Source organism: Nicotiana sylvestris, chromosome 11 (genome assembly GCF_000393655.2).
Source record: "Nicotiana sylvestris chromosome 11, ASM39365v2, whole genome shotgun sequence".
NCBI lineage: Eukaryota > Viridiplantae > Streptophyta > Magnoliopsida > Solanales > Solanaceae > Nicotiana > Nicotiana sylvestris.
In genome coordinates this window covers 81696962-81769050 of record NC_091067.1, presented here as the reverse complement: position 1 = coordinate 81769050, position 72089 = coordinate 81696962, and the positions used below count along the sequence as shown (strand labels likewise).

General features: G+C 39.1%; 3 protein-coding genes and 2 non-coding genes across 6 annotated transcripts; 2 read left to right on the top strand and 3 right to left on the bottom strand.

Annotated features, from left to right (window-relative positions):
• Positions 1–17822: 17822 nt before the first annotated feature.
• Positions 17823–21193, bottom strand: LOC104210378 (uncharacterized). The gene is made up of 3 exons (XM_070161445.1): positions 21182–21193; positions 19405–19446; positions 17823–18278 (listed from the first exon to the last, which is right to left on the bottom strand). The coding sequence occupies exons 1-3, from the start codon at positions 21191–21193 to the stop codon at positions 17823–17825; spliced, it is 510 nt and encodes a 169-aa protein (XP_070017546.1).
• Positions 21194–21812: 619 nt separating this feature from the next.
• Positions 21813–26549, top strand: LOC104210376 (protein NRT1/ PTR FAMILY 4.5-like). Of its 2 annotated transcripts, XM_009759271.2 has the most exons (6): positions 21813–21901; positions 22001–22088; positions 22184–22401; positions 22962–23384; positions 24342–24466; positions 25299–26549. In XM_009759271.2, exons 1-6 carry the CDS (start codon positions 21899–21901, stop codon positions 26233–26235), a joined length of 1794 nt encoding a protein of 597 aa, XP_009757573.1. In that variant the 5' UTR covers positions 21813–21898; the 3' UTR covers positions 26236–26549. The 2 variants fall into 2 exon arrangements, with proteins under 2 accessions (XP_009757573.1, XP_009757572.1); XM_009759270.2 differs by lacking the exon at positions 21813–21901 and having other exon boundaries at positions 21989–22088.
• An 18283-nt stretch (positions 26550–44832) lies between these two features.
• LOC138881235 (uncharacterized) lies at positions 44833–45309 on the bottom strand. Its single transcript, XM_070161444.1, has one exon. It carries the CDS (start codon positions 45307–45309, stop codon positions 44833–44835), a length of 477 nt encoding a protein of 158 aa, XP_070017545.1.
• A 1229-nt stretch (positions 45310–46538) lies between these two features.
• Positions 46539–46645, top strand: LOC138882481 (small nucleolar RNA R71). The gene has a single exon (XR_011404083.1). It is a non-coding gene; the product is annotated as a small nucleolar RNA R71 (small nucleolar RNA).
• A 3471-nt stretch (positions 46646–50116) lies between these two features.
• Positions 50117–50220, bottom strand: LOC138882418 (small nucleolar RNA R71). Its single transcript, XR_011404023.1, has one exon. It is a non-coding gene; the product is annotated as a small nucleolar RNA R71 (small nucleolar RNA).
• Positions 50221–72089: the final 21869 nt, after the last annotated feature.

Sequence of the window (72089 nt, the reverse complement as noted above, 5' to 3'; positions counted from 1 at the left end):
TGCTTCAGACCTTGAGAGAAAAGAAATTATATGCAAAGTTCTCGAAATATGAATTCTGGTTGGATTCCATGGCATTCTTGGGTCACGTGGTATCGAGTGAAGGGATCAAGGTGATCAAAAGAAAGTGGAAGCAGAGTAGAGTTGGCCCAGACCATCCTCAGCTACAGAGATCCGTAGTTTTCTTGCCTTGGTGGGTTATTACCACCGATTTGTTGAGGGATTTTCATCTATTGTAGAGCCTATGACCAGGCTGATCCAGAAGAGTGCTCCGTTCAGGTGGACGGAGGAGTGTCAGGAGAGCTTTCAGAAGCTCAAGACTGCTTTGACTACAACCCCAGTATTGATATTGCCTACAGGTTCGGGATCTTATATTGTCTATTGTGATGCCTCGAGTATTGGCCTTGGAGCGGTATTGATGCAGGACGGTAAGGTGATTGCCTATGCGTCTAGATAGTTGAAGGTGTATGAGAAGAATTATCTTGTCCATGATCTCGAGTTAGCTTCTATTGTTCACGCCTTGAATAGCTGGCATAAATATTTGTACGGTGTTCCTTGTGAGATTTATACTGATCACTAGAGTTTGCAGCATCTGTTCAAGAAGAAGGACCTTAATTTGCGTCAAAGGAGGTGGTTAGAGTTGCTGAAGGACTATGATATCACTATCTTGTACCACCCGAGGAAGGCCGATGTGGTGGGCAACGCTTTGAGTCACCGGGCTGAGAGTTTGGACAATTTGGCTTATCTACCAGCAGCAGAGAGGCCTATGGTGATGGATGTTCCGGCCTTAGCCAGCTAGTTTATGAGATTGGATATTTCGGAGCCCAGTCGGGTCCTATCTTGTGTGGTTTCTCAGTTTTCCTTATTTTATCGTATCAAATAGCGTCAGTATGATGACCTAATTTGCTTGTCCTCAAGGACAAGGTTCTGCATGGTGATGCCAGAGATGTGACCATTGGTGATAACGGGGTATTGAGGATACAGGGTCGGATATGTGTACCCAATGTTGATGGGTTTCAGGAGTTGATTTTGGAGGAGGCCCACAGTTCGCGGTACTCCATTCATCCGGGTGCCGCAAAGATGTATCAGGATTTGAGGCAGCGCTATTGGTGGAGGCGGATGAAGAAAGATATAGTTGGGTTTAGAGCTCGGTGCCTCAATTGTCAGTAGGTGAAGTATGAGCACTAGAGACCGGGTGGCCTACTTCAGCAGATAGAGATTCCGGAGTGGAAGTGGGAGCAGATCACCATAGACTTCGTAGTTGGACATCTAGGGACTTTGAGAAAGTTCGATGCCATTTGGGTGATTTTGGATTGGTTGACCTAGTCCGCACACTTTATTCCTGTGTGTACCACTTATTTTTCAGAGCGGTTGGGTAATATCCGGGAGATTGTTCATCTGCATGGTATTCTAGTTTCCATCATTTCAGATAGAGGTACTCAGTTCACATCACGGTTCTGGAGGACCGTACGGAATGAGTTGGGTACCCGAGTGGAGTTGAGCATAACATTTTACCCTAAGATGGACGGACAGTCCGAGTGCACTATTCAGATTCTTGAGGATATTCTCCGTGCGTGTGTGATAGAGTTTGGAGGCTCTTGGGATCATTTCTTGCCACTGGCGGAGTTTGCCTACAACAACAGTTATCAGTCCAACAGTTAGATGGCATCGTATGAGGCTTTGTATGGTAGGCGATATAGATCATCGGTGGGTTGGTTCGAGTCATGAGAGGCTAGATTATTGGGAACAGACCTAGTTCAGGACGCTTTGGAGAAGGTTAAGGTGATTCAGGATAGACTCCACACAGCCCAGTCTAGATAGAAGAGTTATGCGGATAGGAAGGTTCGTGATGTTTCCTTTATGGTTGGAGAACGGGTCTTGCTTTGGGTTTCGCCTATGTAGGGCGTTATGAGATTTGGGAAGAAGGGCAAATTGATCCCAAGGTTTATTGGCCCCTTTGAGGTATTGCGGTGTGTTGGGGAGGTTGCTTATGAGCTTGCCTTACCTCCTAGCTTAGCAAGAGTTCATCCGATATTTCACGTTTCGATGCTCCGGAGGTATCACAATGATCCGTCGCACGTGTTGGATTTTATTTCAGTCTAGTTGGACAAGGATCTATCTTATGTTGAGGAGCCAGTTGCTATATTGGACAAGCAGGTTCAAAAGCTAAGGTCAAAGAGCATTGCATCAGTAAAGGTTCAATGGCAGGTGTCGCGCCCCCTTTTTCTCCCTTATCGCGGGGAGAGGTTCGGGTTTCAACATTCATGGGGTGTAATGACTCATTTCCTTTGGGAATTGGGTATTTGAAGAGTCGTCACCTAACGGATTACGGTGCATTAGGGCACCTAGAGTGATTAACTCTTTGATTGGTTTGCATTACCAGAGATTAGAGTAAGGGCTCGAAGTAACCTCGAGGGGAAGGTGTTAGGCAACCCTCTTGTTCCACAACTGTGGGCCCCGACCAAACTTATATTCACAAATTAGTCCATATAAATAAACAGTTGAATCAAATAGGTTGCAAGTAAAACACGTTGGGTAACACAAGTAATAGAATAAAGATTTTTTGAACAAAGTTGTAAACAAAGGTTTAAATAGAAAAGGAATTTTGGTAAAGGAGGAGTCCTAGGTTGGTTAACCTATAGGATCACCCCACACAATGTCCGATAAACACTCCTCGATGAGGGGCTACACGTGATATTAGCATGTGGTCATCATATCCCATATCTACCCTTCCCATCCCCTTAGTGGTCATGCAAATCGAGTGTTTGGTCAGAGATCTCTATTGCGTGCTGCTACCTGCCCCTTCCTAACGGTCCTGGAGGGAGTTAGGACCTCTACCTATAGGTGATTCTAGACGGACCCCTAAGGCCTTAACGGTGAAAAATTCTAAGGCGACAAGCAAAACACATAGGACTTTCAGCACATAAAAGGGAGCAATTAGAGGCTCAAAGTTTCCTCCTCAAACAAGGCACATAAACAACACGACTCAAGCACAATTAAGGGCATTTATTAGACAGTATCTTAAGGCAGGATATCTAGGTGAATATGCAGAAGACAGACAATTTCTTTTTAGACTCAAAAGTGATAACCCTAGCAGTTGCCTATCGATTTTTTTTAAAAAAAAGCCTGTTAGGATCAGAAAACATTAAGCAATAGAAACAGTTTTAGAGATGCAGTTTTGGAAACGCCCTAAAGGCTTTCCTATACACGGAGTACTGATGACTACATTATAGTGAAACAAAGCAGGTTTTGAAATGGACTTCTTTAATACCAATAGGCATGCTGTCTAATGATAGATTGAGGTAGTTTAAAAGAACTTGTTTCAGAAATATAAACTACGTAATTAAATCAATCAGAAGTGAACTAAGCGTGGACTAAGTTGAATTACTTAGACTAGTTTAAATTGACAGGCAGAATTTCAAATATGGTTCCCTATAGACATGATATCTAACTTCGTTAATCTGATTTTAAGACATGCAGACATGAAAACATACATAAACACTTGCCATAACAGAATCTGGATTAGGTTCTATAGGCATGGCATCTATTAGTTAATTTGATTTTAAGACATTGAAGGTATGATTATTTGGAACCTATAGGCATGGTTTTTAGCATGGTGAGATGACAAAATGTAAAGCCCTATAAGCATGATTTCTACTTGATAAAGCAATCAGATTAAATGTAAAGTCCTATGAACATGATTTCTACCCGTATTACCCTACAAAACATGTATCTACCCATCACTTTCACTAAATACCCCAATATTTGTTTACAAGTTATTACAGACCAATGAATGAATTACATAAGTAAATAAGAAAACAAGAAGCTATTCTATAGGGAGCCTTCAATTCGGCCCAGATTTCCCAAAGTCTCCAATGGCCCCAAATGCCTCAATTCCATAAACAATGTCAGAGTCTAGGTGCATCAAAGTTCCCTAAGGATCTCAAGGATCCCGGGCAGTGCTTACACCTAGACTTAGTAACCAAAAATTGAATAAGTGCAGTGTGGAAGGGCCAGCCTCAGTATGCTAGAGTTTAGAGGATTCTCAAGAGGATCTCAAGGCAGTACACATACTGGAGGGGGCAGAACTTATTGACTTAGGAGTAGAGTGAAAGTGATTGACACAAGTTGAAAGGTTTTAGTGAAAAAACTGTATAAAGGAAGTCTGTTTGAAAGTAATTTAGCAAAGCAACAGAGACTGCTTGAAAAGGGATTGAAGAAATGAAAAAAAGTCCAAACACAACACCTTAGGATAGGTTCATACACATCCAGTAGTTATAGAACCAAAGCAAGTTCAGTAGTCACAAACAAGGGTCAAGGGATTTGGGGATGCATAGAACACTTGATTGTAAACACATAATTAAGCAAAGGTCTAGGAATTGGTATAGACATACTCAGAAGTAGCTGAGCAGACATAGTCACAAAACCAGACAAAAGAAAAAACTCATATACATGGGTGATAGGGATTTGGGGATTCATGGAACATATGATGGCAAACACATAACAAGTAAGTGATAATTGGTATAGACATGCTCAGAAACACACAAAGGGGTAATATACTGATCTTAAAGGAGGGGAGTACATAATAATGTAAACATCAACTACAAGTTTTACAACAAAACAATATATAGAAGCGGACTAGAAACAGGATGAACTGAAACAATAAGAGAATCATATTGTTGTTGGAACTTTGAATTAAAACTAGAACATACCAGTAAAGAGGATAGTAAGCAGAGTGAAAGAATAGGAGAACACAATAGTTAGCCTTGGCTTGCAGCCGGCTAACTTAGAGCAGTAGCAAGTAGCACAAAAGAGAGCAGAAAGTTTTTAAGTGTGAGAGATAGTTTTTGAACCAAGAGTGTTCGTGTGTTGTGTTAATGAAAGACTAGGGTATTTATAATTTGAAAGCAGGTAGTAAATAAGGTAAAAATCAAAGTCCCTTATTAAATAAGGAACTCAGAATCAATCAGTCAGGAAATCAAGGTAAGTACTCCCTTTAATTGAGGAGTTAGCTTCAAACGGTAATAGACATATAACAAATAAGGAAGGAAATCATATAAGGCTGAACACGCCAATTAAGGAAAGACTTGAGCAATCAATTAATAGCATAATTGACCATAGAATAAGGTCAGAAAATATTCTTCAAGGTAAAAAAATCAGCAGAAATAACACGCGGAATCAGTGAAAGATCAATCACAAAGATCAAGGATGCAAGAGTAGGAGATAGCATTGATTTAGCACCACTCTATAAGAGCAAGCACATGGTAAGCAAAAATCAGAACCCTAAGAGGTCGAGTAGGATAAGAATCACATATAAAATTAGGGATTAATGTAAAGCATAGTCTGAATTAGTGGGCTAAGCATGATACATGTAGGAGAAGCGAAGAGTTAGAAATATTTGTGAACAAAATAGGGCAAAATCACACAATAGGCAAGGATAACTATAATTTAGGAACCTTAACAAGCAAACATAGGACAAAAGTCACAGAATCATAGAAACATACAGATTAACTGAACATATTATCAAAACGACACTCAGAAACCCAAGGTTGGGACTACGAAATTAGGGTTTTCAACATAGGCGAGTTGAAAAAGGAGTAAAATCATAGAATCAGTTGAAATTTGCAAGAGATAGAAGTTTTAAACATGAAGAATCAGTTTAACGAAGTGTAGAAGAAGTTCCGAAAAAACCCTAACTTTAAAAGAAAGTAAAAAAAACTTGAAATTGATGATCTTTGCAAAAGAGGTTCGAGAACAATGTAAAACATAAAAGGAACAAACTCGAATCGTTTAAGAATAGCATAGATCTAAGAGATGCAAACAAAATTAGGGTTTCAAGAGAAACCCAAATAGAGATAGAAGAACCTGTCTAGAACTTCAAAGGTCGTAATAAATACAGTGTGATTTTGCTCGAAATCACACCGGAGTAGCCATGAACAGCCAAAACAGCAAACCCTAGGTACAAGTCGGCGTGGCCCAGGGCCCTTAAAGGCCTCAGAGAAGATGAGCATGACAATGGAGGAGCCATTGGAGGCTTGGGGTTGAAGGGTGGTCACTGGAGAAGATCGGAGAAGGGAGACAGTTGAAAAAGGGGTTAGGGATAGGTTGAGAGAAGATAGAGACGAGAGGATACAAAGGCGACGCTCTTTTAAAAATGAGGCTAGGGTTAGGGTCAGAGGATTTATAAAAGGAAAGGAGTAACACGGGCCGTTGATCTGGGAGATCAACGACCAGGATTTAATGGATTCCGGGCCGGGTTAGTGTATATAAGGTCTGGATCGGGTATTTTAATAAGAAATTGGGTTAGGGTTGGGTCCAATTTAGGCTATAATCGAAATGCCAATCTGGCTATATTTTAAATAGCCAATTTTCCCTATATTAATTTGTAATAAATAATAAACAATTTCTGGAAAATTATTTTATGTACCAAAATGATTTAAAATATATATTCCTCATTTTAAAAATACAGGAGACCAACTTTACGCATATAAAACGTAATTATACATTAATGGGCTAATATTGCCATTATATACAATTTAGTTTTAAAAATACCAAATGCAATTATAAAAATGCATAAAAAATATATTAACCATATTTTGGCATAAATATAGAAAACAATAATTTGGGAAATAATTATTGGGGGATTTTATAAACAAAAGGGAAGGAAATAAATCAATTTAAATCCCTACAATTATGGAAAAAATTATAAAAACTTTGTGAATGCTTATATATGCATATATATACTATTTTGAAAGTATTTATGTATATATAAAAATATAGAAAAAAATTGGGTACTAATAGCGGGGTCAGCCGGTCGACGAGCCAACTTGGGAGACCGAGCAGGATATATGCAGCCGTTACCCTCATCTTTTCACCACTTCAGGTATGTCTCTATGCTCGTTCGAGGACGAACGAATGTTTTAATAGGGGGAGGATGTAATGACCCAGCCGGTCATTTTGAGAATTTATGCCCCGATCCCATATTAACTGCTTTTCCCGTGTTTATTTCTGCTATTGTGGTTTGCCGGGATGATTCGTTTTGAGTTTTGGAGTGGTTTGAGACACTTGGTCCCTAAATGAGAGTTTAAGTCTTAGAATTTGGACCGTAATCGGAGCAGTGTGAAGACGAGTCTGGAATGGAATTCCGTCAATTGCTTTAGCTCCGTTGGGTGATTTTGTGCTTAGGGGCATGCCTGAATATTTAGGCTTGAAATGACGCAAGTTGAAATTTTGTAGTTTTCGGACCGATAGTGAAAATTTGATATCGGAATTGGAGGGTAATTCATGATTTTAGCGTTGTTTGAGGTGATTTGAGGGCTCGACTGAGTTTTTATGGTATTTTAGGATTGGTTGTGGTCCCGGGGGCCTCGGGTAGGTTTCAGATACTCAATGGATCATATTTGGACTTAAGAAGATGGCATATTTTGCTGGTATTTTATTGCAAAAGATTTGTTCTTCGCGTTCGCGAAGATGGCCCCATGTTCGTGAAAAAGAGCTTGGTTAGGGGGAGAAAATGCTCTACGCGTTCATGATTCAAGGGACGCGTTCGCGTAGGTTTGGACTCTAATGAATCGTGAACGCGTGAGTGGCGTCACGTTCACGTAAGGAAGTTGGAGCAGCTGGGACCTCAGGAGTTTTCTCATCGCATTCGCGTAGGAAGGGTTGCATTTGCGAAGGCTCTGGCAGCTGAAGCTTCGCGTTCGCGATAAGGAGATCACGTTCACGATAAGGAGCTCGCGTTTGCGAGAAGGAACTCACGTTCACCAAAGAGGAAAAAGGAGCAGTGGAGTTTTGTTCTACGCGAACGCGAGTATGTGGTCGCGTTTGCGAATAATGACGCATTTGGGCAGAATTTAAATTCCAAAATTGAGGGTTTGAGTTCATAACTAAAAAATTGGATTGAGAGCTCGGTAGGAAGCGAAATTTGGAGAGATTTTCAAGGGAATTTTGTGGGTAATGATTCCTAATTCCTTTTTGATTATATCCCATTAATCGAAACATGAATTCATCCTCTTATTTAGGATTTGGGGTGAAAATTGGGGAAATTGAGAAAAGTTCTTAGGCCTAATTTTGGGATTTTGATTGAGATTTTGGTATCGGATTTGAGTGAATTTGGTATGGTTAGACTCGTGAGTGAATAGGTGTTCATAATTTTTGACTTTTACCCGATTTTCGAGACGTGGGCCCAGGGAGGAATTTTTGGGCGTTTTTCTATTTTCTTGCCTTAGCTTTGATTTCATTAGCTAAATTAGTTGTTTGTAGTTGTATTTACGTTATGATATTGATTTGATTAGATTAGGGTCACTTGGAGTTGGATACTCGTGGCAAGAGCGTGATTTCGAATTGATTTGAGCTTGGTTTGAGGTAAGTAGCTTGCCTAACCTTGTGTGGGGGAACTCCCCTTAGGATTTTGGTTTTGTTGTTATATGAGTGTCGTGTATGTGAGGTTACAAGTGCGTACATGTGCTAATTATTGAGAAAATCCCACTTTCATTAAGCAAATATATGTGTTTTTTCCTTTAATTGAGAATACTAGTTCATGTAGTCTCCTACTTAGCTTAGGAAAACATGTCTGTGTGCCTTAACTGTCTTATCTGTTTAAACTATTTTACTTGGATAACGTGCAACATGTTTAGGGTAGGAATTACCTATTTCTTTGATGCTAACTTGATTATAACTGTATACTTCCTGGCTGAGACTGTTGTGCATATTGATTTGGTTGTGTATTTACTTTGGGACTGTGGAACGGTATTCCGGGAGATCCCCCTTGCCTGTTTACTTTGGGACTACGGATCAGTATTTTGGGAGATCCCCCTGCACATTTATATTTGGTACTATAGGATGTTATCCTGGGAGATCCCCCTGCTCATTTACGATTTGGACTACAGGACGGTATCCCGGGAGATCCTCTGTTCATTTACGTTTGGGACTACGGGACGTTATCCTGGGAGATCCCCTGTTGCTATCTCTATGTGTTGAGTTATTTCTTCCTCTGATTTCATCTGTATTGACTATTAGCATCTTCAATTATACCATCTCATTTCATATTATTTTTCCTTGTTATATATATAACCAGTAGAGCACTGACCTGATCTCGTCACTACTCGACCGAGGTTAGGCTTGACACTTACTGGGTACCAATGTGGTGTACTCATGCCTTTTCCTGCACATATTTTTCGTGTGCAGATCCAGGTTCTTCTGCTCAACCATACTATCCTTGAGGCGAGCTGACTCAAAGACTTCAAGGTATATCTGCCGCGTTCGCAGACCTAGAAGTCCCTCTCTATTCTCCCTTTAGTTATAGGCTTTTCCCTGTATTTCCTTTGTTATTAGACTTCTAGAGTTAGAAACCTAATGTGTTTTCTTTAGCTTGTGATTCATGAGATTCTGGGTTTTGGGAGTATTATTATTGGCCGAGAGTGTTATTATTGTATATGTCGAGCGGCATTTTAAACACTTTATCTATATTTACGTGTTAGATGGATAATTTGTACTTTTAAATCCCTTTTCCACAAATTGTTAGGATTACCTAGTCGTAGACTAGGTGCTATCACGATAGTTCAAGGAGGGAGAACTTGGGTCGTGACATCAGCAGGATTTTTTCCAACACTTCACTAAATCACTGAGCCAAAACAATATTTACAAAAACTCTTTGTAAACCTAAGCAGTACCTCTAATCCCGTTGTGGTACTCTGAGTATTCAAGTTAACTTTAACTTGAATACTCATAGTACCTAATATAATTGCTTCTAGATAAAGATGAAAGGTACAATTTGAAAACCACCTACCACAATGAAACTAGATTAAAAGACACACACTTGGAATTGGTTCTTCCATCTAGTTCATGTAGCTTTAGGTTCGCACACTTGAATCACACAAGAATTGCTTGCAAAATGCCTTGCTATTTTTCTGTCAATTCATGTTTAAATTCAGCTTTTGTGCGTGCTTGTACATCCTATAATTTATAGAGTTAGTAGAATAAGAAATAACTAGAGTTCCCATGTGATACTCTTCCTTAGTGTAAGAGTTCTAGTTAACTTCAACTTCTAATTCCTTCATTATCTTGTATAGTGTTCTCTTTGAGTAAGGAGTTCTTTTCCTGATTAATTATGCAACATTTTCAATCAGGAGATACCAGATATAACAAATTAATCTTATCTCCCTCACGTGCATCCCTTATGCTTGAATCTTCCCGTGTCTGTGTACACTGTGGATGGACCTAGTTCATGCTTGAGTTCCTTTGTCAATCTTCAAAACAAAATTCACTTGAACCAACAAATTCCCCCTTTTTGATGATGACAAACTTTGTACTTTTCATAAGCGTAGGCCTGTTTCAACTCAGCTTAACATCAACACAAAGTTAGATCACTTTACATTTTTAAAGTCACTAATCATCAAAGACCAAGTTCATTAGGTTTTAAACATCACAGTCCAAAGTAAAATCACAACCTAATTCCCCTTTTTGGCATCATCAAAAAGTTTCATAATTGTGTTAGATAACCAGATTTTAATAGAGATTACTCATGGCCACTGGGGCTACTTCAAATGCAGTCATGGATTCAATTTTCTCTTATCAATCTAAGGATATTATCCATTTAAGAAATATCAACAAATAATTAGAGCAAAACCAGTGAATTTTATTGATTGATAAGATCCTACCACAAAGCATAAAAAAATAAAAACACTGTATCATGAGCAAAAGAAAAAAAATCCCATTTGGGTCACCGGTTGGCCTAACTAGGCTAGGAGTTTTAAGGCTAGGAAGGATCAGGTTCTTGGTTTTTGGCTGAAGCAATTTTAGTATATCCTGAAGAATGACATCATTCTTCTCCTTTGCCAGCTCAGCTTTGAGAGCATCTGTCTCAGTCTCCACTTCTGTCAACCTCTTCTTCAGCCTTTCAATTTAAGCATCCTTAGCCCCACTTTCTTGCACCAAAGCTCGCACTTTGCTGTTCACATGTACCTTTCTGGATGAACCAGGTTCTTTGGGAGTGGATTGGACTTCATAGTCATAAGCAGTTAGAGTGTCCCCAAAATGATCCTTGCTTGTACCAACTTCCCATTTCTTGATGGGTACCTTTAAGTGTGCAAGTACAACCGTGAGAATAAAACCACAGGGAATGGCATGAGTTTTGGTGCCAATTAGAACCCTGTCAAGAAGCTGGATTATAAACTAATTGATTTGCCTCCCACTATCCAAACATTCCATAAGGACTCGGTTCATGAATGTGGCAATGTGCCTCCTTTCCTGCTTAGGTAACATAACTTTGTTCTCAAATTCGAACAACACTTTGTGGGGTGGCTTCATCTCACTTTTGTAAATAGCCTTAGTCTCAAGCTCCATTCATTGTCACGAACGTCCTAGTGATGGCAAGGGCAGTAGGGAGATTCTCTAGACTCGACCATTTGAGATTCTTATAATCATTGTGACCTTCAACAGGTACACCTAAGATCTCTCCTAGTTCTTTATCATCAATCCTTACTGTCACCCCCTTGACCACACTAGTGACCCTACCATCTTTGATCTCATAATTTTTCATGAACTCCACAATCTCAGTTCTGGCTAGCTTTCCATCCATTTGAAGGACCATGTCCTTCCAACCTTGCAATTGTAACTTCTCCAGCAGCATTAACATCCCTTCCTCCTCCAAGTCCTTGAGGAGTCTACCTTTCAAGATGGTTCTCTTCCCAAACTTAACCATCTTGTCCTTCTCAGTATTAGATTCTTCTTCTTCTTCTCCACTTCATTCTTCTTCCTCTACTACTTTCACCTTTCTTGATTTCAATGCAAACCTTGTTCTATTAGCCAAAGTAGATGGCTCATCAGACTTTGTTTTTGAAACAGACTTCTTTGTGGAAGCCTTGACTTTCTTTGCCTTTGGAGTGATAACCTCCATTTCTTCTGTCTCCTCTTCATTCCGAAGGACCAGGTCCATCTCATCAATTTCAACTGCCACAACAGGCTCAACCCCCTTCTTCTTTGCCTTAGCAGCAACTTGCTTCTTACTTTCTTCTAAGGCCTTTTTCCAGTTCAGCCTGACTTTGCTTCTTCTGACTCCTTGTAGCTCTTCCTCTTGTAGGAGGAGTCTAACGGGGATAGATGAAGCAACCTTTCTTTTCTTGTTTTCCCTAGCAATATCAGAGACTTTGACTCCTAAACTCCTTTTACTTTTAGGATTGTAACTATCAGATACCTTTCTCAATAGGTCTGCGAGGGTTTTTTGCTCAGATAGAACAGGTTCTTGAGTATCCTTCCCTAATCGAACCAACCCCTAAGCATTTTCTCCAAACACACTTCCCCCTTTTCTATCACACTCTCTTCTTCTCTAACAGATTCCTCACTCCAAACTACCATAGCACCTGATTCTTTAGTTAAACCAACATGAGTGGGTGAAAATTCGGCCACTCCTTTTCCCATTCCCCTCACAGCACTTCGATCACCCTCACTCTCTTTTTTTTTCTCTTTTTATTTTTACTACTAGTTTTCCCAGACTCGGCTATTTCAACACCAGCCACAGTTCCTACCAGAACAAACCTAGTTTCCAGATTTGTAGCAACCTCATATATGATTTCAGGAGTAACTTTAGGGCCAGATGTTACCTGCTATGTCTCAGAAGAAATAGTTTATTCCCCCTCAATAGCATACTTGAATGATTCAACATATTTCTAGGGTTCTTCTTCCCTATTCTCTTTTAATTTTTCATTTATTTTCTTGATTTTCTATAAACCAGCGACAACCTTGCAATCCATCATATTTACCCTTCCTTTCTTAGAGATGGGTGTGGTTGAAGGTTTAATATATAGTGGGGTGTGATTTCCTTGTGTGGTGATGAGGGATTCTTAGAGGGGTTAGATATTTATGTGCTTAGGTATGAGAAAAGATGAGTTTGAGTGTGTTTGGAAGATGAGATGAGATGGAGAGAATTTTGACGGCTTGGGAATTAGAAGTGAAGAAACACTAAGGCCTAATCAATTTAAGAAGGGGGTGTTTAATTGGGTAACGTTAGCCTTTTTTAGAAGTCTTACCAAACTGAAGCTCAGTTTGAAAAGACGTTGAAGATGTCCCTAGAATCTAGGCACTTAATGCGGTTTGCACTCTTCTTGAACGAAACTGGCTCATTTCATAATGGATAAGTTCAAAAGGTTTTGGGATTAAATTGGACTCTCCTCTTAATCATAATCCAAATATAATTATAATATGCAGAGTGAAGAATACGTACCAAGTAATCTTGATGAACCAGGTTCTTCACTGAGAAATCTCTTGTATAAGTCTGAATTTTTCAAGAAACTAGAGATAATATCATTAGATTAATGAGTCATTTTAGCACATGGAACAAGAATATACTGAAGAAAGTATGAGACTGAGCAAAATCTAATCTAATTATGTACAAAAATTCACAATTTTCTAACCAATTTTTGAGTTAGAACTGGTTCCTTTTAGGTTATCTTAATCATCCCTAATTCTAACCTGTTCCTTTAAAAGTGATCTCTACTTGAGCTTTTGTGAAGATGTCAGCTATTTTCTTATCAGTAGCACAAAATTCCACATTGATCAAACCCTTCACATAGTTGTCCCTCAAAAAATGATGCCTAACATCTATGTGCTTAGTTCTATTATGATGAACCAGGTTCTTGGTCATACTAATTGCACTAATGTTATCACAGAATGTGGGAATACAACTACATCAATTCTAAAATCCATTAATTGCTATTTGATCCACAATAATTGAGCACAACATGAGGTAGCATCAGCATACTCAGCTTCAGTAGTAGATAAGGCCACATAATTTTGTTTTTTGGTAGCCCAAGACACAAGACATGAGCTAAGAAAGTGTGCCATACCTGAGTTGCTCTTTTTATCCACAAGAAAACCTGCATAATCAGCATCAACATATCCCACTAAGTTGAGCTTACTACCTTTTGGATACCATAGACAAAGGTTAGTGGTGCCTGTTAGGTATCTCAAGATTCTCTTGACAATGGTCAAGTGAGATTCCTTTGGATTTGCTTGAAATCGAGCACAAAGGCCTACACTAAAAACAATGTCAGGTCTTCTGGTAGTGAGATATAATAAAGAACCAACCATGCCCCTATACAACTTCTGATCAACAGATGAACCAGGTTCATCTATATCCAATTTTGTGGTTGTTGCTATAAGAGTGTCATTTTCCTTGGAATCTTCCATTTTAAACCTTTTAAGCAAATCTTTCACATACTTCTACTGATGGATCATACTTTCATTTGAGTTTTGTTTAATTTGTAAGACTAAGAAAATTAAGCTCACCCATCATACTCATTTTAAATTCACTCCCCATTAGTTTAGCAAATTCTTTACTTAACTTGTCAGTAGTTGCTTCAAAGATTATATCATCAATATATATCTGAACTACCAAGAGATCTTTACCTTTTTATTTCAGGAATATAGTATTGTCAATTTTACCTTTCTTGTAGTCATGCTCAAGCAAGAATTTTGATAGTCTTTTATACCATGCTCTTGGAGCCTGCTTGAGACAATAAAGTGCCTTGTCAATCTTGTACACATGATCAGGACATTCCTTGCTTTCAAAGCTCGGAGGTTGCTTGACAAACATTTTTTCCTTTAGATAGATATTGAGGAAGGTACTCTTGACATGCATCTATGGAGAGTGAATCCGATGTAAGCAGCAAAGACTATGAAAAGTCTAATTGCTTCCAATCTTGCAACTGGAGCAAAGGTCTCATCATAGTCTATGCCCTCCTCTTGACTATATCCTTGAACCACTAATCATGCGTTGTTCCTTGTAACTATTCCATATTTATCAAGTTTGTTTTTGAAGACCCATTTTATGCCAATTACTGATCTATCCCTTGGTCTTGGTACCAGATGCCAAATTTGACTTCTCTCAAATTGGTTGAGTTCGTCTTGCATAACATTCACCCAGTCTGTATCCTGCAAAGCCTCAATAACATTTTTAAGTTCAATAAGAGATAGAAAGGCATCAAAAGCACAAAGATTCTTCAAAGAAGATCGGTTTTGATTCCAAAGATTGGATAAGTAATTATGTTCTCAATGGGATGATAACTTTGGTACTTGTAAGGTTTCACAACCAGCTGGTTTCCCCTAGATGTTCCTTTAGTGTTTTGTTGCTGAGGAGCAGGTTCATGGACAGGTTCCCTCAAGGTTTGAGGAATAGTTCTTCTTTGTTCAGTTCCTCCTATTAGGTTGCCCTGGGTAGAAGAACCTGTTCCATTACCAATTCCTTCCTCTGGTGCAGCTTCAGTTTGGGCTGTGGTTTCGTTTGAGTTTTTTACCAGCCCAATTGTTTCATCTTCATGTTCTTGCCTCTCAAAAAGCATGTTAGTTTCATAAAAAACTACATGTACACTTTCTTCATACACATAGTTCATTTGTTATTGATCTTATAAGCTTTACTATGTGAAGAATATCCAAGAATACCCCCTCATCACTTTTGGGATCAAACTTACCTAGGGAGTCTTTACCATTATTGTGCACAGAGCACTTGCATCCAAATGCCCTAAGATGGGATATATTTGGCTATCTTCCTTTACATTACTCATAGGGAGTCTTCTTAACAAAGGTCTAGTCATGCACCTATTTATGATGTAACATGCAATGTTCACAGCTTTTGTCCAGAAACTATGGGGCAATTTACTAGAAAGAAGCATAGTCCTAGCCATTTCTTCCAATGTCCTATTCTTTCTTTCAACTACTCCATGTGGAGTTCTAGGAGCAGAAAATTATGATCTATGCCATGCTCATCACAAGATTCAGCAAATTTAGCATTTTTAAATTCAATACCATGATTCGACCTAATTGATGCAAGTTGATTACCTAGTTGTTTTTGAGTTTTTATAACAAAAGAAGTGAACATGTCAAATGATTCATCTTTAAATGTTAAAAATAGTGTTCAAGTAAACCTAGAGTAATCATCAACAAGCACCATAATATATCTCTTACCACCCCTACTCAATGTTCTCATTGGTCCACAAAGATCCATATAAACCAGTTCCATCGTTCTGGTAGTGCTTACCATTTTCTTGCTTTTGAAAAAGGATCTTACCTGCTTCCCCCTTGCACAAGTCTCACAAACATTATCTCCTTGAACTTAATGTTAGGCAGTCCTATCACCAAGTCCTTGGAGACTAATTTGTTGAGTTGATTTAGACTGGCATGTCCAAGTCTTTTGTGCCAAAAGAGGGGATCACTATCCAACACACTTAAACAAGTGATTTTATTATCTGAGAGTGTGAACAGATCCACAATATATATGTTGTTCACTATTTTTTCGTGCAAAACTATCTTGTTAGTGATAAGATTAATCACAAAGCATTTTTTAGAGGTGAATTTAGCCATGTTCCCTCTATCACACAATTGCAATACACTTATTAGGTTGTACTTAACTCCATAAATTAGGTAGAAATTCTCAATAGAGTGAGCGTCAGTCTTACCTACCTTGCCAACCCCAATGATCTCACCTTTCTTCCCATTTTTGAAGGAGACATTACCTCCTTTAAGGTCCTCAAGTGAAAGGAACTGGTTCTTGCTTCCTATCATATGCTTTGAGCAACCGCTATCCATATACCATATTTGGCTGCTCCCCTTTAATTGGACCTTGAAAAGGAAATCAAGAGTTAGTCTTAGGAACCAAACTAGTTTGGGTCCCTTTCTATAGGAAGAAGGATGAATCAAATTCTTTTTAGCCCAACTTTGGCAGCCTATTTTTCCCTTGAACAAATTCTTTGTTCTTTTGACTTGCCTTTTCTTTTGCAGTGCATTCACTTTTATAGTGACCCGTTTTACCACAGTGTGTGCAAATTTTATTCTCAAGAAGTGTGAGGTACTTGCTTTTGGGATCCTACTTAGCTGCAGGGTTCCCAAAGCCAAGTCTTTTTTTGTTGCTACTATGGTATTCTTGTAGCCATGAAAGTGCATCGGAGGACCTGTTCTATTTACAGGTTCTGTCTAGCTCATGCTTGACCTTGCTTAGACCATCCTTTAGGATTCTTATCTGCTCATCTCTTTTGTACAACTCATCTTTTATTTTTCCTACATTTTCTTCTAAAGTGAGTTGTGTGTGATCAACTGTCTTTTTATCTGTTCCTAATTTCAATTTTAGATTTTCAGATCTAAGTTCTAGGACAGTTGTGTCAAGTTCATGAACCTGGTTTTTCAACACATCATTTTTCACTTTAAGTTTCACTAACCGTATATTCCAGGTTTTTGCACTTAGCTTTTAAAACTACAAACACTTTTGACAGTTATTCCTTTTTATTGGTTACATCCTCAAATTCATTAATTAGCTCTAGGAGCAACTCAGATAACCTTTCGTTAGACAAAAATTTAATCTCGTCTTTTAGATGAGAAACACTTACCTCAACTTCTTCATTAGATTCTCCAATAGTGATAAGTGCTTGTTCATCATCATCATCATCATCTTCTGAGCTATCTCCCTAAACATCGACCATAACCTTTGTTAATCTTTTGTTGTTGCTTTTCTTGGGTTGAACCTGTTCCTTCCTTCATCTCTTTCCTTCTTCTACTCAATTTCCCACAGAGGACAGTTCTTGATGTGGTGATTAGTCTTTCCACACTTGTAGCAGCCATCATTGTTTTTTTCTCAGGAGCTTTTGATTTTCTATAGATACCACTTCTTGAAGAACCCTTTTCTCTCCTTAGGTACTTCTTGAAGTATTTAGTGATCCTGGCCATTTTATCATCTTCCAGATCATAACCTTCAGTGATTCTGAGAGCCAAACACCTTTCCTTCTTGGGTACATCCATCTCCATGGTCTGTCTCTTACTTTCATAGGCAGTAAAATTTCCAATCAATTCATCCAGTAGAAGAGTGGAAATATTCTTTGATTCCTGGATGGCAGTGTGATTTTGCTCTCCCAAGCGATAGACAAAACTCTAGTCAATATCTTTTCGACCCTTCCTTCTTCAGGAATAATCCTTCCAAGTGATTTCAACTCATTTGTCAGTATAGTGAACCTAGTGTATATTTCTTGAATAGTTTCTCCTTTCTTCATAGCAAAACACTCATATTGAGAGTACAGTAGAATTCCTCTGGATCTCTTTACCTGAGGTATTCCTTCATGAGCCTCTTGCAGTGTGTCCCATATTTTCTTAGCAGTGGTACAACCTTGGATTCTGCTGTACTCATCTGGACCAAGTCCACAAACAAGCCATTTCCTGGCTTTAGCATTCTTCTCCCACTTCCTCAAGTCCTCAGTAGTGCAATAAGCTCTTATCTTTGGTACATCTACTCCTTCAGCATTTTTCTTCAAGGTAGCCAATGGTCCATCGGTGACAATGTCTCATAGCTCATAGTCCTTTCCTATAATGTGATCTTTCATCCTATCACCAAGAGTACTTTTGGCCATTAAAGAGTGGTGGCCTAGCAGTGGATTGCCCTTCCCAGTTTCCAGGTGGTGCACTCATGTTGATCTTCTCTAGAGGTGTTAGCCTTTTCAAGGATAACCTGCTCTGATACCAATTGATGTTTTATACTTCAATGCCACACAATGGGAGGGGGGAGGATGATTTGTGTGCTGTCTAATTTTCACATGTACAGATTATAGAAGGACCTGGTTCTTCGATGCGTTTCTTATACTAATATTGTGGAAATATAAATGCGAAAAGTAAAGAACACAACTATTTTTACGTGGAAAATACCCGGCTCAAAAGGTAAAAAAATCATGACGTACTAATCAGTAAGATTTTCCCCAACATTTCACTAAATCATTGAGCCAAAACAGCATTTACAAAAACTTTTTGTAAACCTAAGGTTTATCTCTAATCCCGTTGTGGCAACTAGCCTCTAACTATTGCGACAACTTCAAGTTAAGTCTAACTTGAATACTTAGAGTACCTAATACAATTGCTTCTAGATAAAGCTGAAAGGTACAATTTGAAAACCGCCCACTACAATGAAACTATAATAAAATACAGACACTTGGAACTGGTTCTTCTATTTGGTTCATGTAACTTCAGGTTCGCACACTTGAATCACACAAGAATTGCTTGCAAAATGCCTTGCTATTTCGCTCTCAATTCACGTTTAACTTCAACTTTTATGTGTGTCTGTAGAGTGAGAACATCCTATAATTTATAGAGTTAGTAGAATAGGAAATAACTAGAGTTCCAATGCTATACTCTTCCTGGGTGGAAGAGTTCTAGTTAACTTCAACTTCTAACTCCTTCCTTATCTTGGATAGTGTTCTCTTTGAGTAAGGAGTCCTTCTTCTTATCAATTATGCAACCTTTTCGATCAAGAGATATCAAATATAACAAGTTAAGCTTATCTCCTTCACGTGCATCCCTTATGCTTGAATCTGCCCGTGTCTGTGTACACTGTGGATGGACCTGATTAATGCTTGAGTTCCTTTGTCAATCTTCAAAACAAACTTCACTTGGACCAACAAATTCTTTGTTCAATAACCCCTTTCCCTGTATACAATTATTTAATTAAGAAGTATCAAATGTAAGAGCACTACACTTTCTGTTTAGTCATCTATTCATCGGAGATGCCACAATTGCAAGAGCAAATACATTAATGACGAGGAAATATTTTTTGTTATGACGAGGAAATATTTTTTTTATGTTATGTTTTCTACACGTATACAGAGCCTGGTGATGGATGTCATAACGCATCATATTCAAGGGGAGGTGCCATGGTGCATGCTATTTGCTGATGACATAGTCCTAATTGACGAGACACGACGCGGCGTCAGCGAGAGGCTAGAGGTTTGAAGACATGCCCTTGAGTCAAAAGGTTTCAGGTTGAGTAGGACGAAGACGGAATACCTCGAGTGCAAATTTGGGGCTGAGCCGACGGAAGCGGGAGTGGAAGTGAGGCTTGATTCTCAAGTCATCCCTAAAAGGGGTAGTTTCAAGTACCTTGGGTTAGTTATTCAGGGGACCGGGGAGATCAACGAGGATGTCACACACCGTATAAGGGTGGGGTGGATGAAGTAGAGGTTAGTGACGGGAGTCCTATGTGACAAGAAAGTGCCACCGTTACTGAAAGGTAAATTTTATAGAGTAGTGGTTAGGCCTGCCATGTTGTGTGGGACCGAGTGTTGGCCGGTTAAGAACTCACACATCCAGAAGATGAAAGTTGTAGAGATGAGGATGTTGAGGTGGATGTGCGGGCATACAAGGAGGGATAAGATTAGGAATGAAGATATTCGAGAGAAGGTGAGTGTGGCCCCCATGGAGGACAAGATGCGGGAAGCAAGACTCAGATGGTTCAGGCACATTCAGAGGATGAACACTGATGCACCAGTGAGGAGGTGTGAGCGACTGGCTGTGGTGGGTACGAGGAGAGGTAGAGAGAGACCTAAGAAGTATTGGGGAGAGGTGATCAGGCAGGACATGACGCAACTTAGGGTTACTGAGGACATGACCCTTAACAGGGAATTGTGGAGGTCGAGTATTAAGGTTGTAGGTTAGGGAAAAATTGTGAATATTTCTACAGCGGACTAGAGTGAGACTAGCCAGTTAGGAGTTAGTCTTAGGATGCTACTGATCAGCTACTGATGATGGACTTTATCTGTTGGTTATTAGTATACTTTACATTTTTCTCGTATTTCCTATATTTCTTATATTGCTGTTATTTTGTTATTTTATGGTATTTTATGTTATGTTATGGATTTTATGTTATTTTATTATGAGTCTATTGATAGTATTAATATAGCGTCTCTTGTTGCTTTCTTGAGCCAAGAGTCTCCTGGAAACAACTTCTGTGCCCCTCGGGGTAGAAATAAAGTCTGCGTACATATTACCCTTCCCAGACCCCACTTGTGGGATTATACTGGGTTGTTGTTGTTTCAACACGTATACAGAGAATAAGGGAAAGATGACGCCGTAATTACTGAATATAACTAAAAAAAAACAGAGTAGTTAAGTTTAAGATGCCTACTAACGACTAATGAGGTTCTCAGCTGGATATGTAATATTCCAATCATATTTTAGCTTTTGTTTCAATGAAGAAATCAACTGTTTAATGCAATTTATGTCTGTTTATTTATTGTGCATATGTCCATCAGTCCGTGTGCGTGACACTTTGTCGATCAGTATCCCGAAGAAATACATATAGATACAGAAAAATAGTTGGACTTGCAATAATTGGCATAACCTCAATTTTTCCATGAAAAATCATTACGTTGATTTGATGTTTTACCTCTGTAACCATAAATCTTGTGAAGATCCTATATTCTTATATAATTCACAGTTAAACATGAAAAGGACATTAATAATTTTAGATAATTAAGTTGAACATGTTAGCTTAGAATTGATGCAAATCCCCGAAGATAGGGCAATAGCTTAGTACATTTATCATTGGTCCGACCAACACAGCATAGTAACTCCCAACTTTTAAAATCCACCCTCCTCTATAACCCCTACCCCAAAAGAGAGAAAAATAATGCAAGTTAACCAGATAACTGGAGCACTCAACGGTAGATTTAAGAGGAGTTCTAGTGATTCAATTGATCTTATTATTTTCGATCGACTTGAATGCGATATGTATATGAATTTATATATATAAAAGATTACACACATTCTAAGTACTCGACTAATTTTAAATCCTCGTGTATTCGCCTTTTGAATTGATGAAATAAAAAGTTAATAAGTAATAAAAATACGTTCTTTAATTTAGTGGATCGGAGTGCCCACAACCCATATTTTGTGCAATTATGGAATGGTAAGCCCAACTTAGATGCCAGCCATATCTTAATCATGATTCATGACAGAGAGAGGAAGAAAGCGACGAATTTGAAGCCGTGAACGTTATATAGAACCTTGTCATTCAACTTCTTTAGTACCCAAAACACAACACACGAATTGGCAGTTATATATTTCACTATCTAACTGACAATCCTCTCAACTTTCTGCAACAATGGTCAGTGCTTAATTGCTATCCTCTACCCTCCCCCCTTCTCCCTACCCCTTAATTAACAACAAAAAAATAACTTTCTTGCTTCTTTTTATGTGTTGTCAGGAGGAAGGTACAAAGTTAGAGTACAATTCTGTAAGCTCATACAAAATTAAAGGAAAAGGTGGATTCAGAGCTTCTTCCTTCATCTATGGTAAGAGAGTTATTTCCTGTCCTACCTTGGGAAATTTTGTAGTTAACAGATGGTTAATTAATGTTTGAGATTTCGTCGTAATTATTACTTTGTAGGTTTTGTGGGATTAGATAACATTGGATTTGTAGCAAACATGGTGAGTATGGTATTATACTTCTCATTCAAAATGCATTTGGACCTCAGCGGCTCAGCCAACACTGTCACTAACTTATTGGGCTCCACGTACTTGCTCTCCATTATTGGTGGTTTTATTTCTGATACTTACCTCAGCAGATTCCATACCATTCTCATATTCGGAACAGCTGAAATACTTGTAAGTAATTAGTTTTCTCAATAATGATTAATTTATAGTATGCATATATACTATGTGTTTTTTTCGTATGTTTACTTTTATATATCTTGATATCCCTTAATAAAAATTTTGGCTCCGCCGCTGCATTTACGACCGTCCTTGATGTATGAAATGGTCGGTGCGCGATGGGTTGAAATTTTTCGATCTGTAAATATAATACTCCCTCCATTCACTTTTACTTGACACGTTTTGACTTTTTACGCCCCTTAAGAAATAATAAATGAAGTGCATAATTTACCATAATACCCATATTAATTGATGCATATTTTATTGAATTTGAGAAAATGATATGCGTAATAAATATTGTGCGTATAACAAGAAAAAAAATTATCTTCTCTTGATATGCGTAAAGTGACAAGTAAAAATAAAAATCTATTTTTAATATACATGCCAAGTAAAAGTGAACGGATGGAGTATTTGCCACAAATTTTCAACACCCTAACGGTCAGAATATTAAATACAATTTTTTTGTTTCATTTTCAACAAACGAGCCGTCAAAATATTAGTTTCTTCATATCTAGGCATGGACATTGATGACAATTCAAGCTCGTTACTCAAGTTTGCAACCACAAGTATGTGGCAAGTCAAATTGTTTAGAAGGTGGGATAGGACTATTATTCTATGGTTCACTTTGCTTGTTAGCATTGGGGACTGGTGGGGTAAGGGGAGCACTACCAGCATTAGGTGCTGACCAGTTTGATCACAAGGATCCAAATGAGGCCAAGGCTCTTGGAAGATACTTCAATTGGCTGTTGCTTAGCTCTGTGTCAGGTTCAGCAATTGGAGTCACTGTCGTTGTTTGGGTTAGCACTAATAAAGGTTGGTGGATTGGTTTCCTAATTAGTTTGGTTGGTACTTTCCTTGGTTTCCTTATCTTTGTCTTTGGAAAGCCTTTCTACCGACTTCAAGTTCCTGGTGAAAGCCCTCTCACAAGAATTTTGCAGGTTTTATTTCCCACTCTCTTCTTCTTTTTATTTATTTATTTGGTATATGTAAAGAGTACCTTTTTTTTTTTTTTGATTTTTCATTTGGGGCTTAAATTTATTTTGGAGCACGATTGATCTGCATTTGCTCGCATAACATCCATTAAAGGAGAAAATACTCCCTACGAGGATAAGAGTACTTTTTCTTTAATATTTAAGTAACAATTTAAGTTATATATATTAGATTTTTTATACTAGAAGATGTTAGTTAATTACCGTCTTTACTAGGTTATCTATTAATGCTTAAAATCTTACATGTAATTAGTTTAAGGATTTAAATTATATACGTTGACTGTGCAATATTTTTGTATGTAGTCAGTACATAATTACTTGTCATAGTAGGCTACCAATTACTAGGAGTGATATTAGTTATAAAGTTTTACATGTAATATCTTATGAGTAACCTGAAGGGTAAATATATTTTACACCGTCAGTACACTTTAACTTTTACATTAACAATAAATTGATTGTGTAAATATTATTTAAATAAATTTTTTAAGTAAAACAAATACTGCAAACATAGAAATATTAAGGGCAATATTCAAATTATATATGCAAAATGCATTTATGTTACTTCGCCTCTATCCTAATGTAAGTCCCTTACATTGGTCAATTTACATTTTCTGAAATTAATCATACTTCCAAGAATTTACATATTCTCTTTTCTTTATTATTATTTTTTTCGTTCGACTAAAACAAACTATTAAAGCCTGCAGTAATTTTATTTTATCATCAAATATTCATGGCACAGAATATTACATGTCAAATAGGAAATCCTTAAAATAAATTAAATCATGACACTATTCAGGGCTAATTGCATGACTGTTATATAATATAACTAAGCATCGTGTATTTTTTTCAATTACATAGGATATATGCTGTAAAATCTCTAAAACAAATTTCTGGTATAATATATAGGTTATCAAGGTGGCAATTAGAAACCGAAAGTTGCAATTACCAGAAAATTCTGAAGAGTTGTATGAGATCAATGTGAAAGAATCTGACTCATTAGAGCCAAAAATTGCACATACTAATCAATTCAGGTAATGCATATTGTATCTCTTACTAATTTCATTGGACGGCTATGATTTCATGCTTTTATTTTGTTATTGCTTGTTTTTTAATTTAAAGACCCCAACTGGGGAAAAAGAGAAAAGAAGAAAAAGGGAACCCAGTGCATAAATTTTTGTGGGTCCATTTTTGAAAGTTGGACAAAAGAATTTTTTCATTTTTTTAAAATTATTTTTACTTTTTCCGAAATCATTGTTTGACCATAAATTTTAATTTTTACTTGAAAATGAATTTTGGAATTTTTCGAAAATTTGATAAATTCCAAAAATCTATTTTTCAAAATTTTCACTCAGATCACTTACAAAAATTCAAAAATAACCTAAAATTATATTCATGCTCAAACACAACTCTAATTTTCAAGTATCATTTTCACTTGAAAAAGTTTTTTTTTTTTTTTTGGAATTTTACAATTCTTATGTCCAAACGCCCACTAGACACTTTCAAAAGAGAAGTTGCCATTTCCCAAAGTATCACAAGTACATTGGATCCTATAATACTTAATTTAAACAAATTCGTTAATGTTGCCCTGGAAAATGTGACAATTAAAGTAATAGGTTAAAAGATACCAAATACTCATTCGATTGAGGTTATGATGTTATTATTTCTGAATATTGATGCTCATTAGTAGCTAGGATTATTGCTAAATAATTATATTAAGATTGGCTATATAATTCTAGAGCTTAGCCGGATGATGTTTATGTACATATTCTAATCATATAGTATGATTTAAGTTATATACATTGATATATTGCAAATTTTTTATATGATTAATGTAGTTTAACTATTTATAGTATATTAATGCAGGTACTTAGACAAAGCTGCAATTCTTCCAAAAACTGTTGAGCCAACACAATGGACAGTTTGCACAGTGACCAAAGTAGAAGAAGTGAAAATATTAACAAGAATGTTGCCTATTATTGCTAGCACAATTTTAATGAACACATGTTTGGCCCAACTCCAAACATTCTCAGTACAACAAGGCTATCGAATGAATCGTCACTTTGGCTCTTTTGAAGTACCAGCACCTTCAGTTCCAGTAATTCCATTACTTTTCATGTGTATTCTCATACCAATTTATGATTTTGTATTTGTTCCTTTTGCTCGAAAAATCACCAATCATCCCTCGGGCATCACACAACTCCAACGTGTCGGCGTCGGATTAGTCCTTTCAATTATTTCCATGGGTATAGCTGCACTTGTTGAGATAAAAAGAAAACACCAATCTTTGAAAAATCCATTGGAGCCTATCCATGTTTTTTGGCTATCTTTTCAATATGGGATTTTTGGAATTGCTGATATGTTTACCTTAGTGGGAATGCTTGAGTTTTTCTACAAAGAAGCACCAGCAGGAATGAGGTCACTGTCTACTTCTTTTACATGGATTTCACTCTCTTTTGGGTACTACTTGAGCAGTGTTTTTGTGGATATTATCAATTCAGTGACCAAAAGATTTTCACAAAGCAAGAAAGGATGGTTGGCTGGTCAAGATTTGGATCAGAATAATTTGCAACTTTTCTATTGGTTCTTGGCCATTTTAAGCTGCCTAAACTTTATAAATTATCTCTATTGGGCATCTTGGTACAAGTACAAATCAGATGACAAGTTGGACACTAAGCCCAAATCAGGGGATAATGTTACTTTGCCTAAATCAGCCTCAGTAAGTAGGGTGCCATTCCTTAAGGCAAATGAGAATGATGCAGCAGTTGTCACAGCAGAAGTTTCCTCCATTGGACACAAGTGAAGAAACTTATAAGGAGAAAAATTAAATAGTTGAAAAGATGAAATTATTGTATTTAAATTAGCATCAAAAACAAGAAATGCTCCTCGCTACTTGTTTTTGTCTAGTTAATATTTTTATGGGCTGTTCTTTAACGTTTTTTTCTTCTTGGCTGTGTGTTTACATGCAAGTGCATGATTTTTGGGTTAAGTGGTGTTTAATTAATTTCATGCAAACTATGGGAAATCATGAGGGGTCAAATTTCCCACATAGATGCGTTGATATTTAATCAGGCTGTAAAATCTTTTAAAGTGTAAAATGTATGATGTGTTCACTCATGATCTTTCATTCTCCGTTGTCTTCTGCTCCCAAATTATGCAGTACGGGCTATTGTGCCGGCCCAAATACATTCGATAAGGGAACATGTCAGTTTTGTAAAAATAGCACGATATAGCCAGTTTTTGGACTGGTCATTTAAAAATAGCCAGTGTTTACGAAGTCAATGAAAAATAGTCACTATTTTACTGCAACAGAGACCGGTCCAACATAATATACCGGAGTTTGGTGCACCTGTGTATGAACTCCAACATATTATGCTGGACCGGTATACTTTGCTGACTCTAGTATAATATACTGGAGACTGGAGCACCGGTGCTCCAAACTCCAGTATATTATACTGGACAATTATACTTGCTGGAACTCCAATATATTATGCTGGAGTTCTAGTGTACTTATGCTCGAACTCTATCATATTATGCTGGAGTTCCAACATACTTATCCTGGAACTCCAATATAATATGCTGGAGTTCCAGCATACTTGTATAATATACTGGTGTATTTTCCGGGTTAAAACAGTGTTTTCGCTCAAATTTATCTTTACATAAAAAGTGGCTAAATTTTGATTACTTTTGAAACTGAGCTATTTTTGAACGACCGGTTATAAATTTGGCTATTTTTGAATTTCTCCTGTGAGTTTTCCCTCAGAAAATTGATGGGCTAAATACTCATGATTTAAGATTGGCCCAGTTAAGTATGTTTGGGTAAAAATTGTAAAAATTGTCTGGGGCGCCCTATTTGGTCGCCTCCATTTAACCTATACCCATTTTTTTTTAAAACTTTTAACTTGTACCCACTTTTTAAATAACTTCAGCCCCCTTTCTCCCCCTCCTCCTCCTTCTTCTTCTTCTTCTTCTTCTTCTTCTTCTTCTTCTTCTTCTTCTTCTTCTGATGATGATGATGATGATGATGATGATGATGATGATGATGTTAGTGCTGTTATGGAACTTCAATTATTAAAATTTTGTGTAGACATATTTGGTTCAATGATAAGACGAAAATTTTCTTACACTACTGTATTCCAGTCGAGAAATACGAATCGATCTGCAAGTGGTCATTGTTTGGCACCATGTCCTTTTTCACCCTTAACTTCAGGCTGAAGTGAAAGCAATTCACCACAAATTTAGCATCTTGCCCATGACAACGAAACACCAAGTTACTTGTATAGTTGTATGCAATAAGAAATAAAATGTCCATTGCTGAAGTTTTTACAAATGAACTAAATAACTTCAGCTCTAGAGCTGAAGTTTGACAGTTACAAAACAAAAACTTCAGCTCTAGAGCTGAAATTCACCAGTTACAAAACAAAAACTTCAGCTCTAGAGTTGAAGTTCGCCAGTTACAAAAACAAAAACTTCAGCTCTAGAGCTGAAATTCGCCAGTTACAAAACAAAAACTTCAGCTCTAGAGCTGAAGTTCGCCAGTTACTAAACAAAAACTTCAGCAATGCAAATAGAGAACAAAACTTCAGCTACTATGCTTAAGTTCAGCAATTACAAACAAAAACTTCAGCACACTTAGTTCAACACACTTGCTACTTCAGGCCCATCTACTAGAATACTGAAGTTTTGCGTGATTGTCTTTGCTACTTCAGCCCCGTATGCTTAAGTTATGCGAAAAGCGGGTACGTTTGCAATTTTTTTTTGCAAAGCGGGCACAAGTTAAAACGTGACATAAAAAGCGGGTATAGATGCAAATCCCCAGTAAAAATTGCACGGTGCGCCCTATTTGGTCGCCCCTATTTAATCTATACCCATTTTTCTAAAAAGTTTTAACTTGTACCCACTTTTAAAACAACTTCAGCCCCCTTTCTCCTCCTTTGTTTTCTTCTTCTTCTTCTTCTTCTTCTTCTTCTTCTTCTTCTTCTTCTTCTTCTTCTTCTTCTTCTTCTTCTTCTTTCTTCTGCTGCTGTTGGTGCTGCTATGAAACTTCAGCTCATAGGATGATTGCCATAAGTATGTTTACCAGATTATTTAAAAATAAATTGTAAATAATTACGTAAGTTAATAGACAGTAATTTGTGAATATTTCCATGTACGGGAAGTTTAAGGTCACACTTAGTGATTCTTTTCATGATAATTTTGTTCCTTTCACGTTTATTGTTTCCAAAATTTATGATTTAGATACTGCTGACAATCTAATTATTTATCTAGTATGTTAGAAAGTTTTTCAAAAACTTCAGCTTATATAGTGCTGAAATTTTTACAAATGAACTAAATAACATCAGAGTCTTCTGCTGAAGTTTTTGAAAAAGTTTTATGACAAAACTAATGAATCCAGGACAAAACAACTTCAGCTTATTTAGCGCTGAAGTTTTTATCAATGAACTAAATAACTTCAGCATCTTCTGCTGAAGTTTTTGAAAAAGCTTAATGACAAAACTAATGAATCTAGGACAAAAAAACTTTAGCTTATTTAGTGCTGAAGTTTTTATAAATGAACTAAATAACTTCAACATCTTCTGCTGAAGTTTTTGAAAACGCTTAATGACAAAACTAATGAATCCAGGACAAAAAAAACTTCAGCAAATAGAAAACAAAACTTCAGCAAATAGAGAACAAAACTTCAGCTACTATGCTTAAGTTCAGCAATTACAAACAAAAACTTCAACAAATAGAGAACAAAACTTCAGTTACTATGCTTAAGTTCAGCAATTACAAACAAAAACTTCAGCACACTTGGTTCAGCAATTTTCGCTACTTCAGGCCCGTCTACTAGAATGCTGAAGTTTTGCGTGATTGCCTTTGCTACTTCAGTCCCGTATGCTGAAGTTACACGAAAAAGTGTGTACACTTGTAATTATTTTTTGCAAAGGGACACAAATTAAAACGTGACTCAAAAAGTGGGTATAGATGCAAATGCCCCCATGTTTGGAGTTAAAAGAGAGAGAAATTCAAAAATAGCCAGATTTACAAGTGGTCATTCAAAAATAGCCACAGTTTCAAAAGTAATCAAAATTTAGCCGCTTTTCATGTAAAGATAAATCTGAATGAAAACACTGTTCAAAATCCGAAAAAATTCTCCAGCATAATATACTGGAGTTCCAGTATAATATACCGGTCCAGCATAATATATTGGATATTGGAGCACCAGTGCTCCAGTCTCCAGTATATTATACTGGAGACAGTAAAGTATACCGGTCCAGCATAATATGCTGGAAGTTCATACACAAGTGCACTGAACTCCAGTATATTATGCTGGATCGGTCTCTGTTGCAGCAAAATAGTGGCTATTTTTCAATAACTTGGCAAACCCTGGCTATTTTTGATTAACCAGTCCGAAAATTGGCTAGACCGTGCTATTTTAACGTTAAAAAGAAGGGATAATTATGGCCGGATACACAATCTAGGTCAAAATAGTATGGGCTAGCCAGTTTTCAGACTGGTCATTCAAAAATAGCCAACGTTTGCAAAGTCATTGAAAAATAACCACTATTTTGCTGCAACACGGAAAGCTCCAGCATAATATACTGGAGATCAGTGCACCTGTATGTGAACTTCCAGCATATTATGCTGGACCGGTATATTATACTGGAACTCCAGTATATTATACTGGAGTATTTTCCAAATTTCGGACAGTATTTTCGTTCAAATTTATCTTTACATAAAAAGTGGCTAAATTTCGATTACTTTTGAAACTGTAGCTATTTTTGAATGACCACTTGTAAATCTGACTATTTTTAAATTTTTCCCGTTTTCTAGCCTACCGGAGTTGGCCAAATTGTTTTTTATTACCTAAATAACCCAGTATTTACACTGTAGCTCAAGTTTTTTAGAAAGGGACCTTTTCGTATATATACAAAATTTTAAATTTATTTACCGGTTTATCTAAGTTTTTCTATTTACAAAAAGTAACTAAAGTGTTTTTAAACAAAATATACAAATTCGGTCAAAATCTACGATATATCTATAACTTAAATATAATTTTTTAGAATTTGGTCAAAAATTACAATTTATATAAAACTTTTATACAATTATGTTAGTTGTATATACTTCGTATGACGCTTTTACACCCAAAATATAAAATATATGCAATTTATTTATGTTTTCTTCTTCGAGTTTAAATCTTATATTCTAACCTAAACCAGCTCGAATCTTCACCAAATTATTCCAAAATTGAGATATAAACTCCAAAGGATATTTTCCATCATTTGCAACAACATCCAATCCAAACAAATAATAATTTCACAAAATTTAATTTTCGAATTCAAAGCTTCGAAGCTTTTTAATAGTTGTCAATGGAGTTTTAATCAATTAATATCGATATATGTAACTAATAAGTTCATCGATTTGATTCAGTGGTATAATGATGGTAGGCTATAATTACGTATTTTAGTCGCTTATTATACTCTAATTTGCTACATTTTAATTGAGTTTGAGTTTTAATCGCTAGTGTTTTGCACTAATTGCGTGTTTTATGCCTTGTAGGAGTGATTCTGAGCTATGTAGATGTTGTGGAACTAATTTGAGCTATTTGGAGCTTTGAAGTCTTAGTAAAAGCCCAAGGAATTAAGCCAGGATCATGTTCGCGGGTCGAGGATCAATTCTGGACCTCAAAATTCAAGGAAGAAGCAACTGCTGAAGAAATGCACTAGTGCGAGGCACTGTGCGACGCATTAGTGCAAAGTTTTGTCAGAAATTTCCAAAGTTCAGAGACTGGGTTTTTTGTGGTCCGATAGGAAAAAGCATTAGTGCGACGCACTGGGCAACACATGAAAAGTAATAAGTTTGCAAATTTTCCTATTTCGGTTAGGAAAAGGAGATTTCATCTTGGCCCGACCCTACTTGGTATAAACTGATATGCTCAAATTACACTTTAATTAAATAGTGTAAGGCAGTCAGTGTCAAATATAATAACCCAACAAGGTTGGGGTCGAATCCCACAGGGAATAGGCGTGAAACGATTACTCGAGTAGTGTGCTACTTGACTTAGGTCATCATTCTATTCCGTTAATTGTAACAAGAGTATGATATGATTGTGATTTAAAGAGATAACTAATTGTAACGTTGAGAATGTAAATAATTTGATTAAGGAAACCAAGGTTATGTCCCCTTCAATGAAATGTAATGCTATCGGTGTTAATATGATATATTTCTAATGGAAGGTTCTTTAGATATGTAAATGATTTCTAAATGACTACTCAATATTTTCCAATAGTTGGGTAGTATTTCCTTTTTATGATTTTTCCAAATATAAAAGAGTTGCAATTAAGAGCAATCAATTTATGCCAAATAAAACCCACTTATTCCTAAACGATTCTATTAAACAAGGTTTAAAGCCTTGAGTTTTTGATATTTACTTCTACCAAACTCTAACTCACTTTTCCAAGTAAAGAAATAGTTTAATGGCTCTTGTTAATGTTTGCAACCATCAACAATAAATAAAGAATGAGAAATAAATATATATCAACCAACCATTGTGTATATATTTAATGTTAAACACCCATTAACATAACACCCATTTAGGGTCCACAACCTTAGTATTTAAAGTTAGTTACTCATGCTAAAATACAAAAAGATGAGAATATTAAATGCCATAACGCTTGCAAAGTGTAAGATTCTTCACTCCTAAAAGCTTCCAAGAGAGGAATATTCAAAGGTTGGAATGTAGCTCAAAAACAAGACAAGATACGCCCACAAAACCCCAATAAATCTATTTATAATAGGCTAAAACTCGGGACCAATTTGGACAAAAATGCCCTTCCAGGTCAACTATGCGATCGCATTTCTATCGCATAACAGACATGCGGTCCGCATTCTCGTCACACCCATCGCATCTTCGAAACCCTATTTCCTAGGTAGTCTTGCATTTAGATTATGCGGTCCGTATTGTTGATTTGCGATCACATTTGTCAAAGCATTTCCACCTTCAGCAACTTCTACAACAAGTTTGCGATCCATTATGCGGCCCGCAAACCTGTTATGTGGTCGCATAATGGACCGCATTTCTTGCGCTTGAATTTGGCCAACAGACTGTTGGGCTTTGCGATTCCTCTGAGCATTATGCGGTCCACATGTTGGATTTGCGGTCCGCATACTCACATCTGCAATCACATTTTACCTTTTTCTTGTCCTTTTGTGGCTTTTTGATTTCATTTCCAGGTTCTTGGGTCCTTGAGCCTCATACACTGCAAAACATTAAAATTACATAAGTATAACAGATAATTGCATTTAAAACAAGATAAAATCTAAGCAATTGGTATCATATTGCCGAAATTCTCCGGCACATCAACACCCCCAACTTAAACTCTTGCTTGTCCTCAAGAAACTAAAACGACACTATCCTATTCTAGACTCCAGCTAAATGATATGAAACAATAGTGACCATGGATGGTATTAGTTGTCAGTACTACAAGCATGCACTTTCGTTTATTTACCCTTCCTGAACAATCATTGTTATTTACAAAGAAACTAATCAACTTGTGAACTTTGAGCCTCGACCAATTTGACAAAATGTTACTCTCAACTGAGTGCACTTGCATTCGACTTCAAGAACTTAACTTCTGTCTAACCTCACAATTCATGTGCCCTTACTAGAAAGAAAGTCCCAAACTCACAATATTTACAATGACAACAAAAGAAAAGGGACGGATTCACAAAGACACTCACTCTCAAAAAGAGTTTCAAGTGTTACAACATGCCATACCATAAGCTTGCCCTTATTTTAATTCGTCGCTTTATTCTAAGAACGTTCGGTTGGAGATCCCATAAGGACTTTTTAAGCTTGTAATGTAGGTTTACGGAAGAGTCGGATAAACATTTTGGTACAAGTGACTACACCCTCTTTGAACACTACTCACATTTTTCTTTCTTGTTGCTCTTTGCTTCTTTTCAAACAACATAGCCCTCATTAGCCCCTAACTTCAAACATTGAACCACCTTAAATACCTCTCTAATTTTCTTCAAGGCTCCATATATATATATATATATATATATATACATATACATACATACATCTCTTTTTCTTTTCTTTTTCTTCTTTTCTCTTGTATTTTTTTTGGAGCTTGAATAGTTACATACGAATATCTTGAGGTATGCTTTCCTATACTCACTGTACAACCTTGCCAATTTCCGGCTTGACACCACAACCCCAACTTAGGATTTTAGCTTCATTCTCAATGTTCAAGGAGGGACGGGTTCAAAACAGGAAATTATTTTATAAAAGGGGAAAGGTTTGTAATGAGGTTGCCAAAGAAAAGGTTAAAGGCTCAAATGGGGTAACTAGTGATAATATCTATACAATGGGTAGCTTGAAAGGCTAACTAGTTTTCCAATATCAGAAAGACTGCCTAAGGTCATTTCTCCAACCAAATGTAATTACCATTAGCATCGAAAGATCAACCGGGCAAGTTCTAGATAAGGCTGTATTGTGGGCCGGGCCCGGGCCTAAAATGGCCAAACGGTTCCAGGCCTTAGCGGGCCGGGCTTCGGCGGTCCCGGGCCAAACGGTCCCGGTCTTCACGGTCCCAATGGGTGGAACCGGCCCACGGTGGTCCTAAGCCCACATGGTCTCGTGCTAAATGGGCCGGGCCCACGGGCCTAAACGTGCTTAACAGGCTTTTTCGTTCCGGGCTATTTTTTTAATTTTTTTTATCTAAGGCAATTTCTTGTGAACTATATATGTATATACTAATATAAATTGCTTATATATAGCTATATAAATATATATAGTATATATAGTATGTATATATAAGGGTGTATTGTGTGTATATATAATTATATATGGCCTTATATATATATATATATATAATAGTTTATATGTATTAGATATATATATAGTGCCTTATATATAATTTATATGTATTAGATATATATATATATATAGTTTATATGTATTAGAGATATATATAGTGCCTTGTATATATATGTATATATATATATATATATAGTTTATATGTATTAAATATATATATAGTTTATATGTATTAGATATATAATATATATACTATATCAAATTTAAACACAAAATAAATTGCAAAAAAATATTCAAGGGAATGTTTTATAATTTTTATTATTACGACATTAACAAAGAATGGCAATATCTTTCTTAGTCTTCCTCCTCCCAATGGAATGAGTACAACAAGGTACTAATACCACCATTAAAAGGAAAACAAAACTAAGGAAGATGAGCCAAAATACAAGTTACATATTAGTCTATGTATTATCTCTAACAAATCTCATAAATCCTTCAAGGTCCGGAGGAATTTCCGTTGGTGGTGGTGGAAAAGAAGCTTGTTCATCACCGCTTCCGGGCAAAGAAGCATCCTGCGCAAGTTCCGCTAGCATTTCTTCATAAGCTTCATCTATCTCCGGTTGTGATTCTGCAAGTCCAAAATTTCTTCTTTCCGAACGGATCCAATCTCTGAAGAGTACTGATTTTTCCAAGCTCTCCCTCATAGATGCTCTATGATCACCGATTTGAAGTCTCGCTTGACTGAAAGCGCTCTCCGATGCCACTGTTGAAGCTTGAACACTTAAAATATCTCGAGCCATCTTTGAAAGAACCAGATAGTATTTTTGTTTGTCCTTCCACCATTCCAAAACATCAAAGGAGCTGTCGGGATTCTCTGATTCAAGTCCCTGCGACAAATAAACTTGAAGCTCATTTAGTTGTGAACTATCACCAAAATTATCACCTTGAGAACCCCTGAACTCCGTCCAAGAACTAAGGGCTTTTAGGCTCGCAGTTCTTTTAGATGATTGCGAACTAGACGAAGTAGGAGTTGGAACGTTTGGTCTAGCATGATCTAAGGCAAGTTGATAAGCATTATAAATTATTTGAGCATTTATTTTAACTGAGGCTTTTGCATCTCCAAGTGTAGCAAATTCCTCATCTGAAAGTGATAAAGCGTTATAAATTTTTGAATACCAAAAGTGAGGACCTCCTAATTTTATTGTAGGATTTAACAATGCAGCAACACCAAAAATAGGGAGGATAGGGAAAAATATTTTTTAAACTTAGCATTCATAGAATTAATAACTTATTGATAAATTACTCCACCCTTTGAAAATTGAGTAAATAAATCTACAAGTGTTGCAATATAAACTAATCAGTTAGAAATAGTAGGATAATATTGGCGAGATAATTCATTTGTAGCAACATGAAATTGTTTTAAAAAGTTTACAAGCATTTTAACATTACTCCAATCTTGATTTGTAAGGTGCTCATCATCATCATCATCATCATCACCATCACCTACATGAGCATTATACGTTGCGCTTATTGGGTTCCTATATTCATATGCAACAACCAAACTTTCATACATGTAATTCCATCTAATCGGATAAGGTTTAGGAACCTTTCTTTCTCTGAGGCCAAATTCATCACATTTTTTAAACTAGTCTCTAAGTCTACTTCTACGGTTTGAATAAAAAAGCCAATTAAGAGCCATTTTAACCTTTTCAATTTCTACATTTAAAAATTTCGTACCAGCACCGACGATTAAATGGTAAATATGATAAATACATCTAACATGAAAAATATTACTAAATGCAGGATTTATTGTAGTTGTAAGCAAGCCTATATCGTTAGTGTTACTAGAAGCATTATCCATTGAAACCGACATAATTTTATCTCTAATGCAAAAATATCTACAAATATCTGCAACTGTGTTAGCAATAAACTTACCTGTGTGGGGTGAATTAATTATTCTATAAGCAATAATGCGCTTTTGCATTATCCACTCCTCATCTATCCAATGACTTGTAACAGTTAGATAATCACAGTCATTACCACTTCTACCAATATCATTAGTAATAGCAATGCGACAATCTATATGAGTAAATAAATAGCGCAAATATTGTTCATATTCATGTTTATATTTTTAAATATCGCTCTTTACGGTTGCGCGAGGCCATCCTTTATAAGTAGGATTAAAAAATCTTCTAATATAATGCACAAAATGAGGGTTAGAAAGAAAAGTATAGGGTAAGCACATAACAGTAACCATTTTTTCCAATTCTTCACGATCTTTATTTGGATCATAACATAGAATGTCACCGGTAACAATGTTAATTCCCAGTTGAACTAGATTTGAACCTGTTCTAGGGTTAACCGTAGTATCTACACTTGTCCCCTCTTGCGCAAATTTCATTTGAAAATATCTGGCTTTATCTAAAGGGTATGTCTTTATGTGTCTAGTCAAACTACCCGTACTGCTACGGTCTCCAGTAAATTTATGAACCAACAAAGACCCACAAGTTTTACACTTAGCCTTATTTTGTTCTCTTAGTTGAGTAAAAAAGTGCCAAACAAGAGATGTTTCGGGCCGTTTAGAAGGTTGTCTATTAAAAGTAGGGATTACTATAGGAGGGTCAGGCAGGGCATCAATTGGGTTATTAACATGACTAGTAGGTGTATCATCTAAATCCGGTTGCGTTTCATATAAATCATCATTTTCCTCATCATTTTTAAAGATAGTTTGATTAGGATAAAGAGCATTCATAACTTCTTCATTTAATTGTTGACCTAGTGCAACATCATGACAAAATTGACTATCAGAAAATTGAAAACAAGGGTTATCACTATCAAGAATAATAGGTGGAGGAGGACGGGTAACTGGTTTGGGTCGGGAGCCGGGGGAAGAGTAGTAGCTTGACGACTAGATTCACCAATTTTAGATTTTCCCTTACCCTTACCACCAAATATTTTTTTTCAAAGAAAAGTCCATATTAATTATAATTATACTAAATAAAACAAAAAAAACTATAATATTAAAACTTAAGAGTTGGAACGACTTTACCAAATTGACGAACAACTTCTTGAAAATTGAATATCGTTGAAGACTTGAATACTTCAGTTCACCAACTTCACAATTTTCACAAAATTGCAATAATAAAGTATGCAATTATAGAAGAAATTAGAGAGAGATTGATGAATTTGTGAGTAAAAATGAAAGAATGAGGGGGTATTTATAGTTGAGAATTGGGAAAAATGTAATTATAAAAAGTTTGGGAATAAAACAAAATTTGGGGGCCAAATGACTATTTTTTAAACTCCTAAACGGTTGGAAATTGAAGACCAACGGCTAGATTCTAAAAATCTGACCGTTGGTCATTTTTTTTTTAAAAATAGCCGTTGGGGCCCGTTAGGCCCGGTTGAACTAGCCCAGGCCCGCCTGCCGGTCCCGAGCTCACGGGCTATTTGGGTTGGACCAGCCCGCTACGGGCTTATGCACCATTAGAGACCGGCCCATTTGAGACCGGCCTGTTTGGCCCGCGATCTCGGGCCGATTCCGGGCCGGGCCCGGCCCACAATACACCCTTAGTTATAGATGGCAGAAGTAAACACAAGAATTATTTATACAAAGACTCACACACATGGCACACAAACTATTTGACTCAACATAGTTTTAGCCCTCGAGTCAACCCTTGGCAACTCGAAACTTTCATCATATTTACATGTATAGCTCTAGGTAAACATAGAGTCAAAGAGAGATCCTCAAGTTCACACAGTTGATTTTTTTTTTATATTAATGGAAGGGTATAGGCTATTTACAGGCATCCATGCTTGAAACTAGACAATTACACCAAACCAGTCAAAATGTTTCATCCTACTGCCATGGTTCTACTATTACACCCTTGGAAAAGAACCCGGCGAAGAAAAACCAAGGGGAATTCATTGCTAATTACTAAAATGAACATGCATCCAACTATCTACTTGTTTTTATTTTTTTTCTATACAAAGATAACATATATACAATAATAACACAAGTATATACAAAAGTTACAGAAATTTTCTTATATAACACAAAAACATGTACAACAGTTCACAAAAAGTTTGTACAAGACTATCACACCCCCAACTGAAAATCATGCATTGTCCCCAATGCATAAGAATGTAAGACAGAGTTTAGGGGCTCCATGAGGTTCACTAAGAGCTATGGGAGTCGGAAGCCGACTGAATGATGGTGGGGTCACCCTCTGATATTGGAGCTAGGGCCGATGAGATCTCGGCCTGAGGAGTGACCTCCACTGATGGAGGAGGGATCTCCAACTGGCCCGACATTGGAGCTGGGGCCTGTGAGCTGCTAGCCTCGCCTGCTGATAGCTGAGTGGTCGATGGATTGGCTTGGACGACCATGTCTGCTAGCGAATGTTCTATCGCCTTTTGAACAACTGCTTGTTCCTCTTCTGCAAATGTAGGGGCAACAACCTACTTACCTTTCTCCTGAGGGACCTCATCCTCCTCGGACCATGACTCATCAGTCTCTCCCTCATCGGTATCCTTACCTTCGGACTCTACAGAGTGTCCGGAATCTTCCTGAGAAGGGATGTCAATATGTGAGGGGGAAGCTGGAGGCTGGGAAGCCCCGATAGTCTGAGGTGTAGGAGTTGTCATCAAAGTGGAAAAATCAAGATCTATTCTAGCAACAGACATGCCTGCTCCCTGCTCTCCTTCCTTGGGCATGAAAGAGGATAGATCGAACTCCAGACTTTGCATTTTGTGGAGCTCAGTCTTTAGTGTGGCAATATCATCTCGGAGCTTTGGCAATTCTCCAACCCCACCCCGCTCTATCTTTTCAATCCGCACCTTAAGCTTCTTTAGGTGATCCCCATAAGATGTTTGTTGCTATTGGAGGGCCGTCACTGAGGACTAGATAGGGGTCAATGCCTGCCTGATGAGTGTGGGGAGGTTCTTTAGAAGCTGGTCTACCTTAGCATTTGCATGTTGAGCTAAGAGACCGAGCCTAGAAATGGCTGGCAGTATGGTAGGAGGCTGTGCAATGGTGGCTTGAGAGGTGGGCTATGGAGTGGAAATGGAGGCCACTGTGGCCTGAGGAGAAACATGAGTCTGGGAGTCTGGGATCTCTGTATCAATAGGAATCTGGGTCTGAACCTCTGGAGGAGAAACAACTACCTGTGGCACCGTGTCATTAATGCGCGTGATATCAATATCCTTCAGTGCTTTCCCTGTTTTGTCAGTGTGTGGCATTCAAGGGACTTCCACAGCCTTATAGAGGGCTGTGATCAAGCACGGGAATGGAAGTGACATGACTGTCTGGTTGGCCCGAACCCCTAACTCTCGGAAGATAATGTCACCCACATCAATTTTTATCCCAATCATAATGCATGCAATGAGAAGAGATTTCTCAATGCTTATATCAGTCTCATTGCGGGACGGTATCAATCGAGAGGTGACAAAGCTGAGCCAGAATCTACCCTCTCATGTTAGATCTTCCTTGAATATTTTATGCAGAGGGTCAATCCAAGCGGGGGTCCCTTTGGCTATCACTAAGGCTATCCAACCACGCTCATTATCTCTGTTGGCCCATTTGGTGACGTACTCAGCTGTGCTCGGTCTCCAGTTTGAAAAGTAGAACTCATTTATAGTGTCACTACAACAAAACACCTGCTTCCCCCAAACCAAGATAGTCTCACAGAATACTTTGTTGTGCTTGTGGTGAGGTGTTCTGGAGGCTCCATAAGATGCGTAAAATTCACGCACTAATGTTTCATTGTAATTATCAGGCAGCTCAGTGAAGCACTCCCAGTTTCTAGCTTTGATGTTCTCCAGTATGTGAGGGTACTGCTCCTGTAGCCCGTTCAGACTCAGTTGTTTCTCATCAAGGATTTTTCGTTTCGTGAGCCCTTCTCTGTACAGATCCCTAGAGCCTTCGACTCCAAACTTGAGTTGGAAATCATCTCCCCTTTTTCTTCTTGCCTCAACTTGTAGGTAAACTGATGGCAATGTATCCTCCTCATCAGACTGGGAGGGATGTGCAGCAGTAGGTTGGGATGATTCCGGTCATGAACACTTGGTTTGTTGTGCTTGACGAGTGGTGGAGGCCCTTTTATTGGAAGTAAGATGTTTCTTGGGAGCCATATCTGCAGAGAAACAAAGTGTGAAGGGGAAAAAGAAAAAAAGTTACAAAGAAAGTCAAGTATGCGACGAGTTATGCGGTTGCATAACCACTATGCGGACCACAAACCTGTCGCAAAACTTTTGTCTACTGAAAGGAAACAGTTATGCGATAGGTTATCCATTATGCGGTTCGCATAACCATCGCAAAACTATGCGCTTGGGAAGTTCATAACACTATGCGATCGCAAAACCTATCACAAAGATGGATTTGCAATTGCAAATAAGCCGCAAACAACATTTGACAAATGCCCAGAAACTGTTTAAGTATGCGGTGGCTTTGTGGTCCGCATATCACTTATGCGATCACAAAGCCTCCGCAAATTGTCATCTTTCTTAAGTCACCTAGGGTTTTGTTATGCAGTAATAATGCGGATCGCAAATTGACTATGCGATCCGCAAAAGTCTTCGTCCTCAACGTTTTGAACTCCACCCTCTACAATGGAGACCCTAATTTCACTACCCAGCACCCCCAGGCCTAGCTAATTATCCAAGAGCCCCCCCTATTATGAGCAGATACCTAATAACGATGAGGAAGTAAGTACAAACACTAAAGGAAACAACAAAAATAGGAAAAACTGGGAAAGGGTGAACATTCCAGGAATGGATGATTCGAGAAGCACTTAAGAGATGAATTTAACAATTTGGATGTGTTTACTCTTTTCAATTTCAACTGGCCGCTTACCTTTCTCCTTTTTTTTTGTTTTGTTTTCTTTTTGTTTTTTTTGTTTAAGAGGGAAATGGTTTTGTCTGAGTGTTGGTGTGTGTTTATGTGCGAAGGGGTAAGGAGACTTACCTGCAAAATTGCGGTGGATAAGTCACCGCGTAACGACTTATGCGTCCGCATAAGTGTTATGCGGTGGGTTCAACTAAAGTTGCTCATTACACAAATGCGGTGCACTTATGCGATCATATAATTGAAATGCGGTCCGCAAAGTGCACGTCCTCGCCTCATTTCGGCCATCAATATTTGCCAACCAAACTGCCCAGGTCTACGACCACTATGCGGTCTGCATAGTTAAAATGCGACCGTATATGTGTAGCAGACATCCCATGGTGACTTTTATTCCCTTTCACGCGCAATTTTACCCTGTGTAATGATCTTTTGAATCACCTGCACTCTAACACACACTTTAATTTGCTCAATTAAATCTATCTAACAAAAGATAAAATTTAAAGGACAAAAAGGATGTTACCACACATGGGTTGCCTCCCATAAAGCGCTTGATTTAACGTCGCTGCACAACGAAGTTGGCCTTTCTTTGGGTTCACTCATTGGTCGGGCATGGACCATCTTTGAGAGTCAACTGTTCCACCAAGTGTTTTCTCCATCTGTAACCAAGTAGTGCTTGACTCGCTGACCATTTACTTTGAAGGTTCGGAGCCCATCCTCCGATTCTAATTCCATAGCTCCAAAAGGGGATACATCTACCACCTTGAATAGACCAGACCATTTCGATTTGAACTTGCCCGGAAACAATTTGAGCCTTGAGTTGAAGAGCAAAACCAAGTCACCTGACTTGAACTCCCTTTTCAGGATCTTTTTGTCGTGGACGAACTTCATCCTTTCTTTGTACACAGCTGCACTTTTATATGCATGGAAACGGAATTCCTCCAATTCATTGAGTCGTGTTAACCTCAAATTTGCAGCTTCATCCCAATCCAAGTTCAACATTTTTAAAGCCCACATGGATTTGTGTTCCAGTTCTAAAGGTAGATGACAAGCCTTGCCGAAGACTAACCGATAAGGAGAAGTCCCAATAGGGGTTTTGTACGCCGTGCAGTATGCCCACAATGCGTCATATAGCTTCTTTGACCAGTCGGTCCTGTTTGCATTAACAGTCTTTGCTAGAATATTCTTTATCTCCCGGTTGGAAACTTCAACTTGGCCACTTGATTGGGGATGATAAGGTGTGTCCACCTTATGGTTGACGCCATATTTCTCTAGTAGCCCCGTGAAAGCCTTGTTACAGAAGTGAGACCCACCATCACTAAGAATGGCTCTAAGAGTGCTAAATCGCGTGAATATGTTTTTCTTTAAGAATGTGGTCACAATCCTTGACTCATTGTTTGGTAAGGCAATTGCTTCAACCCATTTGGACACATAGTCCACAACTACCAAGATATATTTCATACCACAAGAGCTTACAAAGGGGCCCATAAAATCAATTCCCCACACATCAAAGATCTCTATCTCCATCACAAAGTGCATTGGCATTTCATGCCTCTTGGAGATTGATCCTTGCCTTTGACATTGGTCGCAAGCCTTGACCATTTGATTGGCATCATGATAAATCGATGACCAATAATAACCACATTCAAGCACCTTTTCCGCCATTTGATTGCCCCCATGGTGACCCCCAACCGGTGAGTCGTGGCATACCTTTAGAATTGGCATAATTTCCTCTTCTGGAATACACCTTCTGATGATGTTATCAGCGCAAACACGGAACAAATGGTTCTTCCCAATAGTATTGCCGACAATCTCTCAAAAACTTCTTCTTCTAATAAGCATCCAATCCATCCAGAATAAGGTTGCTAACCAAGTAGTTAGCAATATCGGCATACAAAGGAGCAAAAATGTTGGATAATGCCAATATGTGTTCATCCGGGAAATCATCATTGATTTCAAGATCTTCCATTGGTCTCCCTGCCTCTTCAAGCCTTGATAAATGATCCGCTAATTGATTTTTCGTCCCTTTTCGATCTTTGACTTCGAAGTCAAATTCTCGCAACAACAGGACCCAACGAATCAATCTAGGCTTTGCATCCTTCTTTGCCATAAGATAGCGAAGAGCAGGATGGTCTATGTACACTATCACCTTGGATCCCAACAAATAAGCCCAGAATTTCTCAAAGGCATAGACAATGGCAAGAAGTTCTTGCTTAGTCACCGTATAATTCATTTGTGCTCTATTGAGTGTCTTGCTTGCATAATAGACCGGGTGAAGAACCTTGTTGTGACGTTGGCCAAGAAATGCCTCAATAGCTACACCACTGGCGTCACACATGAGTTCAAATGGAAGAGACCAATCGGGTGTGAAAATAATAGGTGCCGTGGTGAGTTTTTGTTTCAATTCCTCAAAGGCTTTGAGGCACTTCTCGTCAAACACAAATTTTGCATATTTCTCAAGGAGTTTGCACATGGGATTTGCAATTTTAGAAAAGTCCTTGATGAAATGCATGTAAAAGCTGGCATGCCCAAAAAACTTTGGTCACCTTTAACTGAAGTAGGTGGAGGAAGCTTGGAAATAATCTCGATCTTTGCCCGGTCAACCTCTATGCCATGTTTTGAAATTTTATGCCCCAAGACAATGCCTTCATCCACCATGAAGTGGCATTTCTCCTAGTTAAGCACAAGGTTGGTCTCCTCACATCTCTTGAGAACTTGTCTAAGATTGTTAAGACAATGCTCAAAAGACACACCTACCACCGAGAAGTCGTCCATGAAAACCACTACAAAATCCTCCACCATGTCTGAGAAGATGGACATCATGCATCTTTGAAAGGTAGCCGGAGAGTTGCACAAACCAAACGGCATCCGGCTAAAGGCAAAAGTTTCATAAGGGCAAGTGAATGTTGTCTTCTCTTGGTCCTCCAATGCTATGTTGATTTGGTTGTAACCGTAATACCCATCAAGAAAGCAATAGAATGACCTTCCTGCTAGCCAATCAAGCATTTGATTAATAAAAGGCATATGGAAATGGTCATTGCACGTGGCACTGTTGAGCTTCCGATAATCCATATACACCCTCCATCCGGTCACCGTTCTTGTTGGGATGAGCTCATTTTTATCATTTTCAATCACGGTCATGCCTCCCTTTTTTGGCACACATTGCACCGGGCTCACCCAAGAACTATCGGCAATGGGGTAGACTACCCCGGCATCCAACCACTTGATGATTTCTTTATTTACCACCTCTTGCATGGACGAGTTCAACCTTCATTGATGCTCCACACTTGGTTTACTCTCTTTCTCTAATTGGATCTTGTGTTCGCAAATTTCTGCGGGAATCCCTCAAATGTCCGCAATTGTCCACCCAATAGCTTGCCTATGCTCCTTCAAGACATCCAACAATTGTTCTACCTGCACATCATTCAAAAAAGAATAAACGATTACCGGTAGAGTATCATTTGAGCCAAGAAATTTATACCTCAAGTGTGGTGGAAGTGGTTTGAGCTCTAGTTGCGGTAGCTCAATGATTGAACGCTTTGCGGGAGGAGTGGCTCTATTCTCCAAGTCGATAGAGAGCTTCTTCGGATCATAAGTGGAGGAACCAAGCCCTTCCAATGCATTGACTGATTCCATATACCCCTCCATGTCTTGACCATCGAAGTTTACCAAAATAGCCGCCAACACCTCACCGAGGCATTATTCTTCCATCTTCATTTCAACTGCATCTTCCACTTCATCAACAACATCAATCACCGAGATGCTTTTTCATGTGGTAGTTTCATACCCTTTCTTGCTTGGAATGTAACCTCTTCATCATTCACACGGAATTTGATCTCATTCCGTTCCGAATCCATTAATGCTCTTCCTGTGGCAAGGAATGGTCTCCCCAAGATGATAGGGATCTCTTTGTTAACTACACAATCAAGGATTATGAAATCGGCGGGTAAATGAAACTTTCCCACTTTTACAAGCACATCATCGACAATTCCCACCGATCTCTTTATAGAATGATCAGTCATTTGTAATCTCATACTTTTGAGCCTTGGCATACCTAACCTCGCTTGCTTGTAAATGGAAAGAGGCATTAAGTTGATGCTAGCCCTATTATCACAAAGGGCTCTTGCAAAATCACGTGCCCCAATAGTGCATGGAATGGTGAAAGCTCCCGGGTTTTCTTTCTTTTGAACGGTGGTTGTTGCAATGATGGAACTAACCCGGTGAGTCATTTCACCACTTCATTTTTGGTATTTCTCTTCTTGGTGATCAAGTCTTTCAAATATTTAGCAAAACCCAACATCTCTTGAAATGCTTCCACGATTGGAATATTTACCGATAACTGCTTAAGAATGTCATAGAACTTTTCGAGTTTGCTATCATCAACCTTCTTCACAAGTCTTTGAGGAAATGGGGGAGGAGGTATAGGAATATGTGGTAGAGCTTTTGGTGTCTCTTTTACCTTTTCCCTTACCTCTTCCCGATTCACTTCTTGAACTTTCAACTCTTTCGGAGACTTTTCAGCTTCAACAACCCTTGACTCTTCAACCTCAACCTCTTGTTCGAACTCTTCTACTTCAACCACTTGCTCACTCTCTCCTTGTAGTACCTTTCCACTCGAGTAGTAATTTCCATGATATGAGAAGTTGTACCACTCCCACTACCATTTGGGTTCGCAATTGTGTCACTTGGAAGTGTCCCTTTTTTCTTCGAATTTTGTTTCCTAGAAAGATCTCTCATTTGCATCTCCAATTTTTGAATGGATGCGGTATGAGAACCAACAAGCTCGGTCATATTCCTCATAGAAGTGTCGGACCTCTCTTGATTTTGCAATACCCGTTCAAGCATGCTTTCCAACTTGGAATCACTTGAGGAACCTTGATTAGAATATTGACCCTTTCGAGGAACACAAGGGTTTGAACTCTGATTTGAGAAGTTATTGTTGTTATTGTTATTCCAATTTCCTTGATTTGAGCCACCTTGGTCATTTCGCCACTGTTGGTTGCCTTGCCCTTGCGGGTTAGGCCTCAATTGATTTTGTTGTCCTTGACCTTGGTATTGTTGCCTTTGATAGCCTCTTTGGGAGTTGTTGACATAGTTGGATTCCTCATAATCTTCACTTGATGATGGTTGCACATCTTCCACCATATTTATCTTATTCGTTTGGCTTTCAATGAACATTTTTGTCAACACATTAACATTGGTGGCAAGCCCTGCAATTACTTATTCTCTTTCTTAATTCTCCTTAATCATGGTGGTCAAGGAGGGAGAACCATATGCAATTCCACCTGTGGTGTCCTCTGAGTGCCAAGCTTGATTATGTTTTGCCATTTTGTCAAGTATTTGTGTGATCCTTGCGAATGTCTTGTCTATAAAAGATCCATCAGCTGCACTCTTGGCTATAGATTGGTTCATAGGATCTAAACCCATGTAGAATTTCTCCAGCAAGATAGAATCTGGAAAACCATGATTGGGAAACCTCACCAAATATAACTTGAATCGATCCCATGCCTCATGTAGATGTTCTCCCGGTACTTGCTTGAAAAAGAAAATTTTATCTCGGAGCTCAGATTTCTTACTTTGTGGGAACCATTTAGCTAAGAATGCTCAGACAAGTTCGGGCCAAGAATGAATGGAATTTGGTGGCATATTTTGAAGCCATTTCCTTGTGTCCCCAGCTAGTGAGTACTTGAACACCCTCAATCTTAGGGCATCATCTGAGACGTTGTTCTGCTTATGCATCGCACACACACCCAAGAAGTTTCTAAGATGTTGTGTCGGATCATCATCAATGGAATTCCTAAAAAACCCCTCCGCTTTGAGCATTAGGATTAAACCATGTTTCACCTTAAAAGTTGTAACACTAACAACCGGAGGTACAATAGCATTTGTATCCTCAATGTACTCATCTATGTCCGCAAAAGGATTTTCTTCCATTTCTTCCTCATATTCGGCCATGTCTTCCTATCAACACCAAGCAAAATAAGCAAAGTGTGATGGAATAGAATAAGACGTAAAGTAAAGCACACACTAATAGTAATTTCAAAACCATATTCCCCGGCAACGACGCCAAAATTTGATATGCTCAAATTACACTTTCGGTGTCAAATATAATAACCCAACAAGGTTGGGGTCGAATCCCACAGGGAATAGGCATGAAATCGTTACTCGAGTAGTGTACTACTTGACTTAGGTCGTAATTCTATTCCGTTAATTGTAACAAGAGTATGATATGTTGTGATTTAAAATATAATGCTATCGGTGTTAATATGATATATTTAGTTATCTCTTTAAATCACAACATATCATACTCTTTAAATCACAACATATCATACTCTTGTTACAATTTGATTAAGGAAACCAAGTTTGTGTCCCCTTCAATAAAATATAATGCTATCGGTGTTAATATGATATATTTCTAATGGAAGGTTCTTTAAATATGCAAATGATTTCTAAATGACTACCCAATTTTCCAATAGTTGGGTAGTATTTCCTCTTTATGATTTTTTCAAATATAAAAGAGTTGCAATTAAGAGCATTCAATTTATGCCAAATAAAACCCACTTTTTCCTAAGCGATTCTATTAAACAAGGTTTAAAGTCTTGAGTCTTTGATATTTAGTTCTACCAAACTCTAACTCACTTTTCCAAGTAAAGAAAGAGTATAATGGCCCTTGTTAATATTTGCAACCACCAACAATAAATGAAGAATGAGAAATAAATATATTTATCAATCAACCATTATGTATATATTCAATGTTAAACACCCATTAACATAACACCCATTTAGGGTCCTCAACCTTAGTATTTAAAGCTAGCTACTCATGTTAAAATACAAAAAGATGAGAATATTCAATGCCATAAAGCTTACAAAGTGCAAGATTCTTCACTCCTAAAGATTCCAAGAGAGGAATATTCAAAGGTTGGAATGTAGCTCAAAAACAAGACAAGATGCCCCAACAAAACCCCAATAAATCTATTTATAGTGGGCTAAAACTCGGGACCAATTTTGGAAAAAAATGCCCTTCTAGGTCAACTATGCGACCATATTTCGGTCGCATAATAGACATGCAGTCCATATTCTCGTCACAGCCATCACATCTTCGAAACCCTAGTTCCCAGGTAGTTGCCGCATTTAGGTTATGCGGTCCCCATTGTTGATTTGCGATCGCATTTGTCACCGCATTTCTGCCTTCAGCAACTTCTACAACGAGTTTGCGATCCATTATGCGGTCCGCAAACCTGTTATGCGGTCGCATAATGGACCGCATTTCTTGCGCTTGAATTTGGCCAACAGATTGTTGGGCTTTGCGATTCCTCTGAGCACTATGCGGTCCGCATGTTGGATTTACGGTCCGCATACTCACATCTGCGATCGCATTTTGTCTTTTTCTTGTCCTTTTGCGGTTTTTTGATTTTATTTCCATGTTCTTGGGTCCTTGAGCCTCATACACTGCGAAATATTAAAATTACATAAGTATAAAAGATAATTGCATTTAAAACAAGCTAAAATCTAAGCAATTGGTATCAAATGTGCCAAAATTCTCCGGCACATCATAAATACATTTAAAACATTATTTTGGGAGGGACTTTTGGACCTTTGACGTCCTTTAGCCCTAGGGAGAACACAAACCATGCTTGGAAAAGGATTCTAACTAGTTTTTCTTCTCTTCTCTTCTCTTAGTTTCATAGTTTATTAGTTCTAGAGTTGTGGGTGCTACATGAACGTTGTAGTTTGAATCTTGAATTGTTCTTATTATTTTATCATATTGGTTTATTTATTCAATCCTGCGCTTAATTATTTGGTTGCTTGATCACCAATTGAATACTATCTATGAATTTAGGATTGAACTCGAGAGAGGGAATTCTAGATTGCATATAAGATTGAGTAGAGTAATATCTTGAACTCGGGTATCGAGAACGAATTTGTGGTTAGGATAGGAATATACCTAATAGCCTTGCTTGTTTATTATACGTGAATTATAAATGCGTTCTTGTTAATCCTAAATTCATAGGAATATAGGCGTTAGGTTAGCTTGAATAGGCGAGTTGTATTTCGGGAGAAGCTACGAGCAATATTAACCTCGTCAATCAATAAACTAGATAAATTAATTAGACAATTTAGGTGAAAAACTCAATGGGACTGTTAGCTAACCCATAGCTCTAGAATCGTTTCTCTTATTGAATTCGTCTCTAATATTACAAACTTGTTTCCTTTAATCTCTTAGTTTGTTACTCAGATTAGTTTTAATTAAATATTCATGTTAGATATTCCCTTGGATAGATTAATTATGTTAGTTTAATTTAGTATATAGTAAATCTCAACTCCCTGTGAGTATGATATCTGGACTTACAATCCTATATTACTTGTCGACCATGTATACTTGCGTGTGCATTTTGGAGCAACACATTTTTGGTGCCATTGCCGGGGACTTAAATATTGACTAATTTCTAGTTTTTGCTTTCATTGTTTATTTAGTCAAGTTTAATGTTACTTGATTATTGCTCTGATCTCAGGAACTTTGATTGAATGAGCAGGGTCAGAAGCCAGGACAGACATCAAGGCTTTGACCCCGAACCTGAGAGAACATTTAATAGGAGGTTGAGAGAAGCAAGGGACACACATAATCTTCACACACTTGTTCAAATTCCTTTGAACATAGCAAAGGAGTAACATATAGCCGTTCAGGAGGTGGCGATGCCCAACATTGCTTATGTCACCTCCAGCATTGTGAAGCTCGGAATCACTAGGCACTTTGAGCTGAAATAGAGCATGATCCAGCTACTACATGCGAATGGGCAATTTATGGGTCTTCCACACGAGGATCCACAATAGCACATCCTAAACTTCTTGGAGATTAGTGATACCTATATCACCAATGGAGTCACTCCAGACTATGTGAGGCTCACACTTATCCCGTTCTCTCTGTTGGGCGAAACAAAGTGATGGCTGAAGGTAGAGCCAGCTAATTCTATTACATCATGGAATGATTTGGCAAGAAAATGTTTGTCAAGGTTCTTTCTTTCAGGCAAAACTGCAAAGATTATAAGTGAGATATTCGCCTTAAAACAGAAAGCTGGGGAGTCTTTATACTCAGCTTGGGAGAGGTTCAAGGGCTACTTAGAGATTGTCCTCATCACAATCAGACAAACGAAGTGTTAGCTCACACTTTCATAGAAGGGATACATCTTGACAAAGATTATAGTAGATGCTGCAGCTGGAGGTCAAGTGTTGGAGAAAAGCTTTGATGAGATATATGTGTTATTGAACAAATTCTCCAAAAGTAATCCTGATTGGCAAGGAGAGATGGGAAGACACACAGTGCAAAAATCTGTAAGGGTTCTCGAGTTAGATGTCATCTCGGCATTATCAGTGCAGATTTCCATGTTGACCAACCAAGTCAATCATATGATCTTGGTTATTAACAAGCAACAAGCTCAGCCAGTGCAATAGGTTCAATTGTTTTGTGATGTATATAGAGAAGGTCATACGAGCGGCTTATGCCTAGTTAATCCAGAGTCTGTCTGTTTTGTGGGTAATGCAAATAGGGGCTAGACAAACCAGTATGAGAACACTTACAATCATAACAGGAGGAACCACCCAAACTTCTCTTGGGGTGGAAACTAAGGTGCTCAGATTCAATACCGACCACAAGCACCTCAATAACAATATAGACCACCTCAAGCTGAGCAACATGCAAACTCAACAAGTCACATATAGGAAATGATGAAGAAATTGATGGCTGAGCAGCAAGCCCACACAGTAGAGATGATGAAGAAAGTGATGGCTGACCAGCAGGCCCAAGTCGCAGCAATGAGAAATTTGGAGCGACAAATGGGACAATTTGCTAGTTCCCAAAATACTCGACCAATTGGAGCACTTCCTAGTGACCCTGAGGCTAATACTAAGGCATCTATTAATTCTATGTCATTGAGGAATATGACACAGTTAGAAGAAGTCCAGTCGAAAAAGAGAAAACAAGTGACCTTTAATGAGAAGCCAGCCACTATAGAGTCAGAATCAGAAAAATCAAAAGAGTCAGAGAAGCCAGCTGAAGAGGCAGTGGCTAAGCAACCCCACCATTAGTTACGAGGACACCACCTCCGTCCCCTCAAAGATTGCAGAAAGTGAAGGATAATACCATGTATAAAAAGTTTCTTGATATTTTGAAGCAAGTGCAAATCAATATTCCACTATAGACATCCTGCAAGAAGTGCCTAAAAACACAAAACACATCAAAGACATAGTGGAAAATAAAAGGAGGTTGACTGAATTTGAGGCTGTGGCGCTTACTGAGGATTGTAGCTCTAGAATCCAAAGCAAGTTACCTCAGAAATTGAAGAATCCGGGTAGTTTCACTATCCAATCTCGATTGGTAAGCATGCTGTCGGGCGAGCTTTGTGTGATCTTGGAGCGAGCACCAATTTGATGTCACTATCTGTATTCAGATAGTTGGGCTTGGGTGAGCCGCTCCCAACAATGGTAATCTTACAGTTGGCTGATCTCTCCCTTGCTCATCTTGAAGGAGTGATTGAAGATGTGTTAGTTCAAGTGAGTTCTTTCATATTCCTTACTGATTTCATTATCTTGCACTACGAGCCTGATCAGGAAGTTCCATTTATTTTGGGGTGTCCATTCTTAGCCATGGGCCGAGCTATTATTGATGTATACGAAGGAAATATGACAATGAGAGTCGGTGATCGAGTGGAGATATTCAATGTGTATAAAGCACTCAGATTGTCAGCCCACTATGAAGAGCTATCCATGATTTCGGTGGTGGAAAGTGATGCTACTCATTGTGCCTTATATGAGCCCCATAGATCCTTTTGAACGAGCTTTGATTGGGGATGAAGAAGATAGTGAAGATGAAATGATGGGAGAAATTGAGCAAGTAATTGACATGTCTTGCAGTTATGTCCATGAGTTTGGGAGATTTGAGGAGTTGGACAGGACTATCACTCTGACCCCTCCTAAGCCATCTATTGAAGAAGTTCCAAAGCTAGAACTTAAGCCCTTTCCAGCGCATCTGCGCTATGCTTATTTGGGGAACTCTAAGAAATTGCCGGTGATTATCTCATCCAGCTTGGCGAATGTACAAGAAGAAAAATTGCTCAGAGTACTTCGCGAGCATAAAAAGGCTATTGGGTGGACAATTGCTAACATCAACAGAATTGGTCCATCGTTTTGCATGCATAAAATCTTTCTGGAAGATGGACACTGCCCCAGTGTTGAGCAACAAAGGAGATTAAATCCCATTATGAAAAAGTTCATGAAGAAGGAAGTAATCAAGTGGCTCGATGCAAGCATCATCTTTCCTATCTCTAATAGCAACTAGGTAAGCCCAGTTCAATGCCCAAAAGGGGGGGGGATGACTGTGGTTGAGAATGATAAAATGAGCTAATTCCTACTCGCACTGTGACGGGGTGGAGAGTTTGCATTGATTATAGAAGGCTCAACAAAGTAACCCACAAGGACCACTTCCCACTTCCATTCATTGACCAAATGTTGGACAGATTGGCGAGGCATGAATATTATTGCTTCCTTGATGGTTATTCGGGATACAATCAGATTTTCATATGCCTAGAGGATCATGAGAATACCACTTTTACTTGTCCTTATGGCACTTTTTCCTTCAAGCGAATGTCGTTTGGTCTTTGTAATGCACCAACTACTTTCCAGAGATGCATGATGGCTATTTTCACTGATATGGTGTAAATATTTGTGGAAGTCTTTATGGATGATTTTTTAGTCTTTGGGTTTTCTTTTGACGACTGTTTGAAGAATTTGAGCAAGGTGTTAGCCTATTGTGAAGAAATAAATATAGTGTTGAATTGGAAAAAATGGCATTTTATGGTGCAGGAAGGCATCGTGTTGGGTCACAGAGTGTCTAGAAGCGGCATTGAAGTTGATAAGGTGAAGGTGGAGGCGGTTGAAAAATTACCTCCACCCATTTCTATAAAGGGTTTCAGAAGGTTTTTGGGACACGCGGGGTTCTATCGGTGCTTGATAAAGGATTTTTCAATAATTGCTACCTTTGGGCAGGTTTCTTGAGAAGGATGTAACTTTCAATTTTGATGACGCCTGCCTGAAGGCCTTTAAAGAGCTCAAAAAGAAGTTGGTGGCTGCCTCCATTATTGCGGCACCAGATTGGTCCTTACCATTTGAACTTATGTGTGATGCAAGTGACCATGGTATTGGGGCAGTGCTAGGCTAGAGGAAAGACAAGGTGTTTTATTCCATCTACTATGCGAGTAAGACTCTTGATGATCTACAGCTGAATTACACCATCATTGAAAAAGAGTTGTTAGCCGTGGTGTGGGCCTTTGAGAAATTTTGGGCATACTTGGTGGGAACAAAAGTCATAGTCCGTACCGATCATGCAACAATCAGGTATCTATTTACAAAAAAGGAATCTAAAGCTAGATTGATGCGCTTAGTTTTGTTGTTGTAAAAATTTGATGTAGAAATACGAGATCGAAAGGGCATAAAGAACTAAGTAGCTGACCATATATCAAGGCTAGAAAATCATGACCACATGGAGGAGCCATACTTGTACAAGCAGTGTGCTGATTAGTTGATGAGGATATGCATACCAGAAAAGGAGGTGGAATTAGTGTTGTATAATTGTCATGCATCACCTTGTTGGGGCTATCATGGAGACGATAGAAGAGCTGCAAATTTATTACAGTCCAGTTTCTTTTGGTGAACATTATTCAAGGATGCCCGTGCATTTGATAAGAAGTGTGACCAGTGTCAAAGAACATGAACAATCACAAAGAGGCGTGAGATGCCTTTGAATAGCATCCTAGAGGTCCAGATTTTGGATGTGTGGGGGATTGATTTTTGTGACGACCCAAGGGGTCATCACCGTAATTCTTCCTTGTTCCGTGCTCCCGAGGCCTTGAAAACCTCGCTTTTAGTTGCCTCAATTGGCGTGCGCAGTTCGGGCGCATAGCCAGAAAGTTTTATGTTAGAATATGTGAATTATGTGAAACATTTGATGAATTTTGGTATTAATATGCATAATGTTGACTTCGGTCAACATTTTGGGTAAACGAACCCGGACCTGTGATTCGACGGTCCCGGAGGGTTCGTAGAAAAATATGGGACTTGGGCGTGTGCCCGGAATCAAATTCTGAGGTCCCAAGCCCGAGAAATGAATTTTTGAAAGAAATTGTTTTTCTGAAATTTGATATGAAAATTTGAAATGAAAAGGAGTTAGAAAATATAGGTATCGGGCTCGTATTTTGGTTCTGACGCCCGGTACAAGTCTTAAATATGTGTTAAGCACTATCTGTAAAGTTTGGCTAAAAACGGACGTCATATGACGTGTTTCGGACTAAAAATGGAGAGTTTGAGTTATGAAAGTTGAAGAAAGAAAATCATGTGTTTGAGGCTTGATCCTATGTATATGATGTTATTTTGGCGATTTGATCGCACGAGTAAGTCCGTAAGTTATTTTTAAGGTTGTGTGCATGTTTGGTTTGGAGCCCCGAGGGCTCGGGTGAGTTTTGAATGGGGACCGGGAGGTCTTGGACTTAAGAAAATGCAGGTTCAGGTGTTGCAGACACCAGCGCGGCCGCGGTCATTTCCGTGCGGTCCGCGCTGGAGCCGCGCGGCCGTGATGCATTTTTGTGCGGTCCGCGTGGTTGAGTCTGAGGGATAGGGTTTCAGGTTAGCCAGTGCAGCCGCACACCAAAACAGTGCGGTCCGCGCTGGAAGGGTTCAGAGAAGCCCCACTTTTCTCCCACTCGGCGCGGCCGCAACACATTTTTGTGCGGTCCGCGCCAGATCCTCAGAAAGGTATACAAGTTCGGAAAATCTCAGTCATTTTTCACTTTTCAAAAACCCAAAACCTAAGAGGCGATTTTCCAAACAACTTTTTTTCTCCAAAACGATTGGTAAGTGATTTCTAACTTAATTTCTTTATTCCTTAACATCTTTTAACATAATTTCAACTTCAAATCAAAGATTTTCATGGGGAAAATTGGGTGTTTTGGGTAGAACCTAGGTTTTCTACAAATTGAGAAGTTGGACCTCAATTTGGGGTCCGATTTAAAAACAAATCATATATTTGGATTCATGGGGGAATGGGTAACCGGGTTTTGGTCCGAACCTCGAGTTTCGACCACGTGGGTCCGGGGGTATTTTTGACCTTTTTGGGAAAAACCTTGAAAAATCTATTTTCATGCATTGGGGATGATTCATTTAGTAATTATTAATGTGATTAAGTAACTTATGACTAGATTCGAGCGGATTGGTGGTGGAATCAAGAGGTAAAGCTATACTAGAAGCGTGAGTTGAGTTTGGAGCATTCGAGGTAAGTGTTTGTTATAACTTTGGCTTGAGGGAATAGGATTAGCATGATATTTGTTACTTGCTAATGTGTAGTACGGTGTATAGGCATGGTGACGGTTATCTATGCACCGGAGTCTAGCATGACCGTGAGTCTTGATTGCTTTTAATCCGAATAATATGTCACAAGCTCCTTGTTTATTTGATGAGTTTCATACAATGTGAACGGTTGAGGTAAAATTGTGATTGGTGTAATTTTGGAGCGTTAGCTTGAACATGAATGTTTTAGTTGAGGAAGAATGGATTTAAAAAGGAGAATGTGTGTGAATACTCCCTTGCCGGGATGTGTAGACTGATATATATACTCTCCCTTGTCGGGATATTTTGGGCTGTTAGCTGTACCCTTGCCGGGTTAAAGGTATTGAGTTGTTATGGGATCGTGTGGCACGCCGTCCACTTATATATGATATTATGGGATCGTGTGGTACGCCGTCCACTTATATATGATATTATGGGATCGTGTGGCACGCCGTCCACTTATATATGATATTATGGGATCGTGTGGCACGCCGTCCACTTATATATATATATATATATATATATATATATATATATATATATATATATATATATATATATATATCATGGGAATCAGTCTCTTCTGTTTATTTCCGATATTTCATTTTTACCTGTTACTCCCCGATAGCATGTCCCCTCCTAGCTTTACTTTGTATTATCTTGTTATTGTTTTTTTTTCTTGCACTTGTATATATATCTGTACAGGTTAATTGTGGTAGGTACTGTCTAGCCTTGTCACTACTTCGCCGGGGTTAGGCCAGGCACTTACCAGCATATGGGGTCGGTTGTGCTGATGCTACACTCTATGCATTTTTGGTGCACAAATCAGGGAGCAGCTTACGGACCGCATCAGTAGGATTTCTGGGAGCTATCTTCAGTCCAGGGACTCTCGAGGTAGCCTAGCTGGCATTCGCAGGCCGAAGTCCCTTTCCATGTTTTTCGTTTGTTCATCTTGTATCAGACAAACATGATGTATTTCCTTTCAGACATTATTTGTAGTATTCTGTAGTAGTCCGTGAGCTAGTGACACCAGACCTTGGGTAGTGATGTGTATTAAACTTCCGCACTTTTGGTTTTCAGTTGCTTTAGATTTAAAGTCTTCCGCTTAAATCTTGTCTCGTTTATTATATTGTTTGAGAGAAAGCAGTAAAGGTGTTTTAAATAATTGGCTTGCCTATCTCCGATAGTAGGCGACATCAGGACACACGATGGTGGGAAATTCGGGTCGTGACAAGTTGGTATCAGAGCACTAGGTTATTTAGTTCTCACAACTCACGAATAAGCTCAGTAGAGTCTGAGGGATCGGTACAGAGACGTCTCTATTTATCCCGTAGAGGCTACTGAGTTAGGAAAACTTCACCTTGTTCATTCTTGTCGTGCGATTCTGTTTCTCAAGTACTGATTGTCTTTCCACTCTGTTCTTTCGAGATGGCGAGGACACGTGCTTCCTCTTCTACCGCGCAACAGCCTGAGCCCCCAGCAGCAGCCCCTATTAGGGGCAGAGGGTGAGGCCGAGGCCGTGCCAGAGGCCGAGGCCGGGGCAGAGCTCAGCCCCGAGCAACATTTCCAGCGACGGAGCCTCAGGTCGATTTTGAGGAGGAGGTTCCGGCCCCAGCTGTTCCAGTGGGCCCAGCTCAGGTCCCAGAGGGTTTCATAGCCACTCCAGTGCTTCAGGACGCTTTGGTCCGACTGGTAGGCTTTATGGAGGGCATTTCTAGAGCGGGTTTGCTTCCCGTAGCTCCAGCCACATCTCAGGCTGGGGGAGGAGTTCAGACTCCCGATACTCGTACTCCAGAGCCGGTAGCTCCTCAGGCTCAGGTTCCAGCAGTTCAGCCAGCCGTGGCAGTTCAGCCAGCTGTGGCAGCCCAACCAGGTATTGCGGCTCAGTCCAGTGATGGTGCGACTATGTCCGCGGATGCTTTTGGAGGCTTGATAGTTTCACCAAGCTCTTCACTACTACATATAGTGGCACTCCCTCAGAGGATGATCAGGATTTCATATTCAGCTGTCATGAGGTTCTACGGACTATGGGCATTGTAGAGACCAATGGGGTCGACTTCGCCACTTTTCGCCTGTCAGGATCCACCAAGACTTGGTGGAGGGATTTCTGTTTAGCCAGGCCAGCATGGTCGCCATCATTGACATGAGATCAGTTTTCAGAGTTATTTTTGGGGAAGTTTCTTCCAGTTACTCAGCGAAATGCTCTTCGCAGGCAGTTTGAGCATCTCCAGTAGGGTCCTATGACGGTTACCCAGTATGAGACCCGGTTCATTGATCTCACTCGTCATGCCATTATGATACTTCCCACCGAGAGAGAGAGGGTGCGGAGGTTTGTCGATGGGTTGGTTCAGCCGATCCGTGTTCAGATGACCATGAGTGCCGGGAGTGAGATTACATTTCAGGAGGCGGCAGATGGTGCCCGCCGGATAAAGATGGCACTTGCTCAGGGAGGTGGTCATAGGTCTGATAAGAGGCCCCGTCATTCGGGTAGATTCAGTGGTACCTCGTCTGGAGGTAGGGATTCTTATGGTAGAGGCCATCCTTCGAGGCCCTTTCAGTCAGCTCTCCAGGCTTCTCATGGTACACCAGGTGGTCGTGGTTCTCAGCCGCAGTATTCTGACCAGCAGCTCTTCAGTTCACCATCAGCACCTATCAGTGCACCACCACTTCGTTTTTCTCAGCAGCCGAGGGCTTGTTATACTTGCGGCGATGTGAGTCACATTGCCAGATATTGCCCTCGAGCTTCCAGTAGCTCACAGCAACAGGGTTCTCGCCCGATGATCCAGGCAACAGTTGCCCCACAGCCTGCCCAGCCAGCTAGAGGCGGGGATAGAGGACATAGAGGTGAAGTTAGAGGCCTTAGAAGTGGAGCTCAGACCGCTAGAGGTAGAGGTCAGCCAACAGTAGATCGTCCCAGGGATATTGATTTTTGTATTGATTTGGCTCTGGGCACTCAGCCCATTTCCATTCTGCCGTATCGTATGGTGCCACCAGAATTGTAAGAGTTAAAGGAACAACTGCAGGATTTGCTTGAGAAAGGTTTTATTAGACCTAGTGTTTCGCCTTGGGGTGCGCTGGTGTTGTTTGTTAAGAAAAAGGATGGTTCGATGAGAATGTGCATCGATTACCGGCAATTGAACAAGGTTACAATTAAGAATAAGTATCCACTACCGAGGATCGACGATTTATTCGACCAGCTTCAGGGTGCGAGGGTATTTTCAAAGATAGATTTGAGATCTGGCTACCACCAGCTGAGGATTAGGGCGTCTGATGTCCCTAAGACAACATTTCGCACTCGGTATGGGCACTATGAGTTTTTGGTCATGTCATTTGGATTGACTAATGCCCCAGCAGCGTTCATGGAGTTGATGAACCGAGTGTTCAGACCTTATTTGGACTTGTTCGTGATAGTCTTCATTGACGATATTCTTATATACTCCCGCAGTCAGGAGGAGCATGAGCAGCACCTCAGAGTGGTCCTTCAGACCCTAAAGGATAGTCAGTTGTATGCTAAGTTCTCAAAGTGCGAGTTTTGGTTGAGTTCGGTTGCATTCCTGGGTCATGTCGTATCAGCAACAGTTATTCAGGTAGACCCGAAGAAGATAGAGGTAGTGAAGAACTGGCCTCGACCAGCTTCAGCTATGGATATTCGGAGTTTCCTAGGGTTAGCAGGTTACTACCATCGGTTCGTGGAGGGGTTTTCATACATTGCAGCCCCTATGACCAGATTGACCCAGAAGGGTGTCCAGTTCAGGTGGTCGGACGAGTGTGAAGCGAGTTTCCAGAAGCTAAAGACGGCTCTGACTACGGCACCGGTATTGGTTCTGCCCACAGGTTCAGGGCCATATACGGTCTATTGTGATGCGTCTCGTATTGGGCTTGGTGCAGTGTTGATGCAGGAAGGCAAAGTCATTGGTTATGCTTCGAGGCAGTTGAAGATCCACGAGAAGAATTATCCGGTTCATGATCTCGAGTTGGCAGCCATTGTTCATGCCTTGAAGATATGGAGGCATTACTTATATGGTGTGACATGTGAGGTTTACACTGATCACAAGAGTCTTCAGTATCTGTTCAAGCAGAAAGAGTTGAATTTGAGGCAGAGGAGGTGGTTAGAGTTGCTAAAGGATTATGATGTTACTATCTTATACCACCCGGGGAAGGCCAATGTGGTGGCCGATGCATTGAGCAGGAAGTCCGCCAGCATGGGTAGTCTTGCTTATATTCCAGTCAGCCAGAGATCGCTTGCTTTGGATGTTCAGGCCTTGGCCAATCGTCTTGTGAGGTTGGATATTTCGGAGCCTAGCAGAGTGTTAGCTTGCACGGTTGCTCGTTCCTCACTATTAGAGCGTATCCGCGAGCGGCAGTTTGAGGATCCCCATTTGTGTGTCTTGAGAGACACGGTGCAGCGTGGAGGTGCCAAGAAAGTAACCTTAGATGATGATGGTGTATTGAGATTGTAGGGGCGAGTTTGTGTGCCCAATGTTGATGGGATTCGAGAGTTGATCTTAGCGGAGGCCCACAGTTCTCGATATTCTATTCACCCGGGCACCGCGAAGATGTATCAGGATCTGAGGCAGCACTATTGGTGCGTAAGATGAAGAAAGACATTGTTGCGCACGTGGCTCGGTGTTTGAATTGTCAGCAGGTTAAGTACGAGCATCAAAGACCCGGTAGTCTATTTCAGAGGATTGCACTTCTGGAGTGGAAGTGGGAGAGGATTATGATGGATTTCGTTACTGGACTCCCGATGACTCGGAAAAAGTTTGATGCAGTTTGGGTCATTGTTGATAGGCTGACCAAGTCAGCGCATTTTGTTCCTGTTGTAGCCACCTATTCGTCCGAAAGGTTAGCCATGATTTATATCAGGGAGATTGTTCGCCTTCATGGGGTGCCGCTATCTATCATTTCGGATCGGGGTACGCAGTTTACCTCGCATTTCTTGAGAGCGGTTCAGCGAGAGTTGGGCACCGAGGTTGAGTTGAGTACATCATTTCATCCCTAGATGGACGGTCAGTCCGAGAGGACTATTCAGATTCTTGAGGACATGCTCCGAGCCTTTGTCATTGATTTTGGAGGCTCGTGGGACCAATTTTTGCCTTTAGCAGAGTTCGCCTACAATAATAGCTACCAGTCCAGCATTCAGATGGCTCCGTATGAGGCATTGTTTGGTAGGCGATGTCGGTCTCCAGTTGGATGGTTTGAGTCGGGAGAGGCTCGATTATTGGGTACGGATCCGGTTCAGGAAGCCTTGGACAAGGTCAGGATTATTCAGAATAGACTTCGTACAGCTCAGTCCAGATAGAAGAGTTATGCAGACCGCAAGGTCAGAGATGTTGCTTTCATGGTTGGTGAGCGGGTATTGCTCCGTGTATCGCCTATGAAGGGCGTGATGAGATTTGGGAAGAAGGGCAAGCTCAGCCCTAGGTTCATCGGTCCATTTGAGATTCTTGATCGTGTGGGAGAGGTGGCTTATAGACTTGCCTTGCCACCTAGCTTGTCAGCTGTGCATCCCGTGTTTCATGTATCTATGCTCCGGAAGTATCGCGGAGATCCATCGCACGTGTTGGATTTCAGCACTGTCCAATTGGACAAAGATCTGTCATATGAGGAGGAGCCGGTGGCTATTCTAGACCGGCAGGTTCGACAGTTGAGGTCGAAGAGTTTTCCTTCGGTGCGTGTTCAGTGGAGAGGTCAGCCTCCTAAGGCATCGACCTGGGAGTCCGAGTCCGATATGCGGAGCCGTTATCCTCATTTATTTCCCGACTCAGGTACTTCTTTCTTTTGTCCAGTCGAGGACGAACGGTTGTTTTAGAGGTGGAGAATGTAACGACCCAAGGGGTCATCACCGTAATTCTTCCTTGTCCCGTGCTCCCGAGGCCTTGAAAACCTCGCTTTTAGTTGCCTTGATTGGCGTGCGCAGTTCGGGCGCATAGCCGGAAAGTTTTTATGTTAGAATATGTGAATTATGTGAAACATTTGATGAATTTTGGTATTAATATGCATAATGTTGACTTCGATCAACATTTTGGGTAAACAGACCCGGACCTGTGATTCGGCGGTCCCGGAGGGTTCGTAGAAAAATATGGGACTTGGGCGTGTGCCCGGAATCAAATTCTGAGGTCCCAAGACCGAGAAATGAATTTTTGAAAGAAATTGTTTTTCTGAAATTTGATATGAAAATTTGAAATGAAAAGGAGTTAGAAAATATAGGTATCGGGCTCGTATTTTGGTTCCGACGCCCGGTACAAGTCTTAAATATGTGTTAAGCACTATCTGTAAAGTTTGGCTAAAAACGGACGTCATATGACGTGTTTCGGACTAAAAATGGAGAATTTGAGTTATGAAAGTTGAAGAAAGAAAATCATGTGTTTGAGGCTTGATCCTATGTATATGATGTTATTTTGGCGATTTGATCGCACGAGTAAGTCCGTAAGATGTTTTTAAGGTTGTGTGCATGTTTGGTTTGGAGCCCCGAGGGCTCGGGTGAGTTTTGAATGGGGCCCGGGAGGTCTTGGACTTAAGAAAATGCAGGTTCAGGTGTTGCAGACACCAGCGCGGCCGCGGTAATTTCCGCGCGGTCTGCGCTGGAGCCGCGCGGCCGCGTTGCATTTTTGTGCGGTCCGCGTGGTTGAGTCTGAGGGCTAGGGTTTCAGGTTAGCCAGCGCGGCCGCGCACCAAAACAATGCGGTCCGCGCTGGAAGGGTTCAGAGAAGCCCCACTTTTCTCCCACTCGGAGCGGCTGCAACACATTTTTGTGCGGTCCGTGCCAGGTCCTCAGAAAGGTATACAAGTTCGGAAAATCTCAGTCATTTTTCACTTTTCAAAAACCCAAAACCTAAGAGGCGATTTTCCAAACAACTTTTTTTCTCCAAAACGATTGGTAAGTGATTTCTAACTTAATTTCTTTATTCCTTAACATCTTTTAACATAATTTCAACTTCAAATCAAAGATTTTCATGGGGAAAATTGGGTGTTTTGGGTAGAACCTAGGTTTTCTACAAATTGAGAAGTTGGACCTCAATTTGGGGTCCGATTTAAAAACAAATCATATATTTGGATTCATGGGGGAATGGGTAACCGGGTTTTGGTCCGAACCTCGAGTTTCGACCACGTGGGTCCGGGGGTATTTTTGACCTTTTTGGGAAAAACCTTGAAAAAATCTATTTTTCATGCATTGGGGATGATTCATTTAGTAATTATTAATGTGATTAAGTAACTTATGACTAGATTCGAGCGGATTGGTGGTGGAATCAAGAGGTAAAGCTATACTAGAAGCGTGAGTTGAGTTTGGAGCATTCGAGGTAAGTGTTTGTTCTAACTTTGGCTTGAGGGAATAGGATTAGGATGATATTTGCTACTTGCTAATGTGGAGTACGGTGTATAGGCATGGTGACGGTTATCTATGCACCGGAGTCTAGCATGACCGTGAGTCTTGATTGCTTTTAATTCGAATAATGTGACACAAGCTCCTTGTTTATTTGATGAGTTTCATATAATGTGAACGGTTGAGGTAAAATTGTGATTGGTGTACTTTTGGAGCGTTAGCTTGAACATGAATGTATTAGTTGAGGAAGAATGGATTTAAAAAGGAGAATGTGTTGTGAATACTCCCTTGCCGGGGTGTGTAGACTGATATATATACTCTCCCTTGTCGGGATATTTTGGGCTGTTAGCTGTACCCTTGCCGGGTTAAATGTATTGAGTTGTTATTCTCCCCTGAAGGGGTCTACTATATGAAGTCAGATATTATGAACTATAATATGGGATCGTGTGGCATGCCGTCCGCTTATATATATGATATTATGGGATCATGTGGCACGCCGTCCACTTATATATGATATTATGGGATCGTGTGGCACGCCGTCCACTTATATATGATATTATGGGATCGTGTGGCATGCCGTCCACTTATATATGATATTATGGGATCGTGTGGCACGTCGTCCACTTATATATGATATTATGGGATCGTGTGGCACGCCGTTCACTTATATATGATATTATGGGATCGTGTGACACGCCGTCCACTTATATATATATATATCATGGGAACCGGAGTCTCTTCTGTTTATTTCCGATATTTCATTTTTACCTGTTACTCCCTGATAGCATGTCCCCTCCTAGCTATACTTTGTATTATCTTGTTATTGTTTTTTTTCTTGCACTTGTATATATATCTGTACAGGTTAATTGTGGTAGGTACTGTCTAGCCTCGTCACTACTTTGCCGGGGTTAGGCCAGGCACTTACTAGCACATGGGGTCGGTTGTGCTGATGCTACACTCTGTGCATTTTTGGTGCACAAATCAGGGAGCAGCTTACGGACCGCAGCAGTAGGATTTCTGGGAGCTATCTTCAGTCCAGGGACTCTCGAGGTAGCCTAGCTGGCGTTCGCATGCCGAAGTCCCTTTCCATGTTTTTCGTTTGTTCATCTTGTATCAGACAAACATGATGTATTTCCTTTCAGACATTGTTTGTAGTATTCTATAGTAGTCCGTGAGCTAGTGACACCAGACCTTGGGTAGTGATGTGTATTAAACTTCCGCACTTTTGGTTTTCAGTTGCTTTAGATTTAAAGTCTTGCGCTTAAATCTTGTCTCGTTTATTATATTGTTTGAGAGAAAGTAGGAAAGGTGTTTTAAATAATTGGCTTGCCTAGCTCCGAGAGTAGGCGCCATCATGACACCCGATGGTGGGAAATCCGGGTCGTGACAATTTTATGGGACCATTAGGAAATAAATACATCTTGCTAGCAATTGACTATGTGTCAAAGTGGGCAGAGGTGATCGCATTGCCAACAAATGATGCCATGGTAGTAGCTTCTGTTGATACCTAATTTTTTCCTCATATATTTTAAAATGCATATATACTTTCAAAATAGTGCATGAGCATCAACCAGTATTTTTCCATAATTTTCTTGTAATTTTAAAGGGATTTTAATTAATTTATTCTAGCATTTTATTATATAAATAATTACTAATTGCATCACAAATAGGTTTTATGATAATTTTATTGCTTAATTTATCATTTTATATTTATACTAAGATTTAATTATTTCAGGAATGGCCATATGTACATGTTAGGGTTATAATTGCAATAACTTTGCAATAATGGCCCCATGTGTGTATAATTATCTTATTTCATAAGAAAATAACCTTTTATATTTTATAATACTAAATAATTATTGTAAATCATTTTAGGGATAAATGATATTTTCATCATTTATGAATTATTTTATAAAATTATTTTATTAAGTTAATTGGGTATTTAAATAATAGCCCCTTTTCTTAATCAATTTCGGACTCCAGCCAAATTAAACCTCAGCCCAATACCCTAATCTAACCCAAACCCAATAACCCAATTATTTTAACCCGACCCAAAACCTCCTCTAATCATGACCGTTGATCTCTGAGATCAACGATCCACGTTACCCATTTCCATCTTTAACCCAACGACCCCCCCAAACCCTACTCACTCTCTCATTTGCGCCGCCTTTGAATCCTCTCCTCCTCTCTTCTCTCTCAAACACTCTCAAACCCTAGAGCACCCACACTCAAAAATTCACCCAAACCCCTTCGATTCTTGACAATATATGGGGTCATCTGGTGATTTATTGCCTTATCTAGCCTCTTACCTCTACTGGTTATTTGATTTCTTCACATTTTGAAGGGATCTCAAGGAGATCCAACTCAGAGTAGACCTAGACTCTTCACTTTCTCGATGAACCTACTTCGTGTTCATCTCTATGTTTGTGAGCACCATTATTTTTGTGTTCATGGCTCGAGTCTATAGTTTTAAACCAGGTTTTCTTTAATCTCTGTCATTTTTTTAAAACCCTAATCTTATGCAACTTGGGTCTGTTTAGACCTTTGTAGATCTGAAATGTTTTTAAGTGCTATTTGGTATTTCTCTTTGAAAAACCTTCTATTTTTCCTTATTACTAGTCGATTCCAATGTTTTCTGAAATTAGGGTTTTGTTTTAATCTCGCTCCAAAAAGGTTTTAAAACTCCTAAGTGTTTGAATATGATTATCTTTACTAGTTTGACTAATTTTTGTGTATATGCTTTAAACCCTAGGTTTCTCTGCTTATTGCACTAATTACTTCAATGTTTCCGGTTATTGTTTATCTCTGTCAATCAAAATAGATTGACTGATTTTATTTAGGGTTCAAATTATATTTTCCTGTTAAAATTAGTACTTCCCCGTGATATTACCTATTTTCCTTATTTTATGACTCCTAATTTGTACTACTTGCCTTAATTAGTTTATTGACCTGATTTTTAGGTGTTGATTTACTCTAATTGACTTGCCTATGACTTGTTTTTTTCCTTATTTAAACCCTAATTTGGCTGATAATTGACTTCTCCCTAATTTAAAGGGTCTTTCCCGGAATCCTGCCTATTAATTGGTCCTGTTAAGCCCTAATTGATTGATTGATTGGTCTCTTTGCCTTATTTGTGAACTTTTGATTTCCTTTACCTTATTTTGCTTCACTCTGCTTATTGCTATAAAAATACCATTTTGATTTTCTTTTAGGACACACACACATACATAGAGAAACACAGAAATACACACAAATCCTTGCTCTTATTCATACACACTCTCTATTGCAAATCTTCCTGTTACTTGTGTTTGTTGTACTGTCCAGCCGGCTGAAAGCCCAGGCTAGAACTTTGGATCTAATTTGCTTCACTTTCTTGTTTCTATATCTTAACTGGTATGTCTCCATTTCTGCTATCATTCAACATGCTATGTAATTAGACCTATGTGCTTCGTGCCTGTTGATCTTAATCAGCATGTCTACCTCTATGTAAAGTGACCTATGTGCTTCCTGTTTACGGCCTTTAAACAGCATTTCAATATTTGTTATCATGTCCTACTCAATGTGCTATGTAGTCAATCTACTTTAGGTATCAACATGCCTCTGTTTGCCTTATGTTTCTGTTAACTAGCATGCTTAAACTCCTGTGAATTTGTCCTGACCAATAAGTTAGTATGGTTACTCCACTTTGGCATGTTCCTATTGATCCAGGATACTTGTCTACTTGTTTCTCAACTAGCATGCTTTCTGTCCTGTTTTAAGTGTTTCACCTTAACAAACTCCTGATTAATTCATGATTTCTATGCTCTCAACTTTTGCCACCTTTCTGTATGATTGTCTGATCAGTAACTTGATCCCAGCATGCTGTTCTCTAATTAATATATGCATATATGTTCACCTAGTAATAGCTAATGGATTAAGGCTTTGTGAAACCTTGTTCAAATTAATTGTCACTATGTTCTGTCTGTTGTTTGATTACTGGAGTTCATAGCTGAATTCCTTCTGCTAAATTTTTGCTACTTGTGGTTCTTGTGATATGGTAATCTGTTTCTATTGCACTTCTGAAATCCAAACTATTTTCCAAAGCAAAATTGTCTCCTATTTTCTTATATTATTTTCAACTCCTACTCTTAGATAACTAAGGTCCTGCCACCCCCAATGTGAGCACTGCTTAGGGTCCATGAGACTCCTCTAAACTCTAACACATTGGGGCTAGTTTCCAATCCTTTATGAACTGTGTGTTGAATATCTGATTCTGGTGTGAACATTGCCCGGGGTCCTTGAGGCCCTTGGGAACTTTGACACACCAGGAACCAGCTTTATGTGTTATGGATGGACTACCACTATGCTTAGAGGTGCTATGTTTGCAGGCTTGGCTCCAAGTTGATGTTGGGCCTATGAAGGCTCTCTATAGTATAGTGATTCTCATTATGTAATTCATTTATATTAGTCTGTATAATAATTCTTGTAAAAATAGATATCGGGGTTATTAGTAAAAGTTAGGAGGGATTTTTATATATCTCTGTTGAAATTGGATAGAGAGCCTGCCTATAGGACTTGATTATACTGGTATTGTATTATTGTTCTGACTCTGTGCTGCATATTTGCATATCAGAAATCCTGTTATAGGGCTTTACGTTTATTTTTGCACATTAGACATTCTGTTTATAGGACTTGCACGTATTTTTTTAATCCAATGTGCATTAGTAACCATGTCTATAAGCTATTAATTGTTTGAATAACCATTTTTCCTATCAATGCGCTCCAAGAATTCTGCCTACGCATGAGTAATAGAGATCATGCCTATAGGAACTGAAGTCATCTAGATACCATGCCTATAAGGTTTCAAATTAATTTTTACATTTAGATACCATGCCTATAAGGTTTTAAAAAATTAATTTCTACATCTAGATACCATGCCTATAAGGTTTTAAGATTAGTTTCTGCACTTAGATATCATGCCTATAAGGAATGCATATAAAATCGGTCTTATGCGTCATAAAATAATGCTTATAATCAGCCCTAGCACTTAGAAAGCATGCCTATAGGGTTTAATGATAAAATTAGCCTATTAAAATCAGTAACTGTTTACAGCTTAGATACCATGCTAATAGGGTTCTGCCCAGCTATCACCTAGGCAAGCCTGTAGGATAATCAAGACCCTAAAGTTGCCAAAAACTGTGTTTGTTTGGACCGGTTATAAACTACCCAGATTCAGAAAGTAATAAAATTAGTACGCCAACTGATTATGTATTTACTGCCTTGCCTTAATGAAACTGCTACATATTTTGAGCTCATCTAGATATCCTGCTATAGGACTTTAAAGCGTTTAAAAACTGTTTGTTTGAGGCATGCATTTGTTTGCTTATTTATGGAGGTAAATATGGGCACTTTTAACTGTTCCTCATGTGATAGTCCTACCTATTTTGTTTGACGCCTAGTTTTCTCCTTTTAAGCACCATATACAAGTCTAGAACTACCTTAACTAGAGGTCCTAAACACCTTCAGGGCCACATGCAAGGGACGGGTAGTGCACGCATAGGATACGTATTTGGTGCTCTTAGAACGCTTACGTAATAATTAAGGGGAGGGTAATTGGGTAGTAAAGGATATGATGACCTGTGCGCTAATGCTACGCGTAACACCTCTATTTGAGGAAAATTTATCGAGTATTGCACAGAAGTGATCCTATAGGCTAATAAACCTAGGACCCCCTTTATTCCCGTTTAAATAATCTCTATTTGTTTATCTTCTTATAAGACTAATTCGAATAAATTGAGTTTGGCCGGGGACCTCGAGGGGTGCCTAACACCTTCCCCTCAAGGTAATTTCGAGCCCTTACCCAATCTCTGGTAATGCAAACCGGTTTATGAGTTATTTGCTTTAGGTGCCCTAACACACCTTAAATTCGTTAGGTGGAGACTCTTCAAATTCCATACCCCTTACCAAAAGGAAATGAGTTGTCCCAAAGAATGTCGAAACCCGGACTCCGCGAGGAAAAAGGGGCGCAACAGCATGGTGACTCTGCTTGGGATATTTTAGGCTTTTACCGTAACAAACTTATTTTTGTGAATTAGTCTTAAGCACGCTTTATTCTGTTAATACATGTGCACCCTTTCCCCTCCCCCCTTATTTGGATTTAATTGCCTATTTTTAAACATTTATGATTTCCTTTACTACAGAAACTGACTTGTCTCCCTGTTTTCTTTCTTAATGTCTTTCAATTATTAAATACTGCATTTATCATTTTTTACGTGCAAATACGAGACAACATGTTATTTATTGTTGCATAAATCATGCTCAACATCATATTCTACTCGTGCGTAATCAATCCTATAGAAACGCTTGATGAGTGTTTGAGCCCTTCCTATATATCACCCTTTAAATTCATAAAGGCATATTTGCGGTAAAACTAGTCGATCAGCGGTGCAGTTGTCAGTTCCGAGCCTTTCCCCCTCAAGTTTTCCATTTGAGGGTACCTATCTAGACCTCTTTAGAAACCTTACTCTGATTAATTGTACATGCATCATGGTCAAACCTAGCCCGGTTAATATATTGTCTGCATAATAACCCTTTAAGACAAGCCTCGTCCAAAAGTCCACCAGGTTTTCCATAATCCCAACAGACGCAACCACTATTGTGTGCATTAATTTTTGAGAAATAAGTGCCAATATGCTAATCATTGTTGTATAAATAGTCAGATTTGGATGGGGAAAGGGCTTACCATATTTGTTTTGAAGAAATGAGGCACGAAGTTCCCAGGTTCGACATAGTTCGTAGCATACCACCATTGTTGCTAGATTGGTGGGATGATCATCCACCAAGTGATAAGAATCATGTGAAAAGGGTCTTGGGAAATTTACCTTCTCTATTGGGCCTTCATCCAAACAACATGCTAATCGAAGCTGCCACAATGTTCTAGGACAAGGAAAGAGCTGTGTTTCACTTTGGAAACATAGAAATGACCCCTCTCCCGGAAGAAATAGGGGGATTCGCTAGCTATCTTTGGATATTCCTGGTTTATTGGTACCGGAGAACCGCTCTACTAGGGGGTTTCTGAAGATGGTGGGGTTAAAGAAGAATATGACTTGGAGTGCTTGAAAAATTCCTACATACCCTTCGACTTTCTCTATGAACGATACGATCACAACAGATCTTATCGTATCTTTGATGACGAATTCTCAATCACTTATTTGGGTTGGATTCACCGCAAGGATTTTGTGTTCATCGTCTATTTCTTGGGTAAGTTAGTGTTCCCGATCCAAGAGAATAGAATCCATACCAGACTGGCCATGGTAGCCAAAACCATGATGGATTGAATCGAGGGGAAAACATATACCATTGTCCCTCTGATCATAGCAGATATATGCCGAGCCTTAGAGCGCTGCCAGAAGGGGTACAAATACTTTAAAGGTTGTAATCTGCTATTACAAGTTTGGTTGTTAAAGCATCTCCAAAAGGGCCAATACCGTCAAGAGTGTCACGACCCAAACCGATGGGCCGTGATGGGCACCCAGTACCTTACTTGACTGAGTACCAACGTAATGTACCTTTATTATTACATCATTATATACATGTGACATATGGTCCTAATAGGCTAACATAATCAGTTATAAACTCAAACATAGGCCGCACAGGGCTGTACAATCTTCCACGTACACGATATATGTCTACAAGCCTCTAAGAGTACATAAGTGTCACAAAGGTCGGAACAGAGTTCCGCCATACCAAACAATAGACGTCTAAATCATACTAACCAAATACGCAGCTCCGAAGCAAATGGAGCGCACCGACATCTTTCGCTGAGCTGATAGCCTACTTGGAAGGCTCTTGACCTGTCTATCAGGACCTGCGGGCATGAAACGCAGCGTCCCCAAGCAAAAGGGACGTCAGTACGAATAATGTACCGAGTATGTAAGGCACATAAATAAATACATAGGAGACATGGAAGACATATGGAGTACATGACTCAACCCGTACGTCTGAATAACTTTGTAAATCATAAATTACTTTCAGCGTCATGCATATGCGTATGAATGTCATGTCGTGCATAGGTATATGTTACATAACATCATTAGCCTCTGAAGGCATCCCATCATATCATATCGGCCACTGTGGGCAAAATCATCATCGTATACCAGCTGATCAGGTGGTGGTGCGTATATAATGCCATAACCTTTCCCATATCCCATATACATATATATACATACATATATACGCGTATATAACGCCATTTGAATACATACATATACATGCGTATATAACGCCATTTGAATACATACCCATATATGCATATATAACGCCGTTTGAATCATATTTCAGCCACTGTGGGCAACATCATCATCATATACCAACTGATCAGGTGGTAGTGCGTATATAATGCCATAACCTTTTCCCATATCCCATATACATATATTTACATATATACGCGTATATAACGCCATCTGGTCATGGGTACACATGAATGCAGTGCATAAAAAGTACGCCAATAAAATTATTCGGAATGTCATAAGACCATTTTGCCTCTGAGTAATATCATAAAGTAAACTCTAGCTTAACTTCTTGTTTTTCCTTTTAGAGCAATGTAACAGGGAGATCGGTTGAGCAGTAGCATCCTACAGCAGCATGCGACAGCGCACAACAGCAGCAAGCAATACAGTCACACGGTAGTCCCAGCTACCAAAATTTCCCGAACTACATTGACCTGATTCCTGTTTCAGCCCAGGATATGTAGGAAACCTCTGAAGCAAAGGTTCGGTCAAATCTTTTTCAAAAAATGCTTCACACGGAGTATTCGGACGGGCAAAAATCGCTCGCTTATCTTTGCGCGAAAACCCTTCGTGTCTTCGTGCAAAGAGGGGCAGCTGTAAGCACGTGATTTTTGCTTTACGAGCAATCGCTCCAAAAGAAAATAAAAATAGTAACAAATGGTTTCGCTGTACAATTGTTCGAGTTTTCGTGACATGTGTTGTTAGTCATTTGTGGATCTGTCCATTTTTGCATTTAATCATTAACAAACAAAATATGTATGTCAGGATGATTAAACCATAATTCGGTCAGTAAAAGAAAATTCAAAAAATAGATATATATGTGTGCATCGTTTGTTCTAGGTTTTTAACTTCCTTAAATATTTTTGTGATAATCGTGTTAAAATGTTGCATTGTTGTTTAGTTTTAATTTCGGTATTTTATTATTTGTTATTTTTGTTTAAAAAGAAAAATGAAATTAGAAAACAAAGAAAAGAGGGATTAAATCAATTTGGGCCCAGAAAGTGAAATAAAAAGGGCCCAAAACCGGCATTCAGACCCAGTCCAAATC

Coding starts and splice junctions, on each gene's coding strand:
- LOC138881235 (XM_070161444.1), bottom strand. CDS start 45,309: ATGACTCACCGGGTTAGTTCCATCATTGCAACAACCACCGTTCAAAAG.
- LOC104210376 (XM_009759270.2), top strand. CDS start 21,989: ATGTGTTGTCAGGAGGAAGGTACAAAGTTAGAGTACAATTCTGTAAGC. Junction 22,402..22,961: donor TCGGAACAGCTGAAATACTT/GTAAGTAATTAG, acceptor CTTCATATCTAG/GCATGGACATTGATGACAAT. Junction 23,385..24,341: donor CTCTCACAAGAATTTTGCAG/GTTTTATTTCCC, acceptor TATAATATATAG/GTTATCAAGGTGGCAATTAG.
- LOC104210378 (XM_070161445.1), bottom strand. Junction 18,279..19,404: donor AATTTGTTGGTCCAAGTGAA/GTTTGTTTTGAA, acceptor GCTACCTTGAAG/AAAAATGCTGAAGGAGTAGA.